This window comes from Medicago sativa, chromosome 4 (assembly GCF_051527215.1).
Source record: "Medicago sativa cultivar Bolivia chromosome 4, Bolivia_mono, whole genome shotgun sequence".
NCBI lineage: Eukaryota > Viridiplantae > Streptophyta > Magnoliopsida > Fabales > Fabaceae > Medicago > Medicago sativa.
Genome location: NC_140752.1, coordinates 13,703,330 through 13,764,277, shown reverse-complemented (window position 1 = coordinate 13,764,277; position 60,948 = coordinate 13,703,330). Strand labels below are relative to the sequence as shown.

At 35.5% G+C, this 60,948-nt stretch overlaps 2 protein-coding genes, 1 long non-coding RNA gene, 1 other non-coding gene and 2 pseudogenes across 5 annotated transcripts in view; 3 read left to right on the top strand and 3 right to left on the bottom strand.

The window, feature by feature from the left end:
• Positions 1–17,707: 17,707 nt before the first annotated feature.
• LOC146926504 (receptor-like protein 7) lies at positions 17,708–20,889 on the top strand (annotated as a pseudogene).
• A 1,314-nt stretch (positions 20,890–22,203) lies between these two features.
• Positions 22,204–30,652, bottom strand: LOC146926503 (receptor-like protein 7; annotated as a pseudogene). The gene is made up of 2 exons (XR_015034138.1): positions 28,195–30,652; positions 22,204–23,212 (listed from the first exon to the last, which is right to left on the bottom strand). The product of XR_015034138.1 is annotated as a receptor-like protein 7 (transcript).
• Positions 30,653–42,054: 11,402 nt separating this feature from the next.
• On the top strand, positions 42,055–42,161 carry LOC146926502 (small nucleolar RNA R71). Its single transcript, XR_015009066.1, has one exon. It is a non-coding gene; the product is annotated as a small nucleolar RNA R71 (small nucleolar RNA).
• Positions 42,162–43,497: 1,336 nt separating this feature from the next.
• LOC146926501 (uncharacterized) lies at positions 43,498–45,152 on the bottom strand. Its single transcript, XR_015034139.1, has 2 exons — positions 44,460–45,152; positions 43,498–43,847 (listed from the first exon to the last, which is right to left on the bottom strand). It is a non-coding gene; the product is annotated as an uncharacterized LOC146926501 (long non-coding RNA).
• A 9,676-nt stretch (positions 45,153–54,828) lies between these two features.
• LOC146926500 (uncharacterized) lies at positions 54,829–55,801 on the bottom strand. The gene is made up of 2 exons (XM_085706919.1): positions 55,720–55,801; positions 54,829–55,634 (listed from the first exon to the last, which is right to left on the bottom strand). The coding sequence occupies exons 1-2, from the start codon at positions 55,799–55,801 to the stop codon at positions 54,829–54,831; spliced, it is 888 nt and encodes a 295-aa protein (XP_085563045.1).
• A 2,692-nt stretch (positions 55,802–58,493) lies between these two features.
• LOC146926499 (receptor-like protein 7) overlaps positions 58,494–60,948 on the top strand; it is a 3,209-nt gene continuing 754 nt past the window's right edge. Inside the window, 2 exon segments of the mRNA XM_085758828.1 lie at positions 58,494–60,881; positions 60,884–60,948. The exon segment at positions 60,884–60,948 is cut by the window's right edge and continues 754 nt beyond it. Of these exon segments, the coding sequence (XP_085614954.1) occupies positions 58,506–60,881; positions 60,884–60,948 (2,441 nt within the window). The 5' untranslated portion in view covers positions 58,494–58,505.

Here is a 60,948-nt window from a genome sequence, read left to right as displayed (position 1 = left end):
TCAAGGCTGAGGTGCAAAAGCAAATTGATGCAGGTTTTCTCATGACAGCTGAATATCCTGAGTGGATTGCCAACATTGTACCAATACCAAAGAAGGATGGGAAAGTTCGAACATGTGTTGATTACAGAGATTTGAATAAAGTCAGTCCAAAAGATAACTTCCCACTGCCTCATATTGATGTGCTCGTTGATAGTACTGCCCAATCCAAAGTGTTCTCCTTTATGGATGGTTTCTCCGGCTATAACCAGATACGGATGTTGCCCGAAGATAGAGAAAAGACGTCCTTCATCACTCCATGGGGAACGTTCTGTTATAAAGTAATGCCGTTCGGCTTGATAAATGCGGGTGCTACCTATCAAAGGGGTATGACTACTTTGTTTCATGATATGATTCACAAGGAGATTGAAGTATATGTTGATGACATGATTGTGAAATCAAGCGATGAAGAGCAGCATGTTGTATACTTGAAAAAGATGTTTGAAAGATTGAGAAAGTACAAACTGCGGTTGAATCCTAACAAGTGCAGATTCGGTGTAAGATCTGGAAAGTTGCTAGGCTTCATTGTCATCCAAAGAGGCATTGAAGTTGATCCTGACAATGTCTGAGCTATCAGAGAGATGTCGGCCCCTCAAACTGAAAAGTAAGTCAGAGGTTTCCTCGGACGCCTGAATTATATTTCAAGATTTATATCCCACATGACTACTACCTGTGGACCAATTTTCAAATTGCTCAGAAAGAATCAGCCTGTTGTATGGAATGATGAATGCCAGGAAGCTTTTGATAGCATTAAAGAATACTTGTTGGAACCACCTATCCTTGTCCCGCCAGCGGAAGGAAGGCCTTTGATTATGTACCTGTCAGTGTTGGATGAGTCTGTGGGTTGTGTTCTCGGGCAACAAGACGAGACTGGAAAGAAAGAACATGCTATCTATTACCTGAGCAAGAAGTTCACCGACTGTGAGACTCGGTATAGAATGCTTGAAAAGACCTATTGTGCTTTAGCTTGGGCTGCCAAACGCCTGCGCCATTATATGGTGAATCACACAACTTGGTTGATATCCCGAAAGGATCCAATCAAGTACATCTTTGAGAAACCTGCTGTTACTGGAAAGATTGCACGTTGGCAAATGTTGTTGTCTGAATATGATATTGTGTACAAAACTCAAAAAGCAATCAAAGGAAGTATCCTTGCTGAGCATCTTGCTTGTCAACCTCTTGATGATTACCAGCCGATCAAGTTTGATTTCCCTGATGAAGAGATTATGTATCTAAAAGCAAAAGACTGTGAAGAACCAGTGATCAATGAAGGGCCGGATCCCAGTAGCAAATGGGGATTGGTATTTGATGGTGCTATCAATGCTTATGGTAAAGGGATTGGGGCCATTATTGTAACTCCGCAAGGGCACCACATTCCTTTCACTGCTCGAATAACTTTTGAATGCACGAACAACATAGCTGGATATGAAGCATGCATCTTGGGAATTGAAGAGGCCATTGATATGAGAATTAAGCACCTCAACATCTATGGAGATTCTGCACTTGTCATTAATCATATAAAAGGTGAATGGGAGACTCATCATGAGAAGCTGATCCCTTACCGTGATTATGCAAGATGACTGTTGACATACTTTACCAAGGTTGAGTTGCATCATATCCCTCGGGATGAAAACCAGATGGCTGATGCCCTTGCTACTCTGTCTTCCATGTTTCGTGTGAATCACTAGAATGACGTGCCCGTAATCAAGGTACATCGTCTTGATAGACCCGCTCATGTGTTTACTATTGAAGATATGTCAGATCAAGTTGATGAAAGTGTGAATGATGGAAAACCTTGGTATTATAATATCAAACAGTTCTTGCAGAGCCATGAATATCCACCTGGTGCATCCAACAGGGATAAAAAGACCCTGAGGAGGTGGGCTAGTATATTCCTTCTGGACGGAGAAATCCTATACAAGAGGAACTATGACATGGTCTTGTTGAGATGTGTTGATGAACAGGAAGCTGAGAAGTTGATGCACGATGTACATGACGACACCTTTGGGACCCATGCTACAGATCACACTATGTCAAGAAAACTGTTAAGAGCCAGCTATTACTGGATGACTATGGAGCGTGACTGCTACAGACATGCTAAGAGATGCCACAAATGTCAAATCTACGCTGACAAGATTCATGTGCCTCCACATGCTCTCAACGTTATATCCTCCCCATGGCCTTTCTCTATGTGGGGCACTGACATGATCGGAAGAATTGAACCAAAAGCTTCTAACGGACATCGTTTCATTCTGGTAGCAATTGATTATTTCACCAAGTGGGTTGAAGTTGCTTCCTATGCAAATGTAACCAAGCAAGTGGTAGTAAAGTTTATCAAGAATAACATCATCTGTCGATATGGTGTTCCCAACAAGATCATCACTGACAATGGTTCCAATCTGAACAATAGCATGATGCAAGCTTTATGTGAAGAATTCAAGATTGAACATCACAACTCTTCTCCTTATAGACCTCAGATGAATGGTGCAGTTGAGGCCGCTAACAAGAATATCAAGAAGATCGTTCAGAAGATGGTCACTACTTACAAAGATTGGCATGAGATGCTACCGTTTGCCTTGCATGGTTATCGTACCACGGTGCGCAGTTCAACCGGAGCAACTCCCTTTTCTCTGGTATATGGTACGGAAGCAGTTCTCCCTCTAGAAGTGGAGATTCCATCTCTTCGAGTGATCATGGAAGCAAAATTGACTGAGGCTGAATGGTGTCAAAGTCGGTATGATCAGTTGAATTTGATTGAAGAGAAACGTATGGATGCTATGGCTCATGGACAGTTGTATCAAGTACGAATGAAGAATGCTTTTGACAAGAAAGTCCGACCTCGAGAATTCAAGGAAGGCGAACTTATATTGAAAGAAAGTATAAGCCAACAACCTGACCCAAGGGGCAAGTGGACACCTAACTATGATGGTCCTTATGTTGTCAAGAAGGCTTTCTCTGGTGGTGCTTTGATCCTTACGCACATGGATGGTGTTGAACTTCCAAATCCTGTAAATGCTGATATAGTCAAGAAATACTTTGTCTAAAAAGAAAAGAACAGCGTGGTAGGTCGAAAACCCGAAAGGGCGGCCTAGGCAAAAATGCGCTTCCCGGTGGATCGAAAACCCGAAAGGGCGATCCAGGCAAAAGTTAGGGACAAAAAAAATGAATATGAAAAAGCTCGCTGAGATTGTACGCAACTCAGGCAAGAATGAGCGTCTCGATGAGCCAAAAACCTGAAAGGGCGGTTCATGCAAAAATGAGATTGATAATGACAGACAAGTAACTATACCTGGCAAATCACCATCACCCCTTGGAGCACCTGTAGCTGTCAAAGATCGTCTTCATCAGAAGCTTCTGTACTTGTGAATTCAAAATTTCTATGAAATGTAGCGGTCACCGTGTTCAATGTACCACCAACCAATAAAATTACCATTTTCCAAGCTTTGTAAATCCGTGGAGTTATGCCTTTGGTTGACTTTCACTCTTCTACATCAATTTGAGCCTATGCTTTTGTTTGAAACTCTATTTTCTTCCTATTTTCAATGTTATATACAAAATATTTTCTTTCTATTTGATAATGTCAACGTCTGAAACGAACATTTTGAAAATTGAAAAATCTTTTCCGTTTATTTTGAAAGCAAACATGAGCAATAGGGTACATTCCAGTGAAACATGCATGAATAAATGAGTGTCAATGTCTATTTCAATACATGTTACAAGCAGGTTGTTCCCCAGGATGATCTGTGGTCAATGGCAAGAATGAAAAAACAGAATGAAAGAAAAATTTGAAAAAAAGTGCAAATGAAAAGCTCGCTAAGTTGAAAACCCGAAAGGGCGGCTTAGTCAAAAATGAGCACCCCGCGGATTGACAACCTATGAAGGCAATTCAGGCAAAAATGGGGCAATGAAAAGAATTTATTCTCGGTGAATCGAAAACCCGAAAGGGTGGTTCAGGAAAAAATGGGATTGAAGAATGAAAAATGAAAGAACGAAAGAATGAAAAGCATTGACCATAGATGCGAATATCCAATGTTTACCCAGCACTGACACGCCTAGCAATGTCGACCTGTATCAAAGAATCTTCCAAGGTTCCCTCGTCTGCAAGTTTTGCATGTGATATGATATATTGCCCTCAGCCATGGTTTAGATACGTCTCTCAAACAATGATCTCTCAAAAGAGGATTCCCGTGTGTACATGTTATAGCATGAGCCACCACGTGCCCAATCTTCTAATGTTTCGTCTGTCTCTGTGAAACTTCTCTGTCAAGCTAGAAACCAATCATGCATTTCAAGCATTCATACATCCATAATCATGCATTCTATGTGCCCTTACATTTGATGATATTGTTATACCATACATACATGTTACATTTCCAATCTCAATTTCAATTCAACTCAATCTCAATTTCAATTCGACCCAATCTCAATTTCAATTCAACTCAATCTCAATTTCAATTCGACCCAATCTCAATTTCAATTCAACTCAATCTCAACTTTCAGTTCAATCCAATTTCAACTCTCAATCCAATGACTGTGTCTATTCTCAATTCAATTCCATGTTTGTGTCTCTGATTATTTTCAACCTTCAATGTCTATTTCAATGTCAACTTTCAATTCAATTCAAATCAATGCTAATTCACTCTCAATTTGCTCTTTGGGCCAACAATAATGGTCATGCCTATTTTTCAAGGCAATGTCAACTTACCCTCAATTTGTGTCTTGTTAAATCAAACTTCTAATTTGTATCTTGCTATATGTCTTGTTATTGGTCAAGTGGCTAGTTCGATCCAAAAAACAGCTTGTACCTGCTTACATGCCTGTGTTTTCGGTCAAACGACAAGTTCAATCCAAAGAACAGTTTGTACCCTGCTTATGTTTTGTTATCGGTCAAACGACAAGTTCGATCCAAAGAACAGTTTGCATCTACCTACATGTTGTGATATTGATTAAGCCGCAAGTTCGATCCAAAGAACAGCTTGTATCAACTTTTTGTCTATGCCTCCAGGTCAAATAGCAAGTTCGATCCAAAGAACAGTTTGCACCTGTCTGTCTGTTCGTGTTATTGATCAAGTAGCAAGTTCGATCCAAAGAACAGCTTGTATCTGTCTATATGTCTATGTTTCCGGTCAAGTGATAAGTTCGATCCAAAGAACAGCTTGTACCTGTCTTGTACTTCTATCCCCAGTCAAGTAGCAAGTTCGATCCAAAGAACAGCTTGTACTCACCTTTTGTTTGTATTATTTGGTCAAGTGGCCAGTTCGATCCAAAGAACAGCTTGTACCTATCTTTTGTCCCCTGGTTTGTCTACCCTGTCAATGTCTACCTAAATCCCCAGTGATATGACATGCTCTGTAGACTCCAGTCGCTTGTCTTGCATTCATAATCAAAATGTTGCAAGGCATTCATGTTTTTGAAAATATGAGAAGCGTATTTTTATGTCCAAAAACAGTGCAAATGTTAATATTTAAGTATCTTCGTCCCGTCAAATCAAAGACTTCGTCTCTTGACTCTCCGGACAAAGAAACTTAAATAGGGGCAGCTGTTATACCCTAATTTTGGACCTAAAAATACTTGCTCAAAATGTTTTTCTATCTTTAATATGTGTCTATTACTCTTGAAGGATTGCCAATGTGCTATTATTTTACACTGATATTTTACCCTGCTTTATCTTCCAATTTTTTTGCCCCAAAAATCTTTTCAAACTGTGAATTTGTCTATGTCTTCATACATTTAAAACCATCCAAATGTTTTTCTTGCATATCAAGTCATGTTGAAGTTGTCTCTGATCAGTTGCATGTTTCTCTGCACTTTATTTCAATATTATTTGCAAAATTCATAACAAAGGGGTATTTTAGTCATTTCATGTGTCCAACCTCATTTTTAATCTCTGAAATTGCCTCTGAGTCATTTCAAGTTGTTTGTATAGGTCCTTCATCTAATTCATGTCAAAATCCATTTTAAAAATTGCATCTGAGGCATTTTGAGTCGGTATAGTCCTTAAGGGCATTTTAGTCATTTCCAGTGTTGAAACTGTTTAATCTCTGAAAAATTGTCTCTGAGTCTTTTCAATTGGTCTAAATAAACTCTTGCTTTAATTCCCTGTTAAAAAACCATTTTAAAATTGCATCTGAATCATTTTGAGTCGTTTTAGTCCCTAGGGGCATTTTGGTCATTTCACATGAAATTTCGACAGAGAGAGGTTACTTTAAAGTACCTCATTTAGTAGTTGGTTCATTTTAGTCCTTCTTGTGTTTTTTATTGGTTTCACTTTACGTATTTACAATTTACATTTTTTACCAAATTTTATTATTTTCATTTTAGTCCTTATTCTTCTTTTATTTTCATTTTAGTCCTCTTGTTATTTTTCTTTTTAGTCCTTCAAATTCTGCAAATTGCACTTTAGTCCTTTTTCTATCTTATTTTCTTTTTGAAGTCTTTTTCTATTTTACATTTTAGTCCTTTGGTCAAAATTGCCTTTCTTGTCCTTTTTTCAGAAATTGCATATTAGTCCTTTTAGTTTTTAAATTTGTAGGAAGATCCTTAGGTTCCAAAATTCAGCAAGGCCGAGTTAGTTTAGTCCAGAATACGTGGCAAGCATTCACTGGCTATCAAGCACACATGTCACCTATATAAGGGCCCAATCATCACAGTCCCATTAAGATTAAGCCAACTCATCAAATCACAGAAACAGAATCAAAACTTTCTCTCTCTTGGCAGTTAGATCAAAATTCAGAAATCATCAAGAACAATGAAGAACTCAACAAAACCCTAGTTTTTCCAGAATCAAAATTGAGTCAAATTGAAGCAATTTCTTCGCAGTTCTCAGAGATTCGAAGATGAATCTTCATCATTGAACTACGTCCTCTGCAATTCCAGCACCAATTCATCACAAAGACGAACTGGTACGATCACAGAGGGTTCGAGAGAAGTGAGAAGAAGAGAGAATCGAAGCAAGTTCTGAACCAGTGAAGAAGAAAGAGAGAAGAACACCGATTTATTTTCGGTCCAAACTTACCAGAAGCTTTCAAGGATCTTTTTATTCGAATCTCCAAGTCAAAGTTCAGGTAATCATCAAAACTCCTTCGTTTTCATTGCAAAAAGCTCATCGAAGATTCGTAAACACAAATAAACGGTGAATCGAAGCAGATTAACAAGTTCTCAGACTTGTTCTTTCAAAGAACTTTGAAAAGATTCGAAAAAGTTTGAAACGAAACCCTAAAGATGTAAATCTACGAAGATTCACCGTTTATTTTGTAAATCCAAACTCATGTTCGTAATCAGTGAAGAAAATAGTTTAGGTTAGGGTTTCATTTCAAAAAGTTTCGAAAAGATTTGAAAACATAGAAACCGAAAGATTCAAATGTAGATCTGCTCGTATCTAAGCCTCGTTTCGAAAAAATAAGTTCAGATTCATAATCAGTGTAAGAAATAGAACAAGTTAGGGTTTAGATCCATGAAAATCAAAGATGTTTGAAGTGTTGCCGGAATCTGGAATTTACGGCGGCGACAATGAAGATTCCGATGAATCTTCATCGTCTCCAGCCGTTTCATTCCAGAAACCGACGGTGGAGAGATGAACACCAGTGAAGAGAGAAGTGAGAGCTTCTCTCACTAGAACGAGCTTAGAGAGAGAAACGAAAAAGGCAAATGAGGCTGGACCGGCCTCTTATGTTTATAAAGGGGCTTGAACCAGACCGGTTCACTTGAACCAGTCTGGTTCACCCATGAACCCTGAGCCTTCACCATTAGATTTAGGGTTTCGTTGGACTGGATCAATCCAACGCTCCTGATGCGTTTGGATGATCCAGGTCCATTTCCCCCTTGGGCCTGGGCTTTTGTTTGGTGTGGACTTCGTTTGTGCTTGTATTTTTGCTATTTGAATACTGTGATTTGATTTTTACACCACTGATTGCCTCAAAACTTTGATAAAAAAAATTCCTAAATATTTTCTACATGATCTTGATGTTTTTCTTGACATTTTTGTGATGTTGTTATGTATTAAAACCTGAGGGAAAATGTGTATGGTATTTCTTGCTAATTGATTACTCTTGTTTGTCAAAATTTTGTGAACTTTTACTATGTTCTTGATCCTAATACTTTGATACATGATAGTGCCCCTTGATAAGTGATTCCATGATGTATATGCCTCTGAATTTGTGGTCACTTTACTATTTGGTGTGCTGATTTGTGATTACTTGTTTTACAAGTCATGTAAATGTTTGTTTGTGAAAATAAAGTGCCAAGTATGTCTAAAATATGTTATGATTCTTGACTTGAATGTGTTCTTGTAATTCTTATATCATTGATTGTGATGAAACCTTCGAAAATTGTCATGACATGGGAATTATAGGTCATATGCTTGTCTTGATATTGTGACAAATTTTAGGTATATTTTGCTAAGAGTCTTGTCACCTCTTGTGTTAAGTTTTTGCTACTTTGTTTAAAATTTCTATTCTATTATGCCATATTATGTTACTAACCCTCTCATCCATAGTTCATTCATAGCATTCTCATCCCATCCCTCTAGATTTAATTTTCTAGCAACTTACATTTCTTGCAAAGAATTAGGATGTAAAGACCTAGGAATTTTTTAATTTTCTTTATGTTTTTTAATTTCTTGCAAGACCATAGCATGTAAACTAGGGCATATGTAAAGGACAATGGACTCTAATGATGTACACCGACACGAGCACCGACACATGCACACACGTCACATGGATACTTTAGATGTATGTTTAGGTGATTGAATGCTTAGATGTATGCTTAGGAATCACGATACTTAGAAAAATTCTCTTTTCAAAAAAATATGAACAACTTCACTCAAATATTTTTCTAAATAAACTTTGGGATCAAAATCCCATTGATTTTCCCTTATTTTTCTTAAACAAAAATCTTAATGAATTTTAATCATACTTAGACTTTTTCTTTGCAAAATAACTAATTCCACCGCACATTTTTCACAATCTTATGCCCTTGAGGCCTCTCCCTCTCATTCTTCGAAATTCCATTTTCAAACTTAAAATCAATCAACAAAAACAAAAGAACACTTTTTGGAAGAGAACTACGGTGGATTTGATCCCTTAAAAGGGTACGTAGGCAAGGAACCAATATTCCTTCAATTCCAATAAAACAAAATTCAAACATCTTCTTCTTCCTCCCATTCTTCACTTAGTAAACTCTTAGGTGTAAATATCATTTTCCAAATAGCATTTAAAAATAAAGCGCGCGCGTAGAAAGTAAAGACGGTTCCTATAGGATACTATAGTCGTTATGGGTGCCTAACACCTTCCCATAGCGAAAACAACTCCCGGACCTCGATTCTCAAGGGTTTTTCTTATTTTTCCCTTCCCAAGAAAAAATGAGATATCAAAGGTTAAAAATGTTCAAACTTAATCAATGTTTGACACCCGAAAACCAAGATAAAACAGAGAGCCAGGAGGAGGGCGTGTTGTGTGAGGAGTTTCCTTCTATTTCTTGTCGGTTGTGCGCTGTTCACTAACAAAACGAACAGACACATCGACTTGATTTATCTGGATTGCATGGCGGACTTGGGGGCGATTGGGAAGTGGTCACGGGGAGGGATGACCTTAGCCTACCTCTATGATTATCTGGATGATTCTGTTATCTTGAATAATAGAACGATGGCTGGCTCTGCGACTCTTTTTATGGTAATATTTATCTTAATTTCTTTATGAATTTATTTTATAAATTTTATTATCATGTTAGACTATTTTATAATGTTTTAGATTTATTGAAGTTTTAACTCGAATAATTACTTTTGTGTATTATTTATTTTGTTGCATGGATGGATTTTGGAGCATTTGCCAGGTCCTTACCCAAGGAAGCATAACCCGGATTGGGACCCGCGGACACCATGTGCTGGGAGATGGCTCACTAGCAAAGGCCATAAGAGTGTGCACCATTACTGCTCACGCCTGGATCGCTTGGAGGTGGATGACGTCAGGTTTTCTACCTATGGTGATCGCAGAGACGTGCACCCATTTAATATCTTGTGCACTTACTCGGGATGGCTCATGTCCAGGAGAGGGTGTACCGTCATTTGCCTGAGCGGGTGAAGAGGCAGTTCTCCTTTGTCCAGGACGTTCCCAGACATCCTTCAGCTGTCCCTCTGGTGCCTACATAGATGCTGACTGCTGTGTTGATGGATGCTGCGGCATGGTTAGTACCTGGTTGGGTAGATGGGTGTGAGACACCATGGCAGCATGTTCCTGGCTACATGGCTTGGTATGCCAGAGTCTCTCACCCTCGCATTCTCCCACCTGATGAGGGATCCCCTCCCAGGCCGGCGAACGTGGAGCAGCTGATTGAGGAGGAGCATGCCAGGGAGATGCCTGACACACTGACGATCGTCCATAGGTAGAAAACCTGATGTGGCGCACATAGCCCGAGATATTGTGGCCAGGCAAGCCGAGATGACCAAAGAGGAGATTGTCCAGGAGGTCATGTGGATAGCTAGTGCTACTGAGCCTGCACTTACTTATCAGATTTCCAGGCGATGCAGGGGGCAGCAGAGGCAGGGTAGGCAGGGCTGATTAGTATTAGGATTTTTTTATCTATTTTTTGACTATGATGACCATGATGTATTATTATGACATGTTCCATACATTTTCCTATTTCTATGACATATACGTACGTTCGTTTTATATTATTTCTTGTGTTTTAATTTTACCATGTTCCTGTTAAATATTGGATGAATATGTTTAGGTATCAATTGGTTATTATATGAAAATTTTAGAAGAATTTTCAAGTGGTTATTTGATGAAAATCTTAGATGAAAATGAATATGAAAATGAAAATTGGTTAGCAAACCTTCAGGAAAATTTGCAACTATGAGCTTCTGGGCCTGTACGATTTCCTGTCCTAAAAGGCAATCCTGTACAGAAAGGGCCAATGGCAACGTCCCGCCGGTTCGTCTACCCGGGCACCGTGCACTCCCGCAGCATCCCCAAATTACATATTATGGTGGAGTCTAAACTGTTGCGCTCACTTAGCTAGGGCTCGCAGGCCCCCGTCAATTCCTTTGAGTTTCGGTCTTGCGACCGTACTCCCCAGGCGGAGTGTTTAACGCGTTAGCTGGGCCCCTGATCCACGTAGACCAGTATAGCACGGTGCTCTTTTTTAGTTTCTTTATCTATATTCGCTGAACACTTCCAATACCTCACCACACCGATTTCACAGCTCGATTAGAGCAGCGAAGAAGAAAATGGGCAAGCACGTAGCGGCAGTTAACAACCGCTACCTTCAACTTCGGCGGTTGTTAACAACCGCTGACACTCAACGGTAGTTAACTACCGGCGTTTTTCCCAGCGGTTGTTAACTGCTGCTGGGGGTAATTTGGTCATTTACTTGTGTCAAAAGGAAGTATTCTATTTCAGAAAAACAATTTTCTAATTCGGATTCACAAGCTAAAACAATGAAAATAGGCCCATTTTCGACAAAGCCCAACCCAACCACAATGAATTACTTTTTTTTTGTCTTATACGAAAAAAAAACTCAAGAAGACAGAGTAAAAATGCAGGGCATTTAATGTTTCAAGTCAACAAACACAGTGGAATACCACAACTCAACGCCTTCCATGGCTTTTTTCATCCAAACACTGCAACCATATAGACAGGTTTGTTTTAATTTGGACCACCTAGAGTTTGGGTCCAACTTAGACCAGTTGAATACAGACCATTGATATAGTAAAATTTTAAAGGGACGGTTGGGATTTGAATTTTGGAACTTGATGTCCAAGTTGTGGCTATGTGAAGGCCTATGTAAGCCTGATTGCACTGGATTGTTTTTGTCAGTTTGTGAAATAGCTCCTTGGCTCACCCCCTCTCTCCTCCATCTTCTCTCTCACGTTGGATTGCAACTTAGTTTCAGTTTTATTTTTAACCAGACCACCACTAGATCCCTCTCTAAAAATATATCCATGATTCATCTGATCAATAAATGATTTATTAATTAAAAAAATTTAAAATTTCCATCTTTCATATATCTATGGGGAACAATGGGAAAGGAATAATCTCTCTTTGAAAACCTCTCTTACAATATTTTTCAAACACGTCATCTCTCTCTCTCTCTCTTGCTGGAACCTGGGGAAAAATGTTGAATGTACTATTAATTTATTTTGGTAGAATACATGAGAGTTTTTTTCTTTGTAGAATAGATGAGATCCTTGTTAAAAAAAGTGATACACAACATTATTGTTTTTTACCAACCCATTGATTAGAGATCCGGTTCATATCAATTTAAACAAATTTTGACAATTATTGTTATTATTCTCTCTATTATTTCTTAGATTAATTTATAATAATTTGATATAAGGAATGTGAAAAAGTAAATTATTATGGTAAGATGTAGGTTGTGATAGTGGCGAAGAGATTACAAGGATAATTTATGGGAGGGTTTATGTGAGTGAAAGAAAAAGAAGGGGAATTAATGTAAAAGAAAGGAAGATGGTAGGTACCAATGAAGGTTTGATAGCAGAGAAGTGGGAGGAAAGAGTGACAGAGAGAGGAAGAGAAAGAGATGGGATAGTGTGCTATTCTCCTACACATTTTCCCTCAAAAAATTAATAAAAATGACTGGTTTTAACCTCCAGTACTAAGTCATTGAAGTGGTCCAAGTTGGACCAAAACTCCAAGTGGTGCAAGTTAAATGGACCCTTGAGATGCAATTCATCTCACCCATATCATTCAAAATCCAAATTTCAAAAACAACTAATCTCTCTCTCTCTCTCACACACACACACAACAAAATGGTTCTTTCAAATCTCAAACTCATGATGCTTTTCCTTTCCAACTTTTTCTTTGGACAAAAAATGATGGAAAATTTGATCTGGTAATCCCCTAAATCTATTTAATCCACTGAATTTCATTTTGAATTCCATTTTTTCTACTCCGATTATGTGTCACCCCCTCCTTTTTTTTATTACTGTCAGTTTTGATATGGATTGATGAATAATTTTCTGTTTTGAATTTTTTGGTGCAGTAAAATAGGTTGACTGCATCTCAACTCAAGGTGAAGTTTTTTAATAAATTTTATATTGATTTTATTCTTCTTTTGATTATTTTTATGGGGTTTTACAAAGTTTCTGGTGTATTGCAGGTTGTATGTTTCAATCATCTTATGACTCTGCTCTTTGATTTATCATTTTGTTGAGATAAAAGTGATCTCCTATCTTACAACTCCATACATGTTCTTATATATATGTTTTTATATGTGTTGGTTGTATTGAAAGTTGAAGGTAATTTTAAAAAGAGAAAAAATTAACCAAAAGAGATAAAACATGTTATTTTCTTTGAGAAATGTTAGGGTCACACCTATTAACACACTCATTTAACACAACCAATCATAATTTGCCATCTCATCTACTTTTTTTTATTTAATTTTACCTAGTAACCGGATTGATCTGTACCATTTGTTTTATATAATTTTTCTAATTAAATCATATCTTAGCCTTTCATCTTCTCTCCATAACCTCCCTCAGTCTCTCAGAAACCCAGTTTTGTTGCTTTCACCCGATCGAAAAGCACAAGATTATTTGTTAATCATTAAAAAAAATGATAATTAGCCAATCATCATTTTTTTTAGGGTCATGTTAACTTGTGCCCTAAGGGCACATGTTAAGGAACCCAAAAAAACAACTTTGTATTGGAAAAGATGATATTTTAACTTTTTAGAAGTTGACTACACAACTTTTGATGCATATATTTCTATAATGAATTCCTTAACATGTGTCTTTGAGGGCATAAGTTAACATTTGCCTTTTTTTTATTCCTAACGCAAGATTCCCTTCAGAAGAAAACAAAAATGAAGAAAGAAAGAATTTGATGGACTAAGAAAACATAAATGAATTACCATAAATGATATTACCATAAATGATTTTGGTTTCGCGATTTACTTTTTTTTTTTTGCGGTGGCCGGGGTTTGAACCTTGCGGTGGCCGGGTTTGAACCCCAGATCTTGCATATTTTATGCATTGTCCTACCAACTGAGCTATGCTCAAAATGACTTTCACGATTTACTTTACTAAATAAGAAATATTATTTATTTTTTATCAAGACTAAAGAAGAAATTTAATTTGTAAACATAACATGACAAGAAAATTTAATCTGCAATATACAATAATTGGACTCAAAGTCTTGATGATTGGAGCAATATAAATAACAACGTAAACACTAAAAAATATAGTTACTAATTTTAAAATAATCCTAAGGACTTTGTTAGTCAAGCTGCCACTGACGTAAAATGATAAATGTTAATGCAAAAATACAGAAACACTTTTATAAAAGAGCATTTTAATGTTATAGATTATTTTGATTAATAAAGCGTACAATCTAACTATTTTGGAAGTAAAGGAGACGGTTGTTAGCGTAGAAGGAGGAGTTGATCGAAGAATGTGTGGATCTTATTTTTAACGTTAATTAGAAGGTTGATACTAACAATGATTGGTGGTGGCAGTTAGTGCCTATTCAATCCGTGCTGTACCTATTTTTTGTTCACATCAGCATCAGCCTCCTGTTGCTTCCGATTTAATTTGACAAAAAGATGTTCTGTTGAAGGTTTCATTTTTGCATGGGTCTTCTGCATAAGAGGTTACCTACCAAAGGTTAGACATGGTGTAATTACTCATAAGGATCTTTTGCGTGAGTGGGTGTGGTGTGGCAAAAACGACATTCCCACTTGTTTCTTAATTGTGTCGGTTTTAGCTCTCTTGGTATTTCGTGCTTGGTTGAGTTTTTCTTCGGTTGATCTCAATGTTCTTCAAGATCACTTTTTTATGCACTTAATCTGGTTCACTTGTGTTTAGGTCCTTTGAAAAGAAAGAAATGATTAAATTTTTAAGGGTTAATTAAGTAAATAGTCCCTATAAATATTTAGAATTTCATTTTTAGTCCTTACAAAATAAAATCGCACTTTTTAGTCCTTGTAAAAAATTTCGTCAACATTTTTAGTCCCTGTAAAAATTTTCATCAATAATTTTAGTCTCTGTAAAAATTTTAAATCAACATTTTCGGTCCTCAAAATACTAAAGGAAAATGTCACATGGACTAAAAAGTGTGATTTTATTTTGTAGACACTAAAAACAAAATTCTATATTTATAGGGATCATTTACTTAATTAACCCAATTTTTAATAATAAAAAAAATCTATAGCACAGCTGATGGGCAAGGTTAAGCATATCATGCATTCAATTCAATCCTTCTTCGTTTCACTTCTTCTTCTTCAGTTTTTGTTTGTTTTAATTAAATATAAATAATCATTTTTTAATTGAAATTTCAAACAACATTCATCTTCATCCATCTTATGAATACGTGTACCAGAAAAAGCAATACAAATATTGAATAAAACTCATAAATTTCCAGCCAGCTGCATAAGAAAAAATTGCTCAACAAAAATGATTCATTCAAATCCATCTTCATCACCGAAATCACGACAAACCCATAAAATAAATTAAAGAAACAAACCAATTAACTCATAAAACACCAATCTTTTCGGATTCCCAAACCTTCATCTTCAATAACAAATCCTTCCATGGCTACGATTCTTTTCCTCTTCCAACGGAGCTCGTTTCACATCCACCAACAATAAATACAACAGCTTCGCCGCCGTCAACAAATACAACAGCTTCGTCGTCGTCGTGATGCTCTTAACCACCAAATCAAACGAACAAACAAACCCGGAAACACGTTGTGGTCGGAAAATCCAACGAACCCGGAAACGAAAACGATTGAGAACGGCAGCGTTGTTGCCGTCGCCACCACACCATGTCGCAAACCCAGAATCAACAATCTTCTTCATGTACGCCAGAAAACGAACCGGTGAGTTTATTGAAGCTCAAATCGATGTGAAGGTTTTTAAGAGAATTCAAAGAGTCTGGGAGAGACCATGATAGTGAATTGTGTGAAAGATCAAGAGATTCGAGTGTGGTTATGGATGGAGGGATTGAACCAGAGAATGTATTGGATCGGAGAGTTAAGGTTTTGAGGTTGCAAAGGGAAGACATTGAAGAATGAATTGAGCCAAACAATTAAGGGTATTTTGGTCATTTCACGTGTGTGAATCAATCAGTAGTGCCACCTCAGCTAATCAGTGATGTGGCCGTGATTAACTTGGATGAGGGACAAAATTTTAAGTGGTTAAATTTTGGGAGAGTAGTTTGTCATGATTAGTGATTACAGAGACCAATTTTTAAATGAGCTCTAATTGCAGGGGCGAAAGACATATTAAAGCCTTAAACATAATATTTTTTTTTTGTTGTTAGATATGATTTTGATGATGACATTTGCTTCTTCCTATTTGTGACATACTTTGTGGCATAGATAGTTTTGTTGAATGCAATTTTGTTGGCTTTTTCAAGAGAAAGATTAAATTTTGACCAATTGATAACGCTATAAAGCGAGTTATCATTTAGTCATGCCCGCTTTATACGTTCCTTACGAAATAAGTGTTTCTCAATAAGTCAAGAGCCTCTTTCCAAAAAATATGATTAATATTTCTATCTCTTCAGACGGAAATTAATTCTTTTAATCAAATAGGTTTTTACTTAAAGCATATAAGTCATTTATTTTGTACAAAATAAAAAGAAAAATAAAGTCATTTTTTTAACAAAATAATTTTTAAGAAAAGCATACACAAACATAACTTGAATATAACTTGAAACATTAAACATTAATTCTTGCTTAAAAAAGTGCTTTCATGCCTAGATAATTTAAACAAACATACTCATATAACTGTTTTTCTAATATATTTTTATGGCAAATAAAAATTAAACTACTTGCTCTGTTATAGTTAAAATTGTTTACTACAAAAAGAGAAAAAACTGAAATGAGATAGTAAATAGTTAAAATTATTATAGAAAAGAAACAAATAATTTTACTAAAAGTGACAAAGTTTATTAATTTTATTTTAAAATAACGATTTTATAAGTACTATGAATAATTCCTTAAAAAAAAAGTACTATGAATTATGGTAATTAAATGAGCCGAGTCTATCAAAAAAAAAATTACATATCAAATCAGCAAATTGCATATGTATATACATTGTTGTTAGATGTCTTGGGTTCCCAATTTGTGTTTTATTGGTAAGGGATATAAATTTACAAGCTTCTTGTAAAAGTCATGTGATGTAAATATCAAAATTTGTTTTAACATGTAGTAGCGATAGGTTAAAGATAAGCTGGTGATGCATTGAAACACATGATTCTAATTCCTTTTGCACTCATTTGGTAAAAATTAACTAACTTGATAGTTGAAAATTTATTTTGCATTATAAAAAGTTGATAATTAATTTTGACAATTATAGTTGATAGTTTTTTTTTTTTTGTGTGTGACTAATTTGATAGTTTATAGTTGAAAAACTAATTGATTGAAATTACACTATTTGATGTATTTAGCATTTGTAAATATAAAATTATATACTAGGCAAATTGATGAGGTATATTGATAAGGTTCCCTAAAATTGAATGGAAAAGGTGACACTAACTGTCAAAAATGAATGAAAGACTTGGAAGTCATCGTGTGAGTGACCCACACTGCTATTCTTCAAAGAAACTTCTTCTTTATGCTATTGAGTGTGTTAGCATTGCTCATACCACCATTTATATTATCATATTTATATCAAACTAAAAAATTGTGTCTGAGAGTAATTAGAAAGAGAGAGCAATGAAAATTACATTATTTTCAATCATTCTCTGTTGCTACTACTGCATATATATCACACATGCCTCGGACATATGTCTTGAGGATCAACAATCATTGTTGCTCCAATTAAAACAAAATCTCACATTTCATCCTGAAAATTCCACCAAACTAATATTGTGGAATAAAACCACTGCTTGCTGCAATTGGAGTGGTGTTACTTGTGACAACGAGGGATTTGTTATTGGCCTTGACCTTAGTGACGAAGATATCAATGGTGGATTTAACGATTCAAGTAGTCTTTTCAGTCTCCAACATCTCCAAAAACTGAACTTGGGTAATAACAGTTTCAATTCTCTGATTCCATCAGGATTCAACAAATTGGAGAAGTTGACTTATCTGAATTTGTCATATGCTGGATTTCAGGGGGAGATTCCAATTGAGATTTCCCAGCTTACAAGGTTGGTTACTCTTGATATCTCTTTCCCTTTCTACCATTTCGATTTCTATCGCCTCTTCAACCAGTTCTACTCATCAACACCGCCGCCGAAACTTCAAATCTCAAATCTACAAAATCTTGTCCAAAATCTCACCAATATTAGGCAACTGTATCTAGATGGTATAAGTATAACATCTCAGGGACATGAATGGAGTAATGCTTTGTTGTCGCTGCGTGAATTGCAAGAGTTAAGCATGTATAACTGTAGTCTATCAGGACACATTGATTCTTCCCTTTCAAAACTTGAGAACCTATCGGTCATTATTCTTGGTGAGAACAAGTTTTCATCCCCAGTGCCACAAACATTTGCCAATTTTAAAAACCTAACAACCCTCAATCTTAAAAATTGTGGATTGACCGTTACATTTCCACAAAAGATCTTCCAAATTAGAACACTGTCACTTATTGACTTATCTGACAACCCCAATCTCCGTGTTAATTTTCCAGACTACTCACTTGGTGAATATCTTCTTAGCATTATAGTGAGTAACACAAGCTTCTCTGGACCACTTCCACACGCTATTGGTAACATGACAAACTTATTGCTATTGGATCTTTCTTACTGTCAGCTATATGGAACACTTCCCAATTCAATGTCAAACCTCACACACCTTACCTGCCTACGCCTTTCTCATAATGATTTAAATGGTTCAATTCCTTCATACCTTTTTACACTCCCATCTTTGAAGAGAATTTCTCTTGCATCCAACCATTTTAATAAATTTGACGAATTCATAAATGTGTCTTCCTCTGTATTAGAATACCTTGATTTAAGTAGCAATAATCTATCAAGGCCTTTTCCAACATCTATCTTCCAGCTCCGTTCACTTTCTTTCCTTTATCTTGACTCTAATAGGTTGAATGGGTCACTACAACTAGATGAGCTTTTGAAGCTTAGAAATTTAACTGATTTAGACCTTTCATACAACATCTCAATCAATAAGAATGATGCAAATGCTGATCAGACTGCCTTTCCCAATATTAGAGGTCTATTTTTGGCATCCTGCAACTTTCAAACTTTCCCTAGATTCTTGAGAAATCAATCAACATTGGAATATCTAGACCTTTCAGATAACCAAATTCAAGGAGTAGTGCCCAATTGGATTTGGAAACTACAAAGTCTTGGACTACTTAATATTTCTCACAGAATTGGAAGGTTCTTTTCAAAATATTACTTCCAACCTTTATACTATTGCCCTTCATAACAACCAACTACAAGGATCAGTACCTGTTTTTTCGAAATCTATTCGATATTTGGATTGCTCAACCAACAAATTCTCTGTTATCCCTCATGATATTGGTAATTACTTGTCTTCCATATTGTTTCTATCTCTTTCAAATAATAGTTTACAAGGAAGCATCCCTCATTCCCTCTGCAAAGTTTCAAATCTTCAAGTGCTTGATACTTCCTTCAACAACATTTCTGGAACAATTTCTCCATGTTTAATGACAATGACTCGTACCCTTGAGGCATTAAATTTGAGGAATAACAATCTAAATGGATCTATACCAGATATGTTTCCAACTTCTTGTGTTGCAAGCTCATTGAACTTCCATGGAAATCTCTTACATGGGCCAATTCCCAAGTCTCTCTCTCACTGCTCATCATTAAAGGTATTGGACATTGGATCAAATCAAATTGTTGGTGGTTTTCCATGCTTTTTGAAAAACATACAAACACTTAGTGTCTTGGTATTGCGGAACAACAAATTGCATGGTTCCATAGAATGTACACACTCACTAGAAAATAAGCCTTGGAAAATGATTCAAATTGTGGACATTGCTTTCAATGATTTCAACTGAAAACTACCAGAAACATTCTTCACAACATGGGAAAAAATGATGCACGATGAAGAGCATGTTGTATCAGACTTTATTCACATAGGGCAGACGTCATCCTTGTTATATTATCAGGATAGCGTATCTGTTTCTACCAAAGGTCAAGAGATGAAGTTGGTTAAAATTCTAACAATCTTCGCGGCCATTGATTTCTCATCCAATCACTTTGAAGGACCAATACCTGATGAAATTCAAAGCAATCTATGTTCTCCACTTTTCAAACAATGCTTTCTCTGGTGAAATCCCATCAACTATTGGGTACCTGAAACAGTTAGAGTCCTTGGACCTCTCAAACAACTCCTTGGTCGGTGAAATTCCTCTGCAACTTGCAAGCATGTCATTCCTTGCTTATTTGAACCTTTCCTTTAATCATTTGGTTGGGAAGATACCAACAGGTACCCAACTTCAGTCATTTCCAGCTTCTTCTTTTGAAGGAAATGATGGACTACATGGACCTCCGTTGACTGAAACACCAAATGGTAAAGGGCCGGATAATATGCACCCACAACTAACATGTGAAAGGTTAGCATGTTCAATTGAATGGAATTTTTTAAGTGTGGAGTTTGGATTTATTTTTGGGCTCGGAATCATCATCGGTCCCCTCTTGTTTTGGATGAAATGGAGGGTAAGTTATTGGAAACTCGTAGACAAAATTCATTTTGAATATGTAACTGATAGAGGACAAACATACAGAATTTTAAGGTGGTGATAGTTACAATAATGCTAGGGATTGTATAATTATGATTTAAATCATATTTTCTATTTCCCTTTTAGTTGTACTTTGTGTTTACTCGTTCATGTGTGTGATGTTATGTATTATAACTTTGAAGAAACATTGTATAAAGTTTAAATAAAACAGTGTCATTGGGAATTTTGGTGATAGTATTTCATTCGAAACAAAAGTATATAAGTAGATTTATAACTATACATATCATAATCAAACTGGAAACCAAAAAGAAAGCTTTATAACCCTAAAAAAAAGGCAACGAAGATGATACAACTCCAAAAACTAGATATAGATCTTTTACATCTTTATATTTCAACCCAATAACTTCATTTCTATCCTTAACGGTAAAACAATTTTTTAGTTTGATTTTTCGATTGGCAGCTAGAAATTGACACCATTTGGCATACACATTGATTCCATTCTCTGCCTTTAATGTGTTGTCAACTGTTTGAGTCAGATATGAAGATAGATATTGACGCAATTGTTAGTTGAGAAATCTTATTTGAATCTGTCCCACAAAACTAGCATCTGACAAATTCAAATAATTTAGCTTCAACTTGCTGAATCCTACATAAAAGACTACTTGAATTGTAAAATAATAAGTGCCTTACTTAAGAAATTACACCAATCCATTCACGTCAAGCAATGCTTAAAATCCCCAACTTCAGTTTCCTAGAACATTCTAGCTTAAATGTGAGAGTGTTTGTTAATTGGAATCAAAGTAGTCTAAAATTTTGTTTTCTAGTGACAACAGAGATATGAATACAGATATTGTGAGAGAAATTTCGACATGACTCATTTAAATCATGTTGAAATATAGTGTGTAAGAGACTAATATGAATACTTTAATATCATTGGACATGGTTTTACTCTCCTTGCAATTCTGTGTATGCCAACCAGACAAAATATATTGTTATCTGTAATCATTTGACATTTGAGTTTGTCAGTTTATGTATACTACAGTTTTGTTTTTGCTGTGTCTAAAGAATCCCAAGTTGAGGTTTTTGGAGAGATCAAAAGAACATAAACAATTATTAAACATATCAAAATCATAAAAAATAAAAAAAAGTTCTTGAAGTGTTTTTTTAATGACAAATTTTAGTGTTAGTATGTTATTAGTTTTTTCTCTTTGCTAAGAAAACATAGGGAAGAATCCCACCTGTCTTGAGTGGTTGTCACTCACTCTTTCAGTATTCTCTATTTTCATTTAGAATGGCTGATTAAGAAAAAAAAAATGCCAAAAATATTTAACATGGTTTATCTAGCTTGATATTTTGGAAACACAAAAATAAAAAATTTGAACAGGTCTGAATATGATTTCTATGGTTATAATTTTGAAGGAAAACATATCACTACAACTCCATATGAAGCAATTTTATTACTAGATACTCTTCAAAGTTTCAGAACATATCATCACGAAAGAAGTATACATAACAAACAACATGGTTGGAAACAGAAAACACTAAATTTTACTAATTAACACACTCATTAGTCACTAATGCCACCTTAAAACTATGTATGTTTGTCCTCTGTTTGTTACATATTCAAGATGAATCCTTGAAAACATCCAACAAAGAATTTTATATACAAGTTTCAAATACCTTATCCTCCATTGCTTCCAAAACATGAGAGGACAAAACACAATTCCGAGACCAAAAACAGCTCCCGACTCTACACTTAAAAAATTCCAGTCAACTGAACAAGATAGCCTTCCACATGAAAGTTGAGGATGCAGCTCATCCTTCCTTTTGCCATCTGGTTTTTCAGTCAATGGAGGTCCATATAGTCCATCATTTCCTTCAAATGAAGAAGCTGGAAATGACTGAAGTTGAGTACCTGTTGGGATTATTCTCACCTAATGATTAAAGGAGAGGTTCAAATAAGAAAGGAAGGACAAGCTTTTGAGCTGCACAGGAATTTTACCAACGAAAGAGTTGTTTGAGAAGTCCAAGGACTCTAACTGTTTCAAGTTCCCTATAGAAGATGGGATTTCACCTGAGAAACGATTGTTTGAAAAGTTGAGAACATAAAGTGCTTTGAAGTCCATCAGAACCTCTGGGATTGGTCCTTCAAAATGATTGGATGAGAAGTCTATGGATGTGAAGACTGTTAGTATTTTAACGTACTCCATCTGTTGACCTTTGCTTGTAACTGTCACTGACTCTTGATAGTATATTTGATCATATTGAAGAACCTGATATTGGATGTGGTTTACCTTTGAATCAGCATGGTCAGACATCATTGCCTTCCACTCTAGTAAGGATTTTCCAGTTAGTATACCATTGAAGTTGTTAAAGTCCAGATCAACTATCTGAAGCTTGTGCCATGTGCCGTTGGTTTTTGGACATCCGATGTGACCATAGAATTTGTTTTTGCGCAAGACTATGACACGGATTGTGGATATGCTCTTCAACAGGCATGGAAATGTGCCAATGATGTTGTTATTTGCAAGGTCTAGCACTTCTTATTATGAAACTAGAAAACTGAATCTTATTATTGAATAGAGCAAAGAGTACAAGGGTATTTATACTAAAAAGCAGTTGCACCATAACATACAATGGTGATGCAATAGCGTATAATACAAGAACCCTAACTAACTTGCTTGGATCCCAAGATATCCTTATTTATACTATTATCATGTAATAGCCCCCCACAAGTTAGAGGTTGGTATAAATCTAACAACCCTAACTTGGATAAGAGGAGAGTAAAAGGCTGAGGCAATAAGGACTTGGTGAAGAAATCAGCAAGTTGATTTTGAGATGAAACTGGTAAAAGCTTCATGATTCCAGATTGAAGTTTCTCTCTGACAAGGTGACAGTCAATCTCCAAGTGTTTGGTGCGCTCGTGAAAAACTGGGTTAGCAGCTATATGGAGGGCACTCTGATTGTCACAAAACAAAACAGGAAGCTTGGAGCATTGAATCTGAAGATCCTTGAGAAGATAGAGAATCCATTGAAGCTCACATGTTGCTGATGCTAGAGCACGATACTCAGCTTCAGAAGAAGATCTAGAGACAGTGGTTTGTTTCTTAGTTCTCCATGATATCAAAGATGAACCTATGAAGAAACATTGCCCAGAAATGGAACGTCTGCTATCCAAACAACCAGCCCAGTCAGCATCTGAAAAACCTTGAAGATGAAGAGAAGAGTTCCTGGGAAAGAATAAACCTTTGCCTGGGCATCCCTTAAGATATTTGAGAACTCTCAGAGCTGCATGATGATGGGATTGAGTAGGTTTAGATAGAAATTGACTTAACTGCTGTGTTATGAAGGTAATGTCTGGCCTGGTGGAATTAAGATAGAGCAGTCTCCCAACCAATCTTCTATAAGAAGGTATGTCTTCATATGGTGGAGAAGAATCATTATGAAGCTTTAAAGATGCATCAGAAGGAGTGGAGACAGGTTTGGAGCTGATTGCATGTGAATCAGACAGTAAATCTAAGCAATATTTCCTTTGACATAGTGAAATACCTTGCTTGGAGTGAGCAACTTCAAGACCAAGAAAATACTTTAATTGTCCCAAATCTTTAATCTTGAAAGAAGCATGCAGAATGGATTTGATATGTTGAAACTCAGTAAGAGAGTTACCTGCCAATATGATATCATCCACATAGACAAGTAAAATTGTGAAGGAAGAATCAGTCTTTTTGGTAAAAAGTGAATGATCTGCAGATGCTTGAGTGTAATGTTGTTGAAGCAGGATTGAAGTTAATTTCTCATACCACTTTCTACTAGCTTGCTTTAATCCATATAAAGATTTGAATAATTTGCAAACTTGATTTGGTTTGGAAGATGTGACACCAGGAGGAAGCATCATATAAACATCCTCTTGTAGCTCTCCATGAAGAAAGACATTGTTGACATCTAATTGATGAAGATGCCAATTGTGTATGGAGGCCAAAGCAATCACAAGCCTGATAGTGGTCATTTTGGCAACTGGAGAATAAGTATCAAAATAGTCAAGGCCTTCAATTTGAGTGTAGCCCTTGGCAACCAATCTAGCCTTGTACCTTTCAACTGAACCATCAGCATGATACTTAATTTTATAAATCCATCTGCAACCAATAGGTTTGATATGATCTGGTAAATCAACAATCTGCCAGGTACCAGTGTGCTCAAGAGCTGACAATTCAACTTGCATGGCTTTATTCCAACATTCATGCTTGCTTGCCTCAGCATAGGTTTTAGGTTCAGTGTGTGAATGTAAAGACATGACAAAATGAGAATGAGAGTTAGATAAATTTGCATGAGACAAATAATTGGAAATGGGATATGGAGAAATATGCAAATGGTTACAGACATAGTCTTGCAGATAAGCAGGTGCATTTCTAGTTCTAGTTGAGTGTCTGGGTGAAGAAGGTGTATCTGGAGAAGGAACAGATGAGGAAGGAATGTTAGGGGATGGATCAGGTGAAGAAGCAGAAGGTGAAAGAGGAGGAGATGATGAATGATAATCATCATCATCAACAATGGGAGTTGGTGAAATGGTTTCCACATGATCAGAAGTGGAAATGGGAGATGAAGGAGAGGAAAAATATTCCCATTGAGTAGTGATAGAGTCTTTATTTGATGGATAAGGTAAATAATGTTCATGAAAAACAACATGTCTTGAAACAAAGACTTCTCTAGTATGAATATCCAAAAGAAGAAATCCTTTATATCCTGACTTATAGCCCAAGAAAACAGTTTTCCTGGCTCTAGCTTGGAGTTTGGTTCTATGAGATTGAAGGGAAGATGCATGACAAAGACAACCAAAAACTTTAAAAGTATTGATGTCAGGTAGTTTTTGATAAAGCATGTAATATGGAGACTGACCTTGAAGTAAAGGAGTGGGCACTCTATTAATAAGAAACACAGCATGCAATAAAGCATATGGCCAATAAGAAGCAGGAAGTTTTGATTGATACAAAAGGGTTCTTCCTACATTCAAAATATGTTGGTGTTTTCTTTCTACCCTACCATTCTGTTGGGGGGTCTCCACACATGATCTTTGATGTAAAATACCATGAGATTCATAAAATGAAGGAATGGAGAATTCAGGTCCATTGTCAGACCTAATACATTTGGGAGTGACATTAAATTGATTTTGGATCATAGTAATGAATGATTTAACATGTTGAGACACTTCAGATTTATTTTTGAGCAAGATTATCCACAAAAATCTACTATGATCATCAACAATAGTGAGGAAATATTTATGACCATGTATAGATGAAACAGATAAGGGACCCCAAATGTCTAAATGTAACAGTTCAAAGTTAAATGAAGCATTAGAGGTACTTAATGAAAAAGGTAAATGTCTTTGTTTAGCAAATTGACAAATATCACACACAGAGTTTTTATTATCTGAAACAATATCTGAATACAAAGAAGACATCATAGTCAATCTCTGATGAGAAAGATGTCCAAGCCTAAAGTGCCAAATGGCTTTATTAGGAATGATAGTACTAGAGTTACAAGAAACAGATGAAGCTAAAATAGCTTGCACTTTATTAGTATTATAACAGATGGAGCATGAAACTTGTATAATCCATCCTGCTGACTAGCCAAACCAATCATCTTCAGGGATTTGGAGTCCTGTATGATGCATTGGTCAGGTGAGAATTTAAAGAAACAAGACAATGATTCACACACTTTGGCTACAGACATGAGATTGAGTCTAAAAGAAGAAGAATATAAAACATTGGTAAGATAAAATTGAGGACTGAATTGAATATTGCCAGAGTGAGTGACAGTGACAACAGATCCATTAGGTAAAGTAACATGTGCAGGAGGAATAGCATGATATGAGCTAAACAAGTGCAAATTACAACATATGTGCTCATTAGCACCAGAGTCAATTAACCAATAGGAATCTGATAAAAGAGGAGAAGTGGTATTGATTATACCTGCAGAAGTGTTTGAAGAGGGAACAACAAAGCTGGAGGAAACTTGAGGGGAGGCACTGATATTATTGACAGTGCTAGAAGTGGAAGTTGATGCTGAAGGAAGCAAGTTTGCCTGTTGTAATAAAGCTACAAGTTGATCCACCTTCTCTTGAGACAAACCAGATACACCAGTAGAAGTATTGACTTCAGATACATCACTAGAAGAGGCATTGACCTGTGAATTTTGCTTATTCACATTGGGAAACCCATGCTTTTGATAACAATAATCAACAGTATGATTGGTTTTGTTGCAGAAAGTACAATGTCTGGGAGGCTTATTGTAACCACCTTTACCACGCCCCTGAGACTTTCTGGCATCAAAAGCATTGATAGAAACACTGCTATCATCAAGAGTCACCATAGCAGGTACAGAAGTATTATTGCTCTCTTCTTGAACAACCAAGGAAAACACTTTGTTCAGTGTAGGAAGAGGATCAAGTAAAAGAACTTGAGTCTTAACCACTGAAAATTGTTCATTGAGACCAGTGAGAAATTGAATAATCTGGTCTTCAACCCTATAGGTCTTAGGTAACTTCACAGCATCACACTTGCAAGCAAAAGGACAATGACATGCAGGAAGAGGCCTATGTGAGTGCAACTCTTCCCACAAAGCCTTCATCTCTGTGAAATAATCCAATACAGACTTGTTACCTTGCTTCAATGTATGAAGCGAAGTTCTCAATTGAGCAATGCGAATTCTATCAACTTTGGAGAAACGCTCTTTCAAATCTTCCCAAACCTCAAAGGCAGTGTCATGAAAGACAATTGTCTGTGCAATTGAGTCTGAAACCGAGTTTATAAGCCATGAATGAACTAGGTGATTGCAACGTTCCCATGCATTACGGTTCAGATCATCTTGATCAGGTTCAGGTAAGGTTCCATTGATGAAGGAGAGCTTGTTCTTAGCTCCTAAAGCGCGTTGCATAGAACGACTCCATGAAAGATAGTTAGAACCATTGAACTTTGGTAAAACAACAACGGAATTTGGTCCTTCGCTGGGATGAACAAAGAAGGCGGATTCAGAATCCGATTGTTGATGCTGATTGTTATTGCGAACCATAGTGAAACAGAGTAAACAAAAATTGAACGAAAAATGAAGAAGACGAAGATGCTTCAATGGCGAAACAACGGATCAAGAAAACAGAGTAAAATCAACTCAACGAAGAAGAAGAACAAGAAGCTTCTTCACAAATCAACAAGAATTAACAAGAATCGTTGCAATTGAAGCAACGAAAATGGCGGAAAATCAGAGGAAGAAGATGAAGATTCAACAAAACTTCATCTACAAGGCACAACGAAAACGGTTACGAGGATCGTAACAAACTTTCCCTTGAGGGAAAATCTGATACCATATTATGAAACTAGAAAACTGAATCTTATTATTGAATAGAGCAAAGAATACAAGGGTATTTATACTAAAAAGCAGTTGCACCATAACATACAATGGTGATGCAATAGCGTATAATACAAGAACCCTAACTAACTTGCTTGGATCCCAAGATATCCTTATTTATACTATTATCATGTAATACTTCTAGTGCTGAGCAATTCACAAGAGATTTTGGAATATGTCCATCTAAGTTATTCTTTTGGAGATCAAGAGTTCTTAGAACACAATAAGGTGGAAACGCATCTGGGATAGTGCCAGTGAGATTGTTCATCTTCAGATTTAATACCACAAGGGTTTGAGTCATTGACATTAGACATGGGGGAATTGTTCCAGAAATGCTACTAATGGAAATATCAAGCACTTGAAGATTTGAAGCATTGCAGAGGGAAAGAGGGATAGTGCCATGTAAAGTATTATTTGAAAGAGAGAGAAAAGTTGTGAAAGACAGGTAGTTACCGATATCTTGTGGGATAAGAGAATCAAATTTGTTCATTGAGTAATCCAAATAGGAAGCAAATTTAGGAAAAACAGGTATTGGCCCCTGCAGTTGATTGTTATGAAGATCAAGGGATAGCAAATTGGATGTGAGGTTTTGCAAAGGCCCTTCAAAATCAGTGAGCATATTGTGAGAAATATTAAGGCTTTGAAGATTTTGAATCCTACAAATCCAGTTGGGAACTATCCCTTGAATTTGATTATGTGAGAGGTCTAGAATGCTTAACCAGGATTGGTTTCTCAAGAAACTAGGGAAAGTTTTCAGGTTGCAGGATGCCAAAATTAGTGTGCTATTATTGGGAGAGGAAGTAAAATTAGCATTTGAAACATTCACATTTACTGATATGTTGTTGTATGAAAGGTCTAGCTGCAGCGACCCATTCAACCTGTTAAAGGAAAGATCGAGGACAGAAAGTGAACGGCGCTTAAAGATAGACATTGGAAATGTCCCTGATAGATCATTGTTGCTTAAATCAAGGGTTTTAAGTACAGAGGTAGACACATTTATCAATTTATCAAATTTACTAAACTGGTTGAGTGAAAGCTGAATGTTTAGCAGTAAAGTGAGTGCAAAAAGAGATGAAGGAATGCTCCCATTGATGGAATTATCACGCAAGTCAACACTGACAAGATTGTGCAGTCCTTCAAAGTGGTTAGATGATGAAATTTCACCACTTAAACGATTATGAGAAAGCTTTAGACGGGTAAGGTTTTTGGCCATGTCAAATGGTGGCATTTGACCTGTGAAACTATTAGATGACAAATCCATGTATCTCAGTTTTGTGAGGTTTGACAGTGAAATGGGAAGTGTTCCATTAAGTTCACAATTCGAAAGATCCAATTCAGATAAATGCCTCATGTTACCAATAGAGTATGGAAATGCTCCAGAGAAGCTTGTGTTCCTTATCCTTAAGGTTTGGAGAGATCCACCCAGCGGAAATTCCGGAAACAAACCATGGAGATTGTAGTTGAAGGATAAATCAATAAATGACAACGTTCCAATTTGAAAGATGGTTTTTGGAAATTTACCAGTCAATCCACAAGATGCAAGACTGAGGGTGGTTAATTTTTTGAAATTGGAAAATTTTTGTGGCACTGGGGATGAAAATTTGTTCGCATCAAGAATAATGACTGATAGGTTCTTTAGTCTTGTTAGGGAAGAATCAAGGGGTCCTGATAGATCACAATAAGACATACTCAATACTTGGAGGTTACGCAGTGGCAACAAAGCATTGCTCCATTCCTGTCGCTGAGCTTTTATACTTACACCATCGAGATACAGCTTCCTAAGACTGGTCAGATTTTGGACAAATTTCTGTAGATTTGGTTTCTCAAGTTTCAGCCCTTGTCCTATTAAATAGCTTTGAGAAGAGATGTCAAGAGTAACCAACCTTGTAAGCTGAGAAATCTGTATAGGAATTTGTCCAACAAAGCTAGCATATGACAAATTCAGATAACTCAACATCACCAACTTGTTGAATCCTGATGGAATAACAGAATTGAAATTGTTAGCAGCCAAGTTCAATTTTTGAAGATGTTGAAGACTAAAAAGACTACTTCTATTATCAAATCCACCAGAGATTGATTCTTCACTCAGATCAAGGCCAATAACAAATCCCTTGCTGTCACAAGCTACACCAGTCCATTCACAGCAATCAGTGCTTGAATTCCATAACTTCAGCTTGTTAGAACTTTCTGGCTTGAACATGAGACTCGACTTTAACTGGAGTAGCAATGATTGTTGATCTTTAAGACATTTGGCTGAGGCAACGGGGATTTGGAAAGTTATATAAATGCAGTAGTAGCAGAGAAGGAAGGAAAACAATGAAAGTAAGGTGATTCTCATTGTTGTTTACTCTTAGTGACAACCACAACAGAAATGGTTGTGTTATAAAGATGCAAACACATGCAATCTGCCCTGTGTTTTCCAGTGTGGAACGGGACAATAGTTTTAAGGGAAATTTCGTTGAAAATGATCTCTAAATTTCTGCAAAATCATCTAAGCCTTACATAAATCTGATAGGAACTTGTGGGGTATTCCACTATGAGCTATAGATTAGTATCAAATATTGAATATTCTTAGGTGTCAGACTTGGAATAGTCCATAAGGAAAAGAAGAGTTTGCGTATTTTAGAAACTGGCTAACCCATCACTCAATATTGTCTATTAAAGATTACTATAACTACATATAACTTTTACAATTACAGTTTACATTCTTTTAAACTCTTCAAAAATTTGAAATTCGGATTATGAAGAGACATCAGAAAACAAAATTTTAAAATACATAATTTGTATGAAGTAATAAAATGTAAGACCACTGAGAATGAGAAGGGATTGCATCCACAACTATATCATGGAAATCATTATTGGTTGGTCCCCTCTTGTTTTGGAAGCAATAGAGGGTAAGGTATTGAAAACTCATGGACAAACTTCATTCTGCATATATATATTTTTTTATTTCTGAAAAACTCCATTTATACCAAATAATATATTTTTTTTATAGTGTCTTTGTTCTTGTTTGTAAGTTAACTCATTCAATTATTGAGTTCGGGTATGCTCCATTTAATCCATTTAAGATTTGGATGCAAGACATGTGGCAAACAAACATCTAAGGGTTGAGATTTTAAATTAAGAAACAAACATTTATTTAATTAACTAAAAAAAAAAAAACGCTCTCTTTCTCTCAAACACATCCTCCCTCTTCCCTTTGCACCACCACCCCTCTTCCCCCTCTACATCACCGTCCTCCTTCGTTGCCTTTGGAACCACCTATATCATCACCATCGCAACCGCTTTCTTCTTCATGTGTTTATTTTTTTAATTACACCCCATATATTTGTGGTTACACCCTAAACTGACAAAATTATCTTTAAATAAAATTTAATTTTCAAATTCACTCAGAAAACTAACGTCTCTTCCTTCTTTCTTCTTCGAAAACCCAGAAAACGTCTCTTCCTTCTCTCCTCTTTGAAAATCATACTTCTACAAGCAAGATTTCTCCCTTCAATGGAGAAGACTTGATTCTACTGTAATTGAAAATAAGTGAAACAAAACCAAAAGGAAAAAAAAAGGACTTGCTTTGACGATGAAGAAGACTCTATTCTACCATAATTTAATCTTAAACTCAGTTTAAGTGGATCATGTAAACTTAGTTTAAGTAGGTAATATAAAAATTAATACTCTTGTGCAACAATATGAGCTTTTTCGCATGGAGGATGGTGAATCCATTTCCTCCATGCAAATGAGATTCATTCATATTGTCAACAATTTGCAAAACCTTGGTATGAACATTTCAAACCAAGACTGCACTATAAAATTTTTGAGATGTATGACAAAGGAATGGCAGCCCAAAGTTACCGCTATCAAGGAATCGCAAAATCTCAATGTTCTTAGTATGATCACACTCTTTGGCAAACTAAAGGAACATGAACATGATAAACTCATCTAAACCTCCTCTAAATTGTCTCTAAAATGCTTATTAACTAAATTCAAAATATAGCTACACACATCGTATGATAGGGTGTCATCAAATGACATTAAACATAAAACAAAGTCTATGAAGGAAGGACAAACATTTGTGAAAAGTGTTGGGCAGCTCAACTGGTTTGAGTTACGTGTCATGTAGTTGAAGGTCCAAAGTTCAAGTTCTAACAAAGAGAAAAAAAAAAAAATAACATAACAACTAACATACATCATTCAAAAATAAAAAAGAAAAAAAGAAACTAGTATATAATTAAAATAAATTTCTAAGGGTATAAGAATCATACATATTGAATAAGTATAACTCAAGATATAGTCTTTAACACTACACATAGCCCACAAGGAGAATTCAAAAGAAGGACAAAGACACTCCCGACACCATACCAAAACTGACTATAGTCAAACGGAACACCTTAATATTACAATAAACGCTATAATCATCATCTAAGTTCGACCAAGGAATTTATCTATTGGAATTGGAAGATTTGCTACGCCCAATAAGAATTAATAAAAAATATCGGGGTTTTGTAATTTGTATTATCCCTACTTGAGTTCTAATCAAAACTCTTCCAAATCATGTATTTTCCTACCTTGCCTTCAACCAACTCTATTACTCAACCACGGTGATTCCAAAAATGTGAATCTTTCCTTTAAAAACCCTATCTAGCTCAATGTACGTGTGAAGAGTTTAATACTTCGTAGAAAAATGAAACATGGAATCTCGTTCTTCGTTCTCGAAGCAAGACTGGTAATGTTTGCAAATGGGTGGTTCACATTGAGAAAATCATGCTGGCTACATCAACAATTACAATGTTGGACTTGTTACTGAAGGGTTTTAACCACAAGGGTTTGATTTCAACGACACTTTCTCACAGGCCATTAAACAACTTACTATAAAGGTTACTTTTACTTTATATCTCTTTCACAAGTGTGATAAGCATTTGGATGTTTCTCCTTCATCATTTTCATCTTTGTACTAGTTACTCCACTCATGCGTAATTAATTATCTCTTCGTGTGGGGAGTATGTTTAGTTAGCTAGGATTTCAATCTAAAACAAACTCTTAATTAAGAAAGTGCGAGACATCGACATTTTATCCAAGTGATCTGAATTAAATCATTTGTAGTTTATAATTACTACATAATGTTATGTGTACAATCACAGACACTGTTTGATTATATTTCCTCGAATCAATTAACGATTCTGGCTGCATTGGAAGTTAAATAATACAATAGATTTTGCGCCGTTTCACATACATGAAAACATATGATGAGGGACATGTGGAAACATAACTGAATTTTAGAAAGCATATAATCGATCAAGGGAACATATTGAATGAATAGATGACGACATCTAACCAAAACAACTCTTTTTCAATCATTAATTTATTATATTGCAAAAATTGAACGTCAAAAACTATATTGCAAATTTCTATAATTTTGATATTTGTTTTTGATAAACAATCAGGGGCGGATCTAGTGTTAGGCATATGGTGTGGCAGCTGCCACACCAGATTACAGCCCAATATTTTTTTTTATTAATATAGTAGACCAAAAAGATAATATATATCACATAGTCCTTTATCTATAGTCACGTCCACAGTTCAACTCCCAGCGCCACCGTTTTTAACTCTTTTTTAAGGAGAAAATCATCAAAAGTGTGGTGGATGAGAATCAAACCTAAGACAGAGATGTAACAAACATGCTTTAGCCACTTCGCTATAGTGCTTTTTCTGTTTAATTTTCGCATCACTAATATATATATACATATATCCAGGGCCGTCCCTGAGAATTCGGAGGCTCGGCTCAGGGAATGAAAAGAGGTCAGTGATAAAATCAAAACGTATTTTTTTTAAAAGAGCAATAGATAATATAAAACGAGTTTAGGCGAATACCTTCAAAAAGAGTCTTCATTCGCACCAAAACGAGACTTCCTACGTGTATTTACTGAAGCAAATTCATCAATTAACTCTTCGTATTGTATATTTGGTGAGGTTAGACTTGTAAGATTATTAAGAGATCAATTTGGTGATAATTATCTAGAGTAGATAATGTGGCAAAACTAATGCTTCTAGAGTAGAAAAACTATGAACTTCCTAATGGACAAGTTATCATAATTGGGGCTGAGAGGTTCCGTTGCCTAGAAGTCCTTTTCCAGCCATCTATGATTGGAATGGAAGTTGCTGGAATGGAGATATTAAGGGGGCCTAAAAAGCAATACTATTTTTTATTGGAGATACTATTACTACTGGGTATAAAAAAAATTGAGGCCCATCCTTGAGGGAGGCCCAGCTCGTTTGAGCTGTTTGCACCCCCTCAGGGACGCCCCTGCATATATCATATTATAAATTAAATGTACACTAAAAATGTTCTTTTATAATTTTGCCACACCAAACCATCATGTCTAGATCCGCCCCTGTAAGCAATCCAACATAGTTAATGTTGTGCTAAGGATACAACCCAATAATTCATATTGATTTGTATTTAATATTTTTCCATTGAAGAATTTGAGATGAATGAGATGGTTTGCACAAATATATGTGGTCTTCGAAACTGATTGTACCTGATCAGAAGTTGACTATCGACACGGTGTTTGATGACGATTAAATTAAATTGCAATAATTGGAACGACGAGGGATGTGTACCTGCAGATTCTCTGACGCTCAAGTCAGCATTGAGACTAGAATGGGGGTTGAGAGAGTTAAGAGAATCTAGCCTTGGGGACTGCTAAGAGTCCCCTTTATTTAGTGTGGAGGTTAGGGTTGGCAAAGAACCGAAACAACTCGAAAATAGTTCGAGATTCGATTTAATAATTAATTCGTTGAACTCGGTCCATGAACCAAATGAATCAAACTTGAGTTTGAAATTAAACTCGTTAAACAAATGAGTTGGACTTGAACTATATAGTCCGGCTCGTTTGGTTCATGTGCCAACTCGAATATATACACACATTCATACACTTGTATCAAACTACTTAAATTAACCCACTAAATTAAAAATATAGGTTCCTAAACATGAAGATATTATGATTTTTTTTTTTTAAGTTTGTTAAGCATTATTACATCACCCTGTTGTTAAAACATTTATCAATATATTAACAGTTTTACATTTATATTATATTACTATTATAAAACAAAAATTAAGAGCCATAACATTGTACTGTAAATAAATATATAGCTTTCAAAATAAAAAAGTGACAAATGAATGTTTAGAACTATAACATAGCGGTGTATAAAAATGCTTCAAACCATGAAACTATTGTATGAGAATAGTCCCACATCGGTAGTTTTTAAACAATTGAGAGCTAGATTGGCTATAAGAGAAAAGCTAAAACACTCGTGAATGCACATTTCCTGATACTTGGTCTTAAGACCAAATTTGTTCTCAGCCATTCGCACGGTTCTATTGTTACGGTGTTTGGCTTTTTTTGGCATGCATTTTCATTTTAAAAAAAATCATTTTTTTTAGTTGTGGTTCATTTGATTCGAGCTATCAAGCTGAACTGAGTTGCTTGTGAGCTTGAATCGAGTTCGAGCTGATAAAAGTAGATTGTGACGAACTTGAGTCGAGTTTTATGCTGATCTAATTTTTATTGATTCGAGCCGAGCTGAATCTAGGTCATTTATCAGTATATGAACTGGATGAAGAAAATTGTTTTTGTATTAAGATGCAAGTAAAAGACTTAAAAGTTTAAATGCAGAAACTTAAAGAAAAGTAAATGTAGTTCGACAAATCAGATTACATACATTTTGTGACTCTTTTCTCGAGACGCTAGTACTCTAAGTGCTAGAATTCTATACGTGATTTGCGACCCTTTTTTCCTTATGAAAATCTACTATATTTACATAGAATAAATAACTACAAAACTAAACTGCTAAGAAATACATTTCTTAGATTAGAAATTGCACGCCTTCCACGTGTCTAGACACTTGAAACTAACTTCTTTACATAATTAATTGCATGTCGAACTGTGGCTTCTGTCGAATACTCCCAGTTTTTGTCGAACTCAGTGATAGGGCCAAACCGCAAGTGCACGGCCTATCGAAGTAATAGTAGTAAGTAAGAGTATCGTTCCGCTAGGGAGTTGTTCAACTTAATTAACTTTTAGTGAATGATTAGAGGAGAGAAAGTTAGAAAAAGGGAGTTTTATTGCTGAAGGTAAAAACAATAATAATAAAGGGCCTCGGGATCATTGGTTCATCAGAATGACAAATCCTTCACTAGACAAGACCTAAACATCTAATTTCATGGTTTACACACTAATTTCTAAAGACCGGTTTCCCTTAGCCCCTCACCTTTTCGATGAAAGTCCGGTGAGAGTTTACTTCTAGCAACCAAGCCTATTTCGCTGACATGATTACTAGAAGATGCATAGAGGATTGAAACTACTCTTTGTCTCAATAATTGCAAAGACTATTTCACTGTTTTGCAATTATTGTCTAGATTCACTTGTTCCAACATCAAGACTCCGCTCTCGCTTTATGAATTAATGTTTGGGATGATGGATTAACGATTATCAAACCCTCCGCTTTCGCTTCCACAGTTTGATAATTGTTAATCCACGTTAAGACAGTGAATCTAGATTAGAAATTAGGGTTACATAGAAATTAGGGTTTAGGCTTGTTTTGTTTAGGATTGAGTCATTAGACTCCCCAACAATCCCAAGACGAAGAAGTCTACTCACTCATGTTCATCGTAAACATGGGGGAAGAAGAGAGATAAACAGTAAAATAAATTGCAACGAAAGTAAAAAGGAAATAAAGACTTTTTATTGAAAATAATACTTGAAATAAACAAAGTAAAAGGTGAATGTTTATGGTGGAGAGCTACTCTATTTATAGCTTTACAATCGACTTAGAAACTAAGCAACTAAAAGGGTAAAACAGTAAAGCTGTAACAGGGTAACTTGGGCCCGAAGAAAAAGCAGCAAAAGGGGCTTCTGGAGGTGGCACGGCCGTGCCACATGTTGGCACTGGCCGTGCCAAGCTTCTGACTTGGTGGGAACATATTTTTGTTCCGTATCTTCGTATTTTCGCACTGTATTTGCTCCGGTCCTCTTTCTTTTGCTCCAAGACACCTTCCACCATATATATGTTCCTAAAATAAAATAAAAGACAATTTAAAGTAAAATATTCTAAAAGGAAATAAAATGCAATATAATTAAATCAAATCTTATTTAAAACTAAACTAAATAAAGAATTAAAATATACTAATCTATGACTCATCAAACTCCCCCACACTTGAATCTTTGCTTGTCCTCAAGCAAAAGGCAACAAACATAGCAGCAACAAAAGATTATTATGGCAATATTAAGAACACATGTCTCAAAAGAAAGGCTTTGCTTCAAGTACACTAATTACAATTTCAAATACTTCTCATGAACCTATTCTACCCAACATCAAGTCTCAAGTGAGTGTGTGTGTGCAGTCCAACCCTTTTCTTGCTCCTGTATAAGACAGATATTATGAGGAATAGGTTCTATCCTTAGTGCTAAAGTAACCGAGAAAAGTCCTTTCTTCATTTCATATAAGAGTGATGGGAATTTTAAGTTAAAATTAGATTAGATTAACAATTAAGCACAAGGGGCTGCAGATGCTTAGGGGCTATCTATCCTCGTAAGAAGTCTTCTCGGATGTAATTGTCCTTTCCCCCTAGATTCAAAATCACCCTAAGCAGTGCTACAAAATTATTATTTGTGTCATCTCCGCGTAGGAAGTCTTTTTGGATGTAATTGTCCTTTCCCCCTAGCATTGATGAATTTGTTTCACTTTAGGTTCAAATTAGGGAGTCACCACCACAATTAGGAAGTTAGGGATTGTCCTTTCCCCCACATGTTGGTGCCATTCTCCCGCCCCATTTTAACTTTAACAATTAAGGATATAACAATTAAGAACATAGATTAATTTCCCACACAAACTTATACTACTTTTACTCTTAAGACTTTAAAGGGTCTAAGTTAACACTAAAGATAGAACGTGTTCCTTAAAATACCTATTCATACATTTGCTCAAGGATTGCAACCGAGTGCTTTTCTCATTGGAGAATTTCACAATAAAACATGATATGGGTATAGCAAGAACATAAGAAACACAAGAAACTACTTTTATGTACAAGAGGCAACCTTTAAGAAAGAGACAAAACAAAAATTTTCATGCCATTTTTTACATTAAAAACAAGCTACTAGTCATGCCTCTTGCTATAAAAACAAAACAAAAAGAATAAAGTTCAAGGGAGTTTGGACACTACGACTCTAGACACTTTATTAGCCCCCCCCCCCCCCCCCCCCCACTTAGGGGAAGCATTGTCCTCAATGATTCAAAAGAAAAAGAAATTAAAAGAGAAGAAGAAGAAGAAGAAGAAGAAGAAGAAGAAGAAGAAGAAGAAGAAGAAGAAGAAGAAGAAGAAGAAGAAGAAGAAGAATTAGGGAGAGAAGAAGAGAGAAAGGAAGAGAGGAAGAGGAAAGCTCACATGTTCTCATTGAGGTCCATAAGGAGGACCTTGGAGATTGAATTGGTGCATCATCCTTCGGAGCATCTCATTGTTTTCTTCCGACAAGCGGTTGCCCCTTTGGACATCATTTCTCAGCCCCAAAAGTTCTACACCTTGCCTTTGTTGCTCGGTGCTCATCCTCTCGATTTCATTGTGAATCCATGTCCATCTTTGATTTTCATTAAGCTCGCTGGCTTCATGGCCATGGTGCCCCTCTTCATGGTGTAAGTTAGCACCTTCTCCTTCATCATGGTGCAAGTTAGCACCTTCTCCCTCATCATCATCTTGCTCACCAAGAACCTGCACATCATTAACATACAACCAATTTTCTTCCACCTCGGTGGTAGTCCGAGATGGGTTAGGCAATAAAAACATGATTGGCACATTTAGCTTAAGTTGGTAATGGAGGGGTGGACGATGTTTGATGAAATTCATAGCAATAAGGGTTTCTATGTTAAGCCTATTATTTCCCTCAATTGGTTTGATCCCCTCATCTTCACCCACTCCAAAACACCTAGCTATATATGTAATGATGCCACCCACCACTATGTCTCCTCTACCGGCCGGTCTAGTACCGACAAAGTCTAGGTGATCAATCAAATAAAAACAAGTATTGACGGGGTAGTTGTAGAGCATTGCCCATAACATGAACAACTCATCGGTTCTAGTGTTTCCTAGCTCAGTTCTACCCCAAATAGTGCAAGCCATTACCCTCTGAAGGTACCTAAGTACGGGGTTGTGAATGTTGCTAGCTTTGTTCGCCCTAGGGACGAATTTGTTAAGACCGGTGATTTGTTTCCAAAAGGCAGCTGGGTCATAGTTAGCTGGTTTTAGACTAGGATCCCAATGATCATGAATATATCCTTCATTTGCAAAACCTAAGGCCTCACAAAAGTGCTGAAGTGACATGTCATAATCAATATTCATCAACCGGGAAACAACTCTATGGTTAGGGTTATCATAATCCAACTTATCTTTGGTAAAATCTATTGAGCTCAAGAATTCATAAGTGAAATTTTCATAACCCCCGCATAGGTTTCAGCAAATCAGTCCAACCTAACTTTCCTATCAGCCTAGAAACATCATCAAAAAGCTCTAGCACATCCAAAGTATTGGGATCAGGATAACGAGAAGGATGCAAGTGTTTAGAGATGAGATTTTTATACCTGTCCCTTTGCTTGTTGTTTTTGAACTGGATTCCATGATTCTTCACTTGGGCTTGCTTCTTTGGGGGAGGTCCTCCTTGAGAGCTTGCTGGTTCTTTACCACTTCTTCTTGAAGCCATTGACCCTTGTTGGAATTGGTTTTGAAGGTTTAGGGTTTGAGAAGATTTTTGGTGGAAAGGATTGGTTTAGGTTTTGTGGTGTTTGGGTTAGGTTTTGAAAGATTAGAGTTTTGGTGAATTATGGGTTTGGATGGATGAAAGATGTTTTTGATTGGTGGTTTTTGTTTTGGATAAAGTTTGTGGTTGATTGGTGAAAGAATTGAGTGATTTGATTAAGATTTGAGGGAGATATGAGGGTTTGAAGGTTTGAAGGTTATGGAGGTTTAGAGAGAAGTTTGAAAGATGAAAGAGGGTTGTTGTTTGTGAATGAGGAAGAAGAAAGAAAAATTTGTGGATATATGGGGTGTAGAGGTCGGGCACGACCGTGCCATCTTTCTGACTTCATGGCCAATTTTTGCTTTAAAAACTTGGCACGGCCGTGCCATTCCTAGCACGGGCCGTGCCACCTTTCTGGTCCTGGGGCTTCAAAATTTTTCCACTTTTTTTCGAATCAACTTGGACAATTACCTACAAAAACACTTAAAACAAAGAAAAACAAAACAAAAGCAATTAAATGCGTGGGTTGCCTCCCACGAAGCGCTCTTTTAATGTCATTAGCTTGACGGTTAGAAAGAGTCCTTAGAATGGATCAAAGATATCATATTGTGTAGATGACGCTATAAAACGTTCTTTCATAACATGATCGTGAAGCATGCAACAAGAGTAAAGAGCGGGACTCTTCATAACATTTTCCAACTCGTATCCTACCATTTGATCACTCACTTGAAAGACTATCCTACCAAGTTTAACATCAATGAGAGCTCCCGCCGTTGCGAGGAAAGGTCTACCTAGGATTATAGGGACGTCATCGTCCTCTTCAATGTCAACGACTACAAAATCAGTGGGGATGTATATCCCCTCTATCTTAACAGGTATGTCCTCGACAAATCCTACAAGTTTCATGGTAGAACGGTCAGCTAACTTTAATTCCATTTCGGTAGGTTTCAACTCTCCTATCCCTATCCTTTTAAGAAGGGACAAAGGCAGCAAACTAACACTAGCTCCTAAGTCACATAGGGCTTTGTTTATGGTTTCATTCCCAATTTCACACGGTATGGCAAAGCTACCTGGATCTCTGAGCTTAGGGGGTGCTTCTTGGATGATTGCACTAGTTTCCTTAGCCAAGGCTATTGTCTCATTATGCTCTATAGCCCTATTCTTTGAAAAAATTTCCTTTAAAAACTTGGCATATAGAGGCATCCTAGACAAAGCTTCAGCAAAGGGAAGTTTAATGCAAATCTTCCTAAGTATGTTAACAAATTTTTCAAACTTACCCTCTAGTTTAAACTTTTCAGGATTTAAGGGGGATGGAGTTTTGTTTTCTTCAAGTGGTTTTGCTTCTTCTATCACAACTTTATCACCTAAGGGCTTGACATTTTCTTTCCCAATGTTTTTAACCTTAGCAAAAGTTTCGCCTAACTTTCTACCCCCAAAAGATATGACATTAACTTGGGCTTTGGGATTGGCTTCGGTTTGACCAGGGAAGATTCCCGGTGTTTGGGAAGAGGTAGCCACTTGTTGGGCTATTTGAGCGATTTGAGTTTCAAGCATTTTAGAGTGAGTAGCAATAGAATCAACTTTGGTATTGAGCTTGGAAAGAGAATCATTCAGAAATCCGGTTTGGTTTTTAAGTTCTTGAAGTTGTTTGGTTTGGTTGGCAATGGAATTTTCCAACAAAATTTCCAAATTGGACTTCTGAGTGAATCTTTGGTTGTTTGCATAACCGGGTGATGCTACTTGTCCATAGGGATTTTGGTTTTTATAAAAATTTTGATTTTGTCTCATCCCTTGGTTGTATTGAGCATAATTCATTTGCTCAACACCATTAATAGCACTACCTAATTGGCAATCAACACCAGCATGACCGGTTATACCACATATTTCACAAGAAGGAGTAGAAGCAGAATTGATAGCACTAACATTGAGTTTTTCAAGTTTTTCGGTTAGTGTATCAATTTTAGAAGCGAGGTGGTCATAGTTAGAGAATTCGTACATACCTGCCTCCTTTTTGGAGGATGAAGAACTAGTGGTGGCTCTCTCGTCGGTCCATTTGTAATGATTTTGAGCCATGTCTTCAATCAGGGCATAAGCCTCCGTGTAGTTCTTGTTCATAAGTGCTCCACCTGCAGCTGCATCAACAGACATCTTAGTGGTATAAGACAAGCCATTATAAAAAGTGTGGACTATAAGCCACTTCTCTAGGCCATGGTGGGGACAAAGTCTTAGCATTTCTTTGAAACGCTCCCACGCATCATAGAGAGATTCCCCATCTTTTTGGTTGAACCGTGTGATTTGGTCTCTAAGTTTAGCGGTTTTAGATGGTGGAAAGAAACGGGCAAGGAATGCTTGCCTCATCTGATCCCATGAAGTAATGGAACCGACTTCGAGGGAATGGAACCAAGCGCTAGCTCTATCCCTTAAGGAAAAGGGAAAGAGATGAAGTCTTAAGGCTTCTTGGTTCTCCTTCATGGTTCCACTAATTCGTAGGAAAACAGAGATGTGAAGATTGGGATCCTCAGTGGGGGATCCCGAGAATTGGTTTTGCTGCACCAAGTTAAGTAGGGCAGGCTTAATTTCAAAATTGTCATCCTCAACTGTTGGGTACACAATAACAGCTTGTGGCTCAGCCGTAGACGGCGTTGCATACTCTTTGAGAGTGCGATTGGCCATGGCGGTGTTATTTTGTGCTGCTCTCCTTCTTCTATGTAAGAACCTTTCGATCTCGGGTATGAATACCGCTTGATTTCTAGTTCTTCGCATAAAAGGTTGAGAACCCAAGAAGTTAACGATAACAGAAAAATAAAAAGTTAAAAATAAAAAGAAAAGAGAAAGAAGAGAGAATTCTAATCACTAAGAAAAAGCTAATTAAATTAGTTAACTCCCCGGCAGCGGCGCCAAAAACTTGATAGGGCCAAACCGCAAGTGCACGGCCTATCGAAGTAATAGTAGTAAGTAAGAGTATCGTTCCGCTAGGGAGTTGTTCAACTTAATTAACTTTTAGTGAATGATTAGAGGAGAGAAAGTTAGAAAAAGGGAGTTTTATTGCTGAAGGTAAAAACAATAATAATAATAAAGGGCCTCGGGATCATTGGTTCATCATAATGACAAATCCTTCACTAGACAAGACCTAAACATCTAATTTCATGGTTTACACACTAATTTCTAAAGACCGGTTTCCCTTAGCCCCTCACCTTTCCGATGAAAGTCCGGTGAGAGTTTACTTCTAGCAATCAAGCCTATTTCGCTGACATGATTACTAGAAGATGCATAGAGGATTGAAACTACTCTTTGTCTCAATAATTGCAAAGACTATTTCACTGTTTTGCAATTATTGTCAAGATTCACTTGTTCCAACATCAAGACTCCGCTCTCACTTTATGAATTGATGTTTGGGATGATGGATTAACGATTATCAAACCCTCCGCTTTCGCTTCCACAGTTTGATAATTGTTAATCCACGTTAAGACGGTGAATCTAGATTAGAAATTAGGGTTACATAGAAATTAGGGTTTAGGCTTGTTTTGTTTAGGATTGAGTCATTAGACTCCCCAACAATCCCAAGACGAAGAAGTCTACTCACTCATGTTCATCGTAGACATGGGGGAAGAAGAGAGATAAACAGTAAAATAAATTGCAACGAAAGTAAAAAGGAAATAAAGACTTTTTATTGAAAATAATACTTGAAATAAACAAAGTAAAAGGTGAATGTTTATGGTGGATATCTACTCTATTTATAGCTTTACAATCGACTTAGAAACTAAGCAACTAAAATGGTAAAACAGTAAAGCTGCAACATGGTAACTTGGGCCCGAAGAAAAAGTAGCAAAAGGGGCTTCTGGAGGTGGCACGGCCGTGCCACATGTTGGCACTGGCCGTGCCAAGCTTCTGACTTGGTGGGAACATATTTTTGTTCCGTATCTTCGTATTTTCGCACTGTATTTGCTCTAGTCCTCTTTCTTTTGCTCCAAGACACCTTCCACCATATATTCGTTCCTAATATAAAATAAAAGACAATTTAAAGTAAAATATTCTAAAAGGAAATAAAATGCAATATAATTAAATCAAATCTTATTTAAAACTAAACTAAATAAAGCATTAAAATATACTAATCTATGACTCATCACTCAGCAACTTCCAATCATGGACTTAGAGAATTTTGCAGCTTTAAACATTCATTTACTTGTCAAATAACACAAGATAAAATACTGGCCAACAAATTTTCCCCCAAAAATGTCATTTTCGACTAGAAGATATGAAGGAGAAAATTGACATTTTCTGAAACTCTACGTATTCTCTGAAGAATGACGTCATCTTTGGAACATTTCCCCATTTTTCATCATTACAACGTCACCTTTTTGGATTTTGTGGGTCATTTTTTTTCGAAAACTTCTCAACTTCCCACTAACTCATGACTGGAATTTCTCTCAAAACACGCTGCGCTTACTTAATCGGGAAAATGAAGAGTTTTGTTTCGTCAAATACCTTTGTCCCATATAAAATCCATTTTCCTGTTCACTTCTAAGCCTCGTCTTCCATTTCTAAAAACCTGCATTTTTCTTATTTTCTACTAAAAATGGAAAAAGTTTCAGAAGATGTCTTACTCACCATTTTTAAGAAGATTGCTGCTTCTGGAACTCAATTTTTTTTTAGGTTTAAAGCCACTTTTGTTCTTCACCGGAGGTTTGCCAACAAAAAGGTGGTGCTTAGGGCTTTACCAAGGGCTTGCATGTGGTACCTTTATGACCACTGGACCTTGTGCAGAAAAGTGCCCTTCATGCATAAGATATCTCATAGTGGACATGCAACATTTTGTGTGGTGTTGGCGACCCAAATGATTTAAGAAGGCCATTCCAATATGGAAGAGATTAACCACATTCTGCAAAAGACAACAACTCATGGATCTGATGGGGCCAAATATCTCTTGCTGATGCTTAAAGTGTTGGTCAAGGATGGATTTTCTATGGACGAGGTCTTTCCCATCTTCAAAGACCTTTTCGACCATCACCAACTTTCTAACTGCAAAAGAGGCATCATGAATGTTGAAGGTTCTCCTTATTAATGGGGATATTACTGGTCGAGGCCCTTAATCCCAGACTTGGTTTACAGGTTCACTTGTACTTCAAACAAAACCTGTAAAGCGAATTAAAGCAGTCCATGTGGAGATGAATTTTATACTTTATTAGTTCGATAATTTTGAGTACACTTGCTAAAAGTCTATCAAATATAAGAGTAGGGCCAATGATTATATAATTGATGTGAATAAGAAAGTTGAATAAATTATGCGATGAAATTTTTTAAAAATACATTCTTTATGACCCAAAGATTTAATCAAAAAATAGATTGCTTATAACACAATTCTACTTGTTCATAAATATCCAATGGTGCTTTTATATTCGTACGCAACTTTATGATGACATAATATTTTTTTCCCTTACACCCCTGAAAGGTTAAAAAAAAGGGTTATGCTAACCGGTGCCCTTGGGGCACTGGTTAAGCATACAAAAAAAGGAAATTCTTACCATAAAAGGAAACTTTGTTGACTTATTTATAGATTAATTACACAATTTTCAATGCAATAATAAATATATAATTTCCCTTTTTAGTATCCTTAACCAGTGCACCGGGGACACCGGTTAGCATTTCCTTAAAAAAAATTATCTAAAGGAAAAAGTAATGGAAAGTTATTAAAATTGTATTCAATTATTATGTTTATTACGTTACATGATCTCCTTCCTAAGGGAGCTAAAGGGACAAAAATAACACATTGGTATATTCAAGAGGCATTTAGTAATGATTCTAGAATTTTGAAGGGTTTTTAAAATTGTATAACGCTTAAACTTTTTAATCATTTCTATATTGTTTTATCTTGGTTTTCGGGTGTCAAACATTGATTACGTTTGAACCTTTTTAACCGGTGATATCTTATTTTTTCTTGGGAAGGGAAAAAGTAAGCAAAACCCTTGAGAATCGAGGTCCGGGAGTTGTTTTCGCTACGGGAAGGTGTTAGGCACCCATAACGACTATAGTAACCTATAGGAACCGTCTTTATTTTCTACGCGCGCGCTTTATTTTTAAATGCTATTTTGAAAGAAAATATTAAGCCTAAGAGTTTTTCTAAGTGAAGAATTGGAGGGAGAAGAATGTGTTTGAATTTTTGTTTTATTTGAATTGAAGGAATTTTGTTCCTTGCCTACGTACCCGTTTAAGGGATAAAATCCACCGTAGTTCTCTTCCAAAAATGTTTTTGTTTTTGTTGGTTGATTTTAAGTTTGAAAATGGGATTTTGAAGAATAGAAAGAGGCCTCAAGGGCATGAGATTTAGAAAAGGTGAGGTGGGATTAGTTATTTGCAAAATATGGTCTAAGTATGATTAAAGTTCATTAAAATTTGATTAAGAAAATGAAAAGGACAATTACAATGGGATTTTGATCCCAAGGTTTATTAGAAAATGGTTTGAGTGATATTGTTCATATTTTTTGGAAAGTTGATTTTTTCCTAAGTGTAAAACCTAAACATTCATCTAAACATACAATCCTAAACATACATCTAAACATGCATATTCTAAGCATACATCTAAAGTGAGGTGTGTGCATGTGTTGGTGCTTGTGTCGGTGTACATTATTAGAGTCCATAGTCCTTATTACATCCTTCACCTACATACACACTACTTCCTTGTGAGAATTTAATCCCACACAAATGAATTAAAATCAAAAGAAATGTAAAGAAATGGGACGAGAAAGTGTGATAGAGAGTATGCTCATGATGTATGGAATATGAAACACAAGAAAATGGTTAGTAGCACATGATAATATGGGGGAAAATAAGACAAGAAAAATACTATAATAAAAGCACGGAATCTAACACAAAATAAACCAAGACAAGTGCAAAATATGACTAAAAATCACCCACAAAATGTAAGAATCCTATTGCCTAAAATCCTCACATTCTCATATATTTTCCCAAAGGGCTTAGAATCAAGTCTTAAATTGAGAATTAGGGCAATATGATGGACTTGACATTTTTAAGGTGGATTTAGACATATATGCATTATTTATCCACAAATGTGACTTGTAAACCAAGCAACTAACCAAGACCCACACACCAGCATCAAAACCATGTGCAAACAGTGGCTAAAGATTCATAGAAATATATATATCATGTATATCAAGTAGTCATCAAGAACATGGCATAGAATTGAACAAATTTTTAAAGGTTTTTCACATAAAAAGAACAAGAAATAATGCAAGACAATGTGTTAACACCTCTTGGCAAAATTTTCAGTGAACCAAATGCATAGATGCATCACAAAATTAACAAGAAACATACAAAAATTTTTATAGAATTTTAAAAGGATTTTTAAAGCTCAAGAACATATAAAATTCCACAAATTTCAATTAAAATAGCAACAATTAGCAAGAAAATACCACACACATTTTTAATCAAGATTTAACACCTAACACATCACAAAAATATCAAGAAAAAGATTAAGAACACATAGGAAATTTTTTAGGAATTTTTAAAGGATTTTTAAAGAGACAGGGGTGTAAAAAGCATCAAGCAGTGTGGGAAATAGCAAGAAAAACAATAAAAACGAAAAAAAAGAAAGAAAGCCAGGCCCAACCCAAACCTACATGGATCCTGGATCATCCAAACACATCAGGGACGTTGGATTGATCCAGGATCCAAAACCCTAGATCAGACGGTGAAGGCCTATGGTTCAGGAACGAACCAGACTGGCTCAGCTGAACCGGTCAGGTTCACTTCCCTTTATAAACAAACAGAGGCCGGTTCAGCTCATTCCCTACGTTCGCTTCTCTCTCTTCTCTCATCTTCTCTCTCTAAACCCTCTGCAACCTTAACCTAGCCGGAAACTGGGAAGGACGGCGGAGGAACGGCGGAGGAAGATGAATTTTCATCTTCTCCGACGATCTGAAAGAAATTTTTACACAGAAATGTCCGTCTTCCTTCCCTCTTTACGAATCTGAGGTTATTTTTGTGAAATCATAGTGGAAACGAAGTAGATCGGACTTCGTATTCACAGTTTCTAGGGTTTTAAAATTTTCTTCTAAACTTTTCGAATTTAAACCCTATCTTGACTTGTTTTACATGCTGATGACGAATCTATGCTTTGATTCGAAAGATAAACGGTGAATCTTTATGATTTTTGAAATTAGGGTTTCGTTTCAACTTTCTCGAATCTTTTCGAATTTCCACTTCAATTCACCGTTTATCTTCCATTCAGAACCTTCGATGACGATTACGAACTAAACGAGAAGGATTTGTGTACTTACCTGAGTTTGATTTGGAGATTCGAACAAGATTCTTCGGAAACCTTGTATCCTTGATGTGTTTTGATGCTTCTGGTAAGTTTTGCAAAGAAACTGAAAATAAATCAATTCTTGATCCTCTTCTTCTTCACTGATCGAACTCAACCTTCGATTTCTTCGTCTTCTCCACTGTGATCGTGTGGATTTGCTGCTTTGGTGGCGAATTCACACTGGAATTGCAGTGTCTCAGGTTCGATGATGAAGATTCAGCGATGAATCTCTGAGAACTTCGTTGAATTCACTTCAATTCTTTGTTCCGGTGAAGCTAGGGTTTCATCAATGTTCTTCGTGTTCTTGTTGAATTTGAAAACGGTTATGACTTTGATCTTGGATGAGATGAGAGAGAATCAATTTGGTGTTTGTGATGATTTGGCACGTTGTGGATGGAATTCTGTTACGGTGGCAATGATTAGGTGGCCTTATATAGGCTGCCATGTGTTCTGATACTTCCAATAGGATGTTGACACCTGTATTGGACCTTAACAAACTCGTCCTTGGCTGATTTGAACTTTAGGGACCTTTGTGCAATTCTGGGAAGTTGAAGGATTGATCTGCAATTACTTTTTAACACAAGGACCATGTTGCAAACTAAAAAAGAACTGAAAATAAACCTGGACAAAAATGTGGACTATTCTGCAATTTACAAAAATAATGGACTAAACTGCAATTAAAAAAAAGGACCAAAAACAAAAAGTTCGAGACATGAAGGACTAGAATGCAATTACTAGAAGTTTGAGGACTTAAGATGAAAATTAATAAAATTGGATTAAAATTGGTAAATTTGACTAAACGTAAAGTGAAACGATTAAAATTGACAAAACGGACTAAAATGAACCAATTACCTAAATGAGGTACTTTAAAGTAACCTCTCTCTGCCGAAATTTTGTGTGAAATGACCAAAATGCCCCTAGGGACTAGAACGACTAAAAATGTCTCAGATGCAATTTTAAAATGGATTTTTAACAGAGGATTAAAGCAAACATTTATACAAGCACATTAAAAGACTCAGAGACAAATTTAGGGAATCAAACAGAGTTTTAACACATGAAAAGACTAAAATGCCCCTAGGGGCAAAACTGACCCAAAATGACTTTTAAATGCAATTTTTTGAGAAGGATTTTAACATATAATCGAAATGAAGACTTATTCAAACCATTTGAAAGGATTCAAACAAAAATTTTAAAGACTGAAGGAAACTTTGACATAGGAAATGACTAAAATACCCTTCCATGTAAATTTTGCAAGTAATATTGAAATAAAATGCAGAGAAAGATGTAATTGATCAGAAACAGTTCAAATGACTTGAAATACAAGAAAAGAAAAATTGAGCAAGTATTTTTAGGTCCAAAATTAGGGTGTAACATATATGACCATGAAATTTACTATACACTATAAAGAGATCAAGTCATTTACTATTATTTGGACACAAATAGAGAAAACTATGGTTGAAACTCCGAAGTTAGTTTATGTTCTTGTTCTATTTCTTTCCATATTTCTTTGCATAATAGTATCAAATTCTTCTTTTAGTACAACTATTGAGAGTGCTTGTAAAATAGATAAGGATTGTCCAAAACTTCGAGGAATTAATGTTAGGTGTCGTAAAGGCGAATGTGTGGCGGTCTAAAACATCCTAATGAGATAAATGAGCTCTTCACTAGCAAGAGAATTGTACAATATTCCTTATGCTAAAATATTCCACTTGTTGTCATTTAGTTCTTGTGCACGCTCTCAATAACTATTTTTCTTCTTATGTTTTCCCTAATTTCATGGAACTTGAGTTTATGATTTTGTACTCTAAGATGATATAAATGAAATAAGGCAGCAAATATTTTTATTTATAGTGTCTCCTTCTCTCTTAAATTTGAAGGTATCTGCATGGCCTGCAATCAGTGGCGGAGCATCACTTGGGCAGAGGGGGCCACAGTCCACCCCCCAATTTATATTTTTTATTTTTTATTTTTTATATACGTTTAACTACAAATATACCACTAAATTTAAATACAAACTTCAAGCTGACCCACCCAATTATCTTCACCTCGATGTGTATGCTTTGTGATTTGTTTACTTTAAGAACAAATATATTTTTGGATCTCATCAAATGGTTGATATTTGATTTATTTGAGAAGTGTATAATACGTTAATTTTGAGACATTAATTCTAAATATAGCATGAATATTTATATTGAAACTTGAAAGAGAAGTTAGTGTAAGTATTAGTTTTGATTCTATTTTATATGTTTTCAAGTATTTTGGAATGCGTAGAGAATTATTTTAAATTTTTAATATATGTTGTTTAATTTTTTGATTTTCAACTTTATATTTAATGCACACTACAACATATATATTTTTTAATATATCATAGTTCATTTTGGTGGCCCACCCTAAAGAATTTTTTTGGCTCCGCCACTGCCTGCAATCCTGAAGATCACACCTTTTTGGCACCTCCTCACCTACATTAATAAATTTATTAGTTATGTTGAAATTGGTAAAGTATGTTGAAAACAACACAAATTAAACATCATCAAATATGAAATACAAGACTTTGTTCACTTTTAGTGTATGATTTGATTTTGCATGGATCAAATAGAAGATAATTTTATCTCTTTACGGTGTATAATTTAGGTACGAAAAAGCTCAAAAAAGGCTAGTTTACTATTTTTAAGCTCTAAGATAATTTTATCTCTCCGAAGTTAGTTTATGTTCGATTTCTATTTCTTTCCATATTTCTTTGCGTAATAGTATCCAATTCTTCTTTTAGTACGACTATTGAGAGTGCTTGTAAACTGATAAATATTGTCCAAAACTTCGAGCAGTTAGGGCTTGTTTGTTTTGGGTGATAGTTCAAGGAAAGATTGAGTAAGGATAGAAAGAAGAAGGAATGTCAATCTTTCCATAGTTTGGTACAACCTTAAAAAGGGAAGGAAAGATACTGTTGGCTGGGTCCCACACAAAAATTGTTTCTGCTCAATACCAGACGGAAAGCATGGAGAAAGGACTGTTTAGAGCAAAATTACAGAAAAGCCCCACAAATGTAAATGATTTTCAATGTGACATATATTAAATTAAAATTAAAATATACTACTACTATGTAATGACTAATGAAGTAACTTTTTGTTGTTGTGTTCTATCGAATAAAATAAATGTTCAATTATGTAGTTTTTTTTCCTTTAAATTATGTAGTTTTATATTATTAGTAAAATTACAATCTTAAATCACTTATATATATATATATATATATATATATATATATATATATATATATATATATCACCTTTTTATAGGGATATTTTGGTAAATATAAATCTTTCTTTCCTTTCACCTTCACTCATACCAAACAACTAAAAAATCATCTCATTTTCCATTCACTTTCTATTCACTTTCTTTCCTTTAACAATCTTTCCTCTTACTATCTTTCCTTTCACTTTCTTTGATCTTCCAAACATACCATTAATGTTAGGTGTCTTAAAGGCCAATGTGTAGTGGTCTAAAACATCCTAATCAGATAAATGAGTTCTTTCACAAGCAAGAGAATTGTATAATATTCCTTATGCTAGAATATTCCACTTGCTGTCATTTAGTTTTTGTGCATGCTCTCAATAACTATTTTTTCTTCTTCTGTTTTCCCTAATTTGATGGACCTTGAGTTTATGATTTTGTACTGTAAGATGATATATAAGAAATAAGGCATGAAATATTTTTATGGGTATTTTTATTTATAGCGTCTCTTTCTCTCGTAAATTTGGAGGTATACTCACCTGTAATCCTGACAGATCACACCTTTTTATTTATGGCCTGTAATCCTGACAGATCACACCTTTTTATTTATGGCCTGCAATCCTGACAGATCACACCTTTTTGGCACCACCTCACCTGTAATAATAAATTTATAATTTATGTTGAAATTGGTAAAGTACGTTGAAAACACCACAAATTAAACATCATCAAGATTGAAATAGAAGACTTTGTTCACTTTAAGTGTACGACTTGATCTTTTTGCATGGATCAAATAGAAGATAATTTTGATCTTTTTGTATGATGTAGGTACGAAAAAGCTGGAAAAGGCTAGTTTTTAATCGTGTTTACTATTTTTAAGCTCGAAGATAATTTTATCTTTTTACAGTGTAAGATATAGGGTTAATAGTGTTTTCCCCTCTATAAAATAGACCATTTCCGATTTACCTCCTAGGAACTTTTTGGTTTTGAATCAGTTCTTTTAAAAATAATATTCCAGAATACCTCCCTAATAGGCCATTTTTAGAAGAAAAAAAAAAATTCTTGAATTTTTGTTTTTAAATGGCCTATTAGGGGGGTATTTTGGATTTTTTTTTTAAATGACTGATTCCAAACCAAAAATTTCATAGGGGTAAACCAGAAATGACCTATTTTACAGGGGAAAACACTATTAACCCTATAAAGAATATGTTTATCTATCAAAAGCTTGTATTCGTCACGTCATTGATGCAAATTACTAATAATGCTCGTGTTGCCCTAACCATAATAATGACAAGATTGAACACGACATGGTTTTGTTTGCGAGTTTGGAGGGGAAGGAAGGGTAGAGTTTGAAAAAAATGGAATAAGTAAGTGGACGAAATAGAGGACATTGGATGGAGGGGTTTGGGGGGCTTATTTTTCTTTAAAATATAAAACTCTTCTCATTTGGGCTTTGTTTGAGAGTTTTGAGGGGAGGGGAGGGGAAGGGAAGAAAGGGAAGGGAGAAAGGAGGGAAAACCTTCCCCTTGTTTGGGAGTTAAAGAAACCAACAAGGAAAGGAGATGGAGGGCTTATGTGATAATTTTACTATTTTACCATTTTTTCTCTTAAAATTAATACATTGTGTTATACTTGTAATTTATCTTGTAAATTATAATTGAAAATTTGAATTATTATGAGCACAAAATTGTCAATTTGTATGTTTAACCCCCAAAACCCCCCAATTTGGAGGAACTTTAAAGGCTTAATTGCATGTTTGGTCCCTTATGTTTATTTTAGTTTTCAAGTTGGTCCCTTACGTTTTGAAAGTTTCAAGTTGGTCCCTTACGTTTTAAAAGTTTTCAAGTTGGTCCCTTATGTTTTGAAAGTTTCAAGTTGGTCCCTTATGTTTATTTTAGTTTTCAAGTTGGTCCCTTATGTTTATTTTAGTTTTCAAGTCGGTCCAAAACATAAGGGACCAACTTGAAAACTAAAATAAACATAAGGGACCAACTTGAAAACTAAAATAAACATAAGGGACTAACTTGAAACTTTCAAAACGTAAGGGACCAACTTGAAAACTAAAATAAACGTATGGGAACAACTTGAAACTTTCAAAACATAAGGGACCAACTTGAAAACTAAAATAAACATAAGGGACCAAACATGCAATTAAGCCAACTTTAAAATTGGACAAATGAAGCCCTTCAAAACCCTCCAAAACCTTTCCATGTTTTTTTAAAACTCCCAAACAAGGATTTACCTCTTCACAAGCCTTTCCTTCCCATCCTCTCCCCTCCAAAACCCAACTCGCAAACAAAGTGGGGAACTAAAAAAATTGTATTGGAGAATGTCTTGGAGCGTTTTAAAAGGGTTTATATGAATTGTTCAAATTTAATATATGTTGTTATAATATTCTTAAAATTAAAAATATATTAATCATAAACATTAATTTTATCACTCTCTAAAAAACTATTCTTTCAAAAAATGTGAATAAGGGTAAATGAGTAATAACCCCAAAGAATGTAAATGTCCAAACAGGGCACGTAGACATAGTTAAAGTACCACAATCTTTTGTTGATTCAATGATTGTGTGCAATTACGATGAAAACAATAATCTAAACTTGGACACGGTGGGGTGCTAATCAACAAGGATATGACAATATACATGTATTGAATATAAATGATATGAATGTGCAAAATTGAAGGTTGGACAAATTGATACATATTATTGTTGCTAATCAAGTGCAATTGAATGTAAATAAATTTTTTGAGCAAGAACTCAACATGTTAGGTCGGGATGGTGGATATGAAAATCAAAGATATTTTGATCACTTCTCTTTTATAGGATTGAGTCCAAAAAAAAAATGAAATTTTCAAGGTAATTAAAGTTCCTAAACTTACAGTTTCTTGGGTGAAAGTGGAGAATCACCTATTGAACATGATGCGAGATATATGACAAAATCAAGAGAGCTTGTTCATGATGAAGGACAGAAAATGAAACACTTCCCCAGATCATTAACTAAGAATACTTTTTCTTACTTAAAATGCGAGATAATTCCTAATTCAGTTTAAAATTGGTGCCAATTGGAATGGTATTTCCATCATCAATTCAATGTCAAGAGGTGTCTTCAGGGTTCGAATCCTGACCACCACAAAAAAAAAAATTCAATGTCAAGAGGGAAATACAACAAATTTGTCGATGATTATTTTTTGCTAGACTTAGACAAATGAGAGTTAAGAGTTTTACATCTATCTATCTTAAAAATAGAGATGGTCAAAATGGCTCCTAGTGGATTAGAATTCCACATTAGAAAGAAGTTAATCATCATTTGATTGATCTAACATAACTTAGGAAAAAAGTTCGACAAATTGAACAAAAAAGGGAAGAGAAAAAAGGAAGAACAATCAATTCTTTAAAAAGAGAGAATTATTATTTTATTTTTTTGAAGAAATTCATTGCTTTTCATTAGCTATCAAATGTAGGATACATGACGGTACATCATCATAGACTTGGAAGCTAGCATGAGATGGGGCTACCCTAGCTAATTCATAAGTGACTCCATTGGATTGCCTCCTATTGAACTCGACATGAGAGTTCTGAAAATTACAACCAAACAACTTCCTACAAGCCTGAATAATACAACCTAGTTCACTACTCTCAACTAGGTTTAAATTAAAACGTTCAACAGGCTTGGAGTCCAAAGCAAAATCAACATGATTATAGTGAAAATCAGCCACCCATTGTAGCACTATGTGAAGTCCAGCAACCTCGCCGACATCAACATCACAAAGAGGAGATAAACAATCCGTCTTAGCCATGACAAACTCACCCTGATCATCACGGATACATATGCCAATACCTACCATATTCAGAGAGTCAGAAAAAGAGGCATCAATATTACATTTGTACCTACCATATGTCGGCTTCGTCCACTCAATGACATGACCATAAATAACACTGTTCGGCTGAGCATGATTGTCAGTAGCTTTATGCGATCTGACTTCTTGGGCGGTTATCCAATCATCTAAGAGATGCCGAGCCCGTTCAACAACCTGCATACATGTTTCATTCTGTCGTTGCCACAATTTTAAATTTCTAAGCTTCCAAAGGCTCCACATGATCGTCACAAATAACTCTTTTTGAGTAGAAGGCAGCTGGTCAAGAAGGGAAAATATCAAAGCATCCATGTTATAATTTTGACGGAGAGTTATATCAATAATATCCAATAAGTTAACCTCCCGCCAAGCTTGCATTGCACCTGGACATTCTAATAAGACATGAATACTATCTTCATATATAATTAATTTCACACAAAAGAGGACTTTGTGTTGAGAGGGAACAACCGTCTTTAACCCAGGGAGCACCGAACAAAGGAATACTAGCACCAGAACCAATTCTCCATCTAGCACCCTGTTTAACCACCATTTTAGAATTGAATATACTTCGCCGTACATAACTGGGATTAGCTCCAAGCCTAGAACTCAAAAAATCACATTGAGGGAAGTAGCGTGCCTTAAATAAACGAGACACAAGACTAGTGTTATCATGAGTATAAGGTTGATATGACATAATTAAAATACAATTCCCCTTACACATGCCAAGCTCTATTCTCGTAAAAGAAAAATTGAATCCTATTAACAATAAAATTTACACATTCGACATAACCAAGACCTTTAAATACAATTAATTTCACAACATGTTTGACCATGTCACTAACAACTGTCAACATTTCAGAAACTTATTTCAAAACTCTTTGATGGAAAGAAAGTCAAATGTTGCTGACAAGCCGAAACACGACATGAAGTTCATACAAATTTTTTTGAACAAGAGATTGATGATGATGTTTAGGGTGCTTTCACTTTACCTTATAATTTTGGTTGTTGTTGTTGCAAGAAAACCTACCATTACGTTATTCGTTGATCTTATTATGCATGATTACTATAAAAATTGTGATTTTTTCAATGAGAAAACGAATTTCATCCATATATATGATTAAGGAGTTCCTAATTAGTTTGTAAACCAACAGGTCTTAAAAGGTTGCAATCACATGCGGTGGAGGATAAGAAGAAGAAGATGGTTGTCAATAAGAAGAAAGAAAAAAGGATGGTTGTCTCAAAAGTTGTCATAAAATGATCGTACAAATAACACGTGATGAAGATGTTAGAATAAGAGAGGGTGGAAATCAGGGGCGTAGCCCTTCACTGGCAAGGGGTAGCCTTGGCTACCCCAAAAAACATATTAATCTGTAATTGGTTGGTATAAATTTATATTCGGCTACCCTAAATAATAAACATTGAGCCACCCCAAGCAAATTCAGTTGCCGAAAACTAGCATAAACAAATTAAATAAACATTGAGTTTCTTGCAAATAACCTATTTGTATACATTGGAAAAGACATTATTAATCTATTTAGTAAATGGTCAATTATGGATAAAATATGCTTCTTGAAATGCATTTTATCCAACTTTTTTAAATAGCTATTGTCAATTTTTATCCTTTGGTGTTGCTTTAATTTACATTTCATATAAGTAAAAATTATTGTCATTTTTTTCATCTATTGATTAATTTTCGGATTAAATTTGTTTTTAGTTTTTACAACACTTGCAATTTTTGAGTTATGTTTCTAAGATTTTGTTTGATTTTATTCCTTAATTTTTTGTTAGAGATTAAATACAAGCTAAAAACACTTTTTTTTTGTTTGTAAAATTTTAAAAAATTGAGACAAAATTGAATAATTTTTTGTAAGGACTAAACCTAAAAAATTATAATCTATGGGACTAAAAACATTTTTATCCTTAAATTTAATATATTCGTTTTTAAAATATTTTATTGTTCCTTTATATTTGGCCCCTGCATAAAATTTTTGCTAGCTTCGCCGCTGGTGGAAATTTTTTAAGAGAGGATAAGAAGTTTTTCAAGAGATGATGCATCACTACAATGCTTGTTTAAACACATGTTTCTTTCTTCTTCTTTTTTTTCTTTTTTCCGGATGGTTTTGAATTTAGATGATATGATATGACATTTGCTTCTTCCTTTTTGTGACATACTTTCTGCCATAGATAGTTTTGTTGAATGCAATTTTGTTGGCTTTTTCAAGAGAAAGATGCTATTTTGACCAATTGATAATGCTACAAAAAAACTTATCATTACATTAGCCATGCCTGCTTTACACGTTCCTTACGAAAGTGTTTCTCATTAAGTCAATATGATTTATATTTCTATCTCTTCAGACGGAAATGAATATTTTTTATTTATCAAATCTAATCAAAATAGTTTTTTTACTCAAAGCATATAAGTCATTTATATTGTACCAAAAAAAAAAAAGAAAAAAAACCATTTTTTTAACAAAATAATTTTTAAGAAAAGTTTACACAAACATAAATTGAATAACTTGAAACATTAAACATTAATTCTTGCTTAAAAAAGTGATTTTATGTCTAGATCATTTAAGCAAACATACTCATATAACCGTTTTAATTTGCTAATAGTTTTTTTATGGCAAATGAAAATTGAACTATTTTTTTTGGTGTAAACCGAGTATCCTCTGCGCGTAACCTAATCACTCGAGCATTGTGGGATCTAAATGGACGACAAGTTCTCCCTAAGAGCTTTAACGCAGCTGCATGCCCAAGACTGAATTCGAACTAGAATATTGGTTAAGCTAGAAGAAACCCATTCCATCTCATCTAAACGCCCTTAGATGTCTTTGGGTTTTCAATTTGTGTTTTATTGGCGAGGGATATAAATTTACACGTTTGTTTCTCGTTAAAGCTCCTGTAAAAAAATAAAGTTAAATGGTGATGTATTGAAACACAATATTCTAATTCCTTTTGCACTCATTTAGTAAATGATAATTTATTTTGCCTAAAATAAGTTGGTAATTTATTTTGACAATGCTAGTTGTTGATTGAAATTACAATATTTGATATATTGCCATTCAAGAGTTGAAAAGTCACCGCTAATATTACCTCATAGAAAAATGTGGTCATGTTCCACGAAATTTCTCTTAATACTTTTAGCCTGTTTTACAATGCAAAACACATGCAGCTTGTGTTGTGTATGCATATTTCTGAAACTTATATAACAAACCATTTGTGCTGTAGTTGTCACACAGAGTAATTAACCAACAATGAGATCAATTACATTACTTTCATTGTTTTCCTTCCTTTTCTGCTACTACTGCATTTTTTTCACTTTCCAAACATCTCTTGCCTCTGCCAAATGTCTTGAGGATCAACAATCATTGTTGCTCCAATTAAAAAACAATCTCACATTTGATCATGAAGATTCCACCAAACTAATATTGTGGAATAAAACCACTGCTTGCTGCAATTGGAGTGGTGTTACTTGTGACAACGAGGGATATGTTATTGGCCTTGACCTTAGTGACGAAGACATCAATGGTGGATTTAACGATTCAAGTAGTCTTTTCAGTCTCCAACATCTCCAAAAACTGAACTTGGGTAATAATAGTTTCAATTCTCTGATTCCATCAGGATTCAACAAATTGGAGAAGTTGACTTATCTGAATTTGTCATATGCTGGATTTCAGGGGGAGATTCCAATTGAGATTTCCCAGCTTACAAGGTTGGTTACTCTTGATCTCTCTTTCCCTTTCTACCATTTCGATTTCAATCTACTTTTTAACCAGTTTTACTCATTTGCATCACCACCAAAACTTAAAATCACAAATCTACAAAAGCTTATAAAAAATCTCACCAATATTAAGCAACTATATCTAGATGGTATAATTATAACATCTCCGGGACATGAATGGAGCAATGCTTTGTTACCTCTGCGTCACTTGAAAGAGTTGAGCATGTATAACTGTAGTCTATCAGGACCCCTTGATTCTTCCCTTTCCAAACTAGAGAACCTATCAGTCATTATTCTTGGTGAGAACAACTTTTCATCCCCAGTGCCACAAACATTTGTCAATCTTCAAAATTGTGGATTGACTGGTACATTTCCACAAAAGATCTTTCAAATTAGAACATTGTCAGTTATTGACTTATCTGACAACCCCAATCTCCATGGTTATTTTCCAGACAACTCACTTAGTAAATCTTTTCATAGCATTATAGTGAGTAACACAAGCTTCTCTGGAGCACTTCCACACACTATTGGTAACATGATAAACTTATTCCTATTGGATCTTTCTTACTGTCAACTATATGGAACACTTCCCAATTCACTGTTAAACCTCACACACCTTAACCACCTAGATCTTTCTGATAATGATTTAAGTGGTTCAATTCACAATTCATTGTCAAACCTCACACACCTTAACTACCTAGACCTTTCTGATAATGATTTAAGTGGTTCAATTCCTTCATACCTTTTTACATTCCCATTATTGAAACACCTTGATTTAAGTAGCAATAATATATCAGGGCCTTTTCAAACATCTATCTTCCAGCTCCGTTCACTTTCTTTCCTTTCTCTTTCCTCTAACAAGTTGAATGGGTCACTACAACTAGATGAGCTTTTGAAGCTTAGAAATTTAACTGATTTAGACCTTTCATACAACAACATATCAATCAATGAGAATGATGCAAATGCTAATCAGACTGCCTTTCCCAAACTTGAAACTATATATTTGGCATCCTGCAACTTGCAAACTTTCCCTAGATTCTTGAGAAATCAATCAACATTGGAATATCTTGACCTTTCAGCTAACCAAATTCAAGGAGTTGCGCCCAATTGGATTTGGAAACTACAAAGTCTTCAAAGGCTTGATATTTCACACAATTTTCTCACAGAGTTGGAAGGTTCTTTGCAAAATATTACTTCCAACCTTGATATGCTTGACCTTCATAACAACCAACTTCAAGGATCAATACCTCTTTTTCCTAAATATGTTAATTATTTGGATTACTCAACCAACAAATTTTCTGTTATCCCACATGATATTGGTAATTACCTGTCTTCCACAAAGTTTCTATCTCTTTCAAATAATAGTTTACAAGGAAGCATCCCTCATTCCCTCTGCAAAGCTTCAAATCTTGAAGTTCTTGATATTTCCTTCAACAACATTTCTGGGACAATTTCTCCATGTTTAATGACATTGTTTGGTACCCTCGAGGCATTAAATTTGAGGAATAACAATCTAAATGGCACTATACCAGATATGTTTCCAACTTCTTGTGTTATAAACACTTTGAACTTCCATGGAAATCTCTTACATGGGCCAATTCCCATGTCTCTCTCCCACTGCTCATCATTAAAGGTATTGGACATTGGATCAAATCAAGTTGTTGGTGGTTTTCCATGCTTTTTGAAAAACATACCAACACTCAGTGTCTTGGTATTGCGGAACAACAGATTGCATGGTTCCATAGAATGTTCACATTCACTAGAAAATAAGCCTTGGAAAATGATGCAAATTGTTGACATTGCTTTCAACAATTTCAAAGGAAAAATACCAGAAAAATATTTCACTGCATGGGAAAGAATGATGCATGATGAAAATGATTCTAAATCAGCCTTGGAGAGGATGTCTACTCATATTACCAAGATAGTGTGACAGTTTCCAATAAAGGTCAACAAATTAAGTATGATAAAATTCTAAC

Excerpts from the sequence above, each read along its gene's own strand:
- LOC146926500 (XM_085706919.1), bottom strand. The coding sequence starts at position 55,801 with ATGGTGGTTAAACAGGGTGCTAGATGGAGAATTGGTTCTGGTGCTAGT. Across the intron at positions 55,635-55,719 it reads TGCTCCCTGGGTTAAAGACG|GTGCAATGCAAGCTTGGCGG; the intron begins GTTGTTCCCTCT and ends TAGAATGTCCAG.